The sequence below is a fragment of the Athene noctua genome, chromosome 20, assembly GCF_965140245.1.
Source record: "Athene noctua chromosome 20, bAthNoc1.hap1.1, whole genome shotgun sequence".
NCBI classification, from domain to species: domain Eukaryota; kingdom Metazoa; phylum Chordata; class Aves; order Strigiformes; family Strigidae; genus Athene; species Athene noctua.
Window position 1 is genome coordinate 1,567,060 of NC_134056.1, and position 72,089 is coordinate 1,639,148.

At 42.3% G+C, this 72,089-nt stretch overlaps 2 protein-coding genes across 10 annotated transcripts in view; one reads left to right on the forward strand and one right to left on the reverse strand.

The window, feature by feature from the left end:
- Nucleotides 1-12,488: 12,488 nt before the first annotated feature.
- LHX2 (LIM homeobox 2) lies at nucleotides 12,489-35,941 on the reverse strand. Of its 2 annotated transcripts, none has more exons than XM_074923599.1 (5): nucleotides 35,175-35,941; nucleotides 32,237-32,439; nucleotides 31,133-31,515; nucleotides 22,890-23,095; nucleotides 12,489-15,576 (listed from the first exon to the last, which is right to left on the reverse strand). In XM_074923599.1, exons 1-5 carry the CDS (start codon nucleotides 35,400-35,402, stop codon nucleotides 15,289-15,291), a joined length of 1,308 nt encoding a protein of 435 aa, XP_074779700.1. In that variant the 5' UTR covers nucleotides 35,403-35,941; the 3' UTR covers nucleotides 12,489-15,288. The 2 variants fall into 2 exon arrangements, with proteins under 2 accessions (XP_074779700.1, XP_074779699.1); XM_074923598.1 differs by having other exon boundaries at nucleotides 32,237-32,442.
- Nucleotides 35,942-66,426: 30,485 nt separating this feature from the next.
- The window catches only part of DENND1A (DENN domain containing 1A), a 214,570-nt gene continuing 208,907 nt past the window's right edge, over nucleotides 66,427-72,089 (forward strand). For all 8 annotated transcript variants that reach the window (XM_074923588.1, XM_074923590.1, XM_074923593.1 and 5 more), the window contains exon 1: nucleotides 66,427-66,574. In XM_074923588.1, coding sequence (XP_074779689.1) covers nucleotides 66,558-66,574 — 17 coding nt within the window. In that variant the 5' untranslated portion in view covers nucleotides 66,427-66,557. The remainder of the gene's footprint in view (nucleotides 66,575-72,089) is intronic.

Genomic DNA, 72,089 nt, shown 5'->3' on the forward strand with positions numbered 1-72,089 from the left:
AAAAGCTATTCTCTCTGGCGCTCCTAAACTCCCAAGTGACTTGAAGGGACACAAAACACATCCAAAGAAACCCTTGCACAGGAAGGCAAAGCAAAGGCTGCACCTTTCTCCAGCACGCTGCTCTCGTGTAGCCGTCCCCTGCCTCCTCGCTGTGTGCTGCCGCAGCCGCCGTCCCCCAGAGGCACGGGAACTGCACCTTGAAATAGAGACTGATGCTTTTCCTCCCCACACAGGAAGACGAGCTTTGGCAGCTCTAAAGCATATGGCAATAATGGCAGGATCAGATCTCAGGCGTTCGGTGACAGTCCTGGGCACACACCACCACGAAGGGCTCACACCCTGTAATTTCTGGTCCAAGCTGGAGGGAGTTTAGGCTAATAACAGCCCCGGGTACGGGACACTGAGCCTTTTTGTCCATACTGTTGGGGGACGCCACATTTGTATCTAACTTTGCCTCCTGTTTTCAAGCCTGTTCAGGATTTATGCTTTTTCCCATTCTTATTCCGACAATTTCAATTGTATAAACCCAGCTTTTCACCTTTTGTTGCTCAATGGATATAGGAGAAGGCGAAAGGCAGGTAGAGCACCACAAAAGCAAAAGGCAGGTGAGCTTTGAAGGAAAAGGGATCTGGGAAAGGGACAAAAAGGAGCATAGAAATGGAGGGTTGATCTCTGTTGTACTCACAGCATGTAGTAAGCCAAGCAACAGCTACTGTACCTTAACTAGGCAACCGGTAGAAAATCAAACCTTCCCTGTGATCAATAGGATAACGGTGAGAGTTTGATTAGCCTTGGAAAAATTACAATAAGGAGAGAACTTTTTCTCTCCATGGGCTGGGTGATTTCCCTGTGAAAGTTTTTACAAGAATGAGGCTGCATATAATGCGTCTTGTTAACCCAAATTACATGCACTCGAATTCCCTCTCTTTCCCCAAAGAAATCAGAGAAGAAATCAGGCGTGAAATGGCATGTGGGTGGGGCTGAGCGGAGCAAGCACTACACTTGTAATTAAATGAGACTCGCTGAGCCCCCACTTCGCAGAGCCTTTCAGTTCTTCTGCTGGGCTCCGCTCACTACCCAGAGCCACAGGGACATACTAGTGCACAGACTTTGTGCGCTCTGTGCAAGAGCAAGCAGGCTGCAGGGAAGGGGGGGTGCCTCTTGCCTGGCTCCAGGTCAGGAAATCCTCAGGCCTAAACTTCGTGCTGCAGCCCCAGAGCAGAGCTGCCTGCTAGAAATGTGTCTGCTACTGATTTGGCGAGTCCACTTTCCAGTATGTCAAAAAGAAGAGCTTCTGTCCTATTCACTCAGGACAGCCGGACAGTGCAGTGCATTGCAGTTTAATTTTTCTAATCGTGTTCATAGTTTCTGCTACCAGATAACGTCACCAACTTCTTCACCAGACACACTGGGAGCCCTTTCTGTCCTGTCCCCTCCGGGCGTGAGCCCCCACTGCCATGCAGCTCTGCGGGCCCTGACGGGGTGAGATTCCCTGAACTGGTCCCAGTTAGCCGGGCAGCACATGGGATGCTGCTTTATAGCACGTCACGTTTGCTAACCACGTTTCATTAATCAGGGGGCTTGGGAGTCTTTTGAGCCTTTCCGTGGCTCAATATTGCGGAGAGTTTGCGGTCTGTCCCCCAAGCGCTGTGCAGGGGCCCCGCGAGCCCCGGCAGAGAGGGCTCTTGGTGTCACTGAGACCACGGCCGCATGTTGGGGCCACACCGGCGCCCGGCAATGCCTCCCACGAGCTCCTCTATTGCCTTGTCCCTTTCAGAGCTCCCTTTGTGGTTTTTATCTCTTATGCCACGAGGCTGCAGAAGCAACTGGGATTTGGAGAGGACCAAATCCTGGCCTGGCTGTTTATGGAGAAATAGGGGTGTTTTCAACTCCGGGGGGTTCGCTGAAAAGCAGAGAGGGGCTTGCGCACTGCTCTTCACTCTGGCTGAAGGAGCGATGACCCTTCCCTTGACCTTTCTGCCGGGAAGCTCCTCCCCGCCCCGGGCCGGCGGGTGCTGAGGGCCGCGCTCCCCGCAGCTCGCAGCGCCCTCGCCCGGAGCCCGGCCCGGGCCGAGGGAAAACCCAACCGGCCTCATGCCCTGGGAGCTGGGCGATGAGGACCTTTGCTTGTGTGCCCACGGTAAGGTCTTCCAGAAGTTAGGCAGGGCTTAATTTCTCCCGGTCCATCACGGGGGGCCAAACCCGCGGCTGCAGCAGGACAGAGAGGGGCCGCCGGCACCGGGAGAGAGCCCAGAGCCTCTGCCCGCCTCAGAAGCCCAGCGGGGCCAAGGCAGGAGATCAGCAGCCGCCCCAGCGGTGCCCCCTGGCCCTGTACCCGCAGGCTCGGTGGCGACTCTGCCCTGAGCGCAGGGGTGCTGGGCTTTGGGGCAGATCTTGCTCACAGCTGAAGTTACGCCCCGCAGACCCAGCCCGGTCCCCGGGCCAAGCCCAGCCGGGGCACCCATGGGACACGGGGCTGGTGCTCCTGCCTGAAATGCCTGATTTGATGCAGTTTATTACAGCCTGAACAGCAATCTTGTGCACATGGGAACTGTAATTCCCAATCGCTGGCATAAAATCCGTAGGAATGGAGTCCCCGTTTCCCAGACAGCACAGAAAATGCTGCATTAGGTTGCCACTGTTATTAACAACAGCAATAGAAGTACTAATAATGTCAATACTACTAATTTGCACAGTGCCTGTGCCAAGAGTCTCTGCCTCGCAGTGGGGTCCAGTCGTGCCAGGTGCCAAAGCACATCCAGGACCCACAAGGCTTCAGGATCCAAAGACCCTCAGCAAAGTGTAGGTGAAAGGAGCACACCAGCCCCGCTTTTACAGCTGAAGACTGAGCTGCTGATGGAATTTAATGGCAAGACGGATGTTTGGTTGTGAGAAAGAGTGTTGTGAATCTTCCCATAACTTCTGCTTTGCTGTACATTTTCCTCTGCGGGTGCAGAGACCTGCCATTGCTTCCAGGCTTGCGCTCCTCCAGCCTCCTGGCCCCGATTGTCCTCGGAGCCCGCTGTCCCCTCGGCTTGTGGCTGTTTCCTCTGTGCTGGTGCTGGGCTGGCCCCTGCCCGCTGGGGCTCCTCGCTTCTCAGGCCTCCCCGTAGTTTCTGCCTTTGTTTTTGTCCGTGAAACACACGGTACGGTGCCAGTGGTCCCGGTGATGCAAGGGAAGGCTGCGATTGCAATAATAAGCGAGTAAGTAAGCCCGAGGGGGAGCAACCTGGGACAATACGCTCGTGGTGCTGCCTTCCTCCAGGGAGCAGAAACAAGGGGAAGAAACAAAGGAGACTTAAGTGAAGAGGCAAGCAGGTGGCACTGGGGAGGCAGCAGGTGGAAGCAAGGCAGCAGCGTACAAAAGATGAAAAGAGGAGTGTAAGGAGAATATGAAGCTGAAAGAGATGCTCGATCTGGGACAAGGGAGTGCTGAAGAAGGAGCCACGTTTTAGGCCTTTGCAACAATAGCTTGTGAGGAGGCCTGCTTCAGAGAGGATCAGCTCTCCTCCTTGACTGACAGCTGCTAAATGTGTCAGTAGCTCAGAAGGAGATGTTTTCAGTGCAGGCACCTCAGGCTGCCTCTGCTGATCCGCTGCCTCAGGTCAGGTATATTTTATACACTATAAAATAGCAGCATCTTCAACAGTTCCTGAGAATCTCCCCTCCTCTGCAGTCATCAAAATGCACTCCTCATTCACAGCCTCCTCCCGACACTGGGAATATCTCAACCCTTAGCAACAGGTGATGACAGGGCATGACATGTTGTATCAGTGTTTCAGTCTCTAGAAGATTAAGATTAGATTTCTCCCACTTTTGCATTAATGTCCTGTGAGATGTGCAGGGCTGAGCCTGCAAGCAAAGTATCATGTTTCCTACACATGGATACACAGCTGAGCTTTGTAAAAACACAACTAATATATTGGTAATCCTTTCATCAATTTTTTTTTAAATTCAGAAAACCTTTACTTGGGGCCAGTTTAAGGCAATGCTTTGACAATCCAGATGCCACGTCAAGAACACACACAAACTCATTTTTCATTAGTGCCCCCTCATAAACAGCAGAGATGGCCTTGCGGAAACCATGGGCAAAGGGGCATTTTTTAAAGGTATTGTGTGCAACTGAGTTCACTGCAGGCTGGAATCTGGGGCGGATGGTCCTGTCGTTCAGGCTGGTGAGGAAAATATCGAGGCTTCGGGGCTATGCCTGCACTCCACAGTGGGAGAGGACAGGGGGATTTCCCTGCTGGCTCCACCTGCCCCAGCACCCGGCTGAGCCCGGCCTGGCCCTGGGAAGGCACTTTGGCTACTGGACAAAGCTGATCAGGGAGTCACCTAATAAAACCCCTACAATTACGTGTTGGAGACCAGTGCCTTTAGTCTTAATCTCTGTCCAAAAGCAGTGAGGAGCATAAAGCAGAGGAGCTCTGATGTTATTTGGGTATTGACTTCTTGTTCTTACTATATCCAAATGTTCTCGGAAACTGTTATGAAATCTGAGCATCAGCCTGCTTCCAGGTACGGTGCCCCCGTGGGGAGGAGGAGTGTCAGCCCCAGACTGGAGCTCCGGGGAAGGCCACGTTCAGCCGGGGGAGAATCCAAAGCAATTGCTGCAGCTGGACCACATCAGCCCATTTTTTGCAAATTAATAGAAACGTAGGGATGGTCGAGTTTGGCACGTGGGGCCCAGCTGGGGCAGGTCTGTGTGTGTCCAACCGAGGGAGCTTTCCCAGAGATGTCACAGCCGCGTACACGCACGCTGCGTCCCCAGCACCACGGATCACGCACTGTGTAACTGCCAGTCTTTCAGCCTCCCTAATGAATCCTGTTAACTGGATCATTAACAATGATCAGCTATGCAAACAGCAAAAGAGGTAACCAGTTATTAACAGAGGACTCTTTTATTGTTGCTAAAAATAGGCCTGTGCAGCTAGGTGTTTTCTTGTTCTCTATGCACACATTAAAGAGAAACTGCAGAGCAATAAACGTTAGTATTTAAAAACACCCAACTTAAGAAGGGCACATTCACTATAACTTTCCTCTTTATGGAGGAATAACAAAGGATCCCTAAGCTTCTATGGTTCTACAGAGACTATAAAACGATTGTGAGTTTAACTGAATCTTTCCTGGTTTTCGAGGTATAAGATTAGTGCATATCAAGGGAATATGCTTTGTTAATACTTGAGGTTCAGTCCAGCTGCAGTTTTCCTGCATTTTATGGCGTCTGGTTTTGTCACTTTCAACAGTTAGGTAAGGCACCAAGATAAGAAACATACCCAAAATTAAACTCTGTAAAGATGTGAGAGATTGGGCTTACAGTCTCCTGTTACAGGCCTTTTAGGACTGGAAACGCGGGCAGGCAGAAATGTGCGGCGCTAGTACAGTAAGTGACATCTTTCCTTGTTAATTATTCATACGTAACAACAGATCTACTGCTAAGTAAATACATTTAATGAAGAGAGCCAGCTTATGGTAGCCAAGAGCAGTTTGGGGTACAAAGGCAGCATGTGTAATAGGCTGGGTTTATCTCCTTCAAATTTTTGACAGAAAGCTTGGAAGTGTGAAGGAAAACGCTAAGCCCTCCGACATACTCTTGCCATCTTTTACCTTCAATTAACAGCAAGGGCCGGGATGCCGAGCAGTTGCTAAGTACTGAATGTTTAAGTATTGTTACACGCACTATAGATTGTTTTCTCCCTGACCAGCATGGATCTGAAATCATTCCTCAAACCAAAAGCCTTCCCCGTGACTGGGGATGTGTCACCTCTGACATGGCAACTTCTCCTCATCCCGGCAATCCCACGCTCCTGACCTCGGGGCCCGGTGTTCTTCCCAAACACTCTGACAGTGATTTTTATATAGAAATTTATCTTTACCTTCTTTCAGTTGTAAAGCTCCTAGGACTTTTACTGCCCCTCAGGGAAGGAGATGGGATAGACTTACGCTTTCATCCTTACCTGTTTTTACTGTGTTTAGTTTTCCACATCCCTGCTTCACAGGCCCGTGCTTCCTCATCTGCAGTTACCAAATAATATGATCTAGTGTCTCATTCCCAGAAAAAGAAGATTTCCTTCAGTACCATCCAGTATAAATTTCTCTGAGTTTGTTGCACGTGATGATTTGTGTGTTCTCATATATCTCGCCAATCCCTAAACCGACACGCAATAGTTTCTGGTTTCCATTTTCCAAAACGATGTCAGTTGGGTCTCCTGGCTTTCGCACGGCGCGGTCAAGCAGCAGGTAGGACTCGGAAGGTGAGACCGGAGGTACACACGCACGGTCACATTCATCTGCTGCAGTTTCGTTTTCTCATGGCTTCCCGTGTGAAATGTAATGACTTCCACTTTGCGATTACACGCATTTTATTCTAGCTTAGCACTGTTCACTTAAGAACTTCAAAGCACTTTCTCAAAATAATGATAAGTAACCTCTGGACAGCCTCCCTGTGCCAGTCACAGAGTAAACGCGTCCGCGGTGGAAACAGGAGGCAGGAGTCCTGCCTTGGCCTCCGCTTGAACCAGTGGGCAGAAAAAGAAAGAACAGAAATACCTGGAGTCCTGCCAGAAACACATATTTCCTTTTAACACCTGGTATCACCTCCAGTATAATTGTGGAATTAAAATGGATTATGTTTTTATGCAGATCTTGCAAAAGCAGCCTAGCTTTTGGTCTTTTCTAAGCCAGCTCATAATGATGGGATCTGCATGTAAGTGGCAGCAACACACCTTATGCTCCCGACCCAGATCCCCAGGAACTGGAGCTGTTTTATGGGGAGAAAGTAGTTCTACAAATAGCTGCCAATGTCTTTTCCGAGACTCCTCTTTTGTGCTGGAAGAGCCAGAAGGGGCTCTGGAGAATCCTGTCAGTGCCAGTGGGTGTTGGTGTGTGCAAGCTATAACCTCTGGGACAAAACAGAAAGACAGAAAAAGAGAGTTTGAACACAAAACATGACTACGAACTGCCTGCGCTTGGGGAGCTAAAGAGTAAAGAATCACAGAAAAGAGCATTGTATAGCTTTTATATTAATCTAAAATGGATTCCTGAATTCTGTAGGCACAATAGGGGTAGAACTGGAAAAGACATAAAGATACATGAAGGCCACAAATGGCCTTCATTATGTTAAAAAAGCCTTTCAGAGTGTGTGTGGTTGGGCTTATTTCTGTAGCACGAATGCCACTGGCTGCAGTGTAACTTCTACTGTCATTTAGCGCGTTGGGAGTCAATGCCAGTGTATATGAAATAGAGAAAGTCTGGGTCCGTATTAATTAGAGTTGACTGAAAGAGATGGTAGGAACATCCATGATTGATTTCTTTAAACATAACATCAGCTCCAAAAGGCATAAGCAGCTGGCCAGGGCAGCAGCCCGTTCCAGGAATTCTCTTACGAACCCTGCCCAGATGAAAGTGAGCACTGCAGACAGTGCTGGAGGGGAAGAGCCTCCTTTCAAAGAGCAGTGCAAGCTCATGGGTATGAAACATCTTATCTCCCGAGTCCGTGGGTAGCTCACGCTTGTCTGCCGGCTTCTCCAGAAACGGTCAGATCATACAGGAACAAAAATGGATATAAAAGCTTTTGAGCTACTTCTAAGGGATCTGCGCATGTGAACTAATAAAGGCAAGTCTGTGGTCAGCAGGGTTAAATCCACTAGACAACAGCCTGCAACTCCAGTAGAAAGTGCTCAGGGAATCTACAGTGTGAAAAAGCTGAAACGGCCTGTCTAGGATAATTATGAAAGCAATGATAAATAAAGTGGGTTTGTGCCTCTAAAAGTTTCATACGACCATTAACAAATTCTTGGAAGCTATGAGTGCAAGAGATGAGATGTCTTCGGGGACTTGGTCCGGGCAGTGTCATCTGTTTACCCTCTTGTCTGTCTGTGGGTGACAGACCTCGCCTTCCAGAAATTGTCCTTCCCTACATTCCCAGAATCTTTGCCCAGACTGGCTTGGCATCAGCTTCTTGCTCAAGCACAGCCTGCAAAGCCGTATTACAGAGCATCTCCTTTATTAGTCTTCATTTCCAGAAGGACAGCAAAAAATGAGTGATCAAACATGTGGAAATGATGTGAGAAGGCAAATGAAATAGTTGGTGGAAAAGCAATTCCTGGAGGCTGGAGACTGTAATCAGAAAAAAACAGTCGAAACCTGTCCCCGTTGATCTCACATCTGCACTTCCCACGTGCCAGGGTTAAGCAGATGGAGCGCCTTGCTGCACGTGATGCCAGGCAAACCCTGGTCTGAAGAGTGTTTTGAAGGTGTGACGTGCTGAGGCGGAGCTCCCAGAGCTGTCGGGCAGCTCCAGGGGCGCGGGCACTGCCCGGGCCCGAGGCGTTTGGCCGAACAGGCTGTGCCACAGCTGCCAGATTGATCTTGTAACGTCACCAAGAGCAGAGCGGGTAAGAACAGCAACATGCCTCTTGGGCTCATTTCTTCCTTTAGTCATTAAGGAGAGCCTGTAAGATCTCTCAGATCTGTACGTGGAGAGCCACTGGGAGAACCTGGGGTTTAAACTGTGTAGGGAAGAAATTGTCTCTAACTGTCCATTAAAGGTTTCAGCCAACACAATAATAAATGGATTAGAGCTCCTTATCTTTGTTACTCTTTATTGGACCAATATGCTCCTGGAAAATCCAACCCCTTTCCTAGGAAGACTTTAAATTACCAAAGCATGAGTATCTTCTCACTGTTTTCAAAGAGTAACCAAGGAACGTTGTGTTACACAGGAATTACTGTGCAGCGGATGGATGACGGCTTGGGTAGGTTTGTGTCATTGCAAGAAAAATATATGTTTTTTTCTGTGCTTGCAGAGCTGAAAATTCATTGTGGCTTCCTAATGCTATTTACCTGATAATCTGTATGCACCTGGAAAAAGTCATTGCTGATATTTATCAATTAAACGAGGTCACTGTAGAACTGCAGAACACTTTCCAAATATTTGTGTCCCTCGTGTTTTAGCTGTTACTTTTTTTTGACATAGGTACTGGGCTAAACTGTGCAGTGTATAGAACAGGGTTCTCCCTTTAATGAGAGGCTTAATTATTTCATTTTTTTCTAGAGGTTGTTGCAAAAATTTAACTTCCTGTTAAGTGCTGGATTTTACAATCTAATAAATTGATATAGCAGCATGTAAACAAGCTGTGCAAATATATGTGCAGAGCCGTGCTGTTACAGGGATTTTTTTTTAACAAAAGAAGAACTTTAACAGAAGTGGTGTTTTCAGGAAATAATTATAATTTGCACAGTGTTATGCATTAGCATGCTAAATGATATCGCAAGGTCTGATTTTACTGTCAGCAGGCTGCATATCTTAAGTACTATGCTTCGCTCAAAACAAAACCCCCCAAATATTTACTGACCTTTGTTGCGACAAAAATCCAGTTGTTAGGCCAGAACATCACATGAATCTGATCAGAAATCCATTAAATGCCCGGTATATCTTTTTATCTAGTCCTTGAAAAAAAAAATCTGTCAAATGGATAAATGCCATTCATGGCCCTGATCCAGCACACCTCTATTTTTACCAGGCTGAATGGTGAGAAGAAACACATGTTTCATTAGTATAAAAGGCTAGGGGGGAGAGTACAGTTGTAGCAGAAATGGTGGTAATATAAATTTCTACCTATTAGGGCCTGTCAGTATTTGCTGCTTCAGTGGGAATAATTTTTGAGGCTGGGTTCTCTCTCCCTCAACATGGAAGCCTTGCGTGCTGGAGGTAATTCATGCAGCGTGTCTGCTCGCTGCCACGTGCGGCCAGAGTGGATTCCCGTGACAAATCCTGGACACAGCTCTGTGACAGCGCGAGCCCTGACTGCACCTCACTCCACTTCAGGAGTGAAAGCCCCCTATAAAACAGTCAAAAGTGCAACTAAACCCAGCTGAAGATTTAGCCTTTTCTATAACTGCCATTTCACATCCGATGCTTTTTTAACTACGGATAGTAATACAGGATGACAGATGCGACTCAATACTTCCTCCCGTTCATGGCACAAAGCCAAAGCTACCTTCAGTAGAAGAACCTAAAAATGACTCTGCAACACCCCAAATGCTAAAAGACTAACTTCGGACATAGCTTACCAAATCAGAAACGTTAGCAGAATGAGGCATGGATATTGAGTAAAAATATAAATTAGTACAGTTAATTGCAAATACACATTATTAGTTTCTCTGCTGCTCCCCAGGGGGCCAGTTTGCTCACTGAACATTTTCAGGAAAGTTTGCCACATCAAACACACGGAGACTGTGAGGATGTCTCCCTAGCAGCGGATCGGGGGGAGAAATGCTTCGTTAAGAGCAGATTCACTCGTAGAAGGCGTCGTTCTGCTATTCCGTGCAGCCATCTTTCCCCAGTGACCTTTCAGACAGATTACTGATAACTCACCTAATGTTATGACAGAGTCAAACTCGATTCTTGGCTTTCCACATCCCTTTAAGCATCCCAGCTAAAGCCTGCAATGAACTAAAGACCGTCCCTCCGCCTACGGAAGCGAGAACACGAGCGCTGAGTCCAGCTGCTTTGCTGCTCGCCTTCATAACCACGGCAGCTTCCTGGGTGTCAGAAATATGCCGTGTTCCCCCTTTGCAGTGATTTGCCAGGCCTAAGATACTCTTAAAACACATTCTTATTCGCTGTAGACTGAGAATCTAATAAGTATTCCTTCACTTCTCTTTAATTAGAATGAGAAGAGAGCCCGATCCGTACAGCCCCTGCTGCCTGCAGGGGTAGTGACGTATCGCACCAGAGGCCCTGAGCAGCCTGAAGTGCAATGTATGGCAGGGGGCGAGGGATGTTGGGCGTTTGCTATACTTAGTTTTTTAAGCAAAGATACTGCAGACTCGGACAAAATTATCTGAAGCATGGGATTAAGCGGAGTTCAAATCAACCCACTCGCAGAACAAGACAAAAAACACTGGAAGGTCTGGAAAGGGAGGTGTAATGTTTTAAGCCTGGAAAGCAGAAATGCTGAGAGCTGGCACGAGCGTTGCACACCCACCCAGACCCTGGCTGCTAACGTGAACTGGACCTGTTGCACAAGTACTTCACCTGCAGCCTTTCCTAATGCAGGTCAAAGTGATCTCGGAAAAGCATAGGCCATTCATTTCCCAGATTGTTACTTTAGCTATGGATAAAGGAATTGCTACCAGGAATGGTTTAAATCCCCCTTATTCAGAAGGGATACGTTCCTGCAGAGGTAGGGAGAAACTCCACTGAAGCCTGGGTGAAGGATTCCCTCTGTAGAAGCTGTGGACAGTCCAGCTGCGTAAGGTAGATGAGAAGTGGTTGCTGGTGTCAGGGTGAAAAATGCACATAAGCAGGAGGGTATAAACTGTGTGGCAAGAAGATGATCTACCCTTCATTAAAGTAAACTGAGCCTCTTGCCAGCAGTTCATGATGTGTCCTGGAGAAGAACCAGGGTTAAAAAGATGGAAAGAATAGAAAAGAAAAGAGGAAAAATGTCCTTGTTAAAATGTCGAGGCTTATCTCTTCACACTGTATTTGATGTTATAACCCTTTCTAAAGGTAACTCGTATCAAATTACATTTTAAAAAACAGCAACAGAGTTATGTAATTAGTCCTGGCTTTCTGAAGTAAAAGGAAAACCTTGGAATTCACCCACTTTCAATTCAAGTCTCTCCTTCCAAGCATTGTTAAGTCACTGTGAAGACTATAAGCATGGACACATGGAACTTCTTCTAGTCACCTCGATGCCTTTGCTGTCATCATGCCTGAGTATGAGTGCTGATTCTTATTTTGATTTGTGGGTTTTTTTCTCCTTTTCCTTTAGATGAAGGTTTTTATTACAAGTGCCTGTGCTTTAGTTTTTACCTTCCAACAGACAAAAAAATAAAACAAAACCAAACCACAGTTATAGGAAAGTGCTCTAAATAGGGTGGGGTTTTTTTTTTAACAGCTATGAGGAAAAGGTAGTTTGGAAACCAAAATATCCTGGAGGCACTTTCTCCACCCATAGCATGTTTGATAAATTGACTTTTGCTTCCAGAGCAGACATTCAGCTTCTTCATTAGTATAAGGATCCTTAGTCTTCTTATCCCAAACTTGGATAATTTGAATGAAAAATAAATTTCATGAAATGTAGCTATTAATAGTGTCGATAAATGTTGTGATTACATATCACTTACAGTAATGCTATCCCTCTCTACTGTAGGTGGAAATATATTTATTCAGCATTCTTAAAATCAAATATCCTTTCTCTTTGCTTGACAAGAACAGTCCAGTGTGCTGTTGAGTATCAAGGTGACTTGAAAATTTTTCTAACGTGTAATCCCCTTTCATATTCTGTATTATGTATGAACTCAAAGACAAAATACCTGCATTAGCTTAAATAAACTAGGTAAAATGTATTTCAAAAAGTTTCTTGAGTCAAAAAGTAGCAAATCATTGTATGTATTTTCCATATTTGTATAGGTTTCATTATATTCTCATTCTAAGTTACTCTTAAGTCTCTTTCATATTTAAAAAATGAACTACACACCTATCATGCAAAATGTAAAGAAGTATGTTCAACTAGTTCAAATTAGATATACAGTAAAAATACACTTCCAAAGAAATATCATTTCCATTTTTGTTCATGTTTTTAACAGAATTTCAGACTAATACATCAAATGTGGAACTGTACAAGTATGTGAAGAAACATTAGGATTGCAGTAGTAAAAAAATGTACAGCATTCAAAACCAACAAGCTCTAAACAACCAAACAATACCACAGGATTGAAACAATCATGGGGACAACATAGGTCATTGGAGCCAGTGAGTGAATCCTAATGCACCTACATAAAGACCCTACATAGAATATTGTCTCTTATTTATATGCAAAATCCCTGATTTGATTAAACCAGACAATTTCTCTAATTGTCTCTTATAGGTTTTAGATAAGATTAACACGAGAGTATTCCCCTTCGTAAATGTCAGTTATTTGAAAAGGCAATATTGAGAATTGGTTTGAAAGGTATTTCCATCCATGTGGATTCAGGTAGTTGAAATACAAGATCACAAAGAATAGCACTGCAATTTTAAAGAACCGTTTGAATTGTTATCCGCTACATTTGCCATAACATTTAAGAATTCAGGATTCAGTTTTTAAAAACTGTTTACAGGTTAATACACAGGGTTTTTAATTATGGGCTGTATCCATCATTTAACAGTGGACCAACATTGCCTTTCAAATCAAGAAAAGATCCAGCTAAGCATGTAAAAAAAATAAAATCTCCAAGGACAATGAACAAAACATTACATACAGCAGAATCTCTGTGTCTGAGTATCTTTGAAAGGCAGATATGTTCTCTTTTACAGTCCACTAACCAGCACAATTTCCTTATTAGACATTTATAGTATGAGGAAAAAATGTCTTGAACAAACCTGTAGCAGTTATTAATTCAACCCAAATTACCTTTTCTGATGTTTCATCATTGTGCATAAACTTAATGAACTACGCTAGCCTATTGGGTTTAGTGACCAGAACGTAATCCCTTTCACAGATCTTAGCTAGTTATGATTTTTTTTGGGACTATCTTGCTTTTCAGATAACTCACCTGTGGGTTTTTTTAAGCTGAAGTGTAAAAAAATGTTAATAAATGACCTAATTATGTCAGCATTTCTATCCCACAGTCCTCGTGCTCTGAGATCTCTCACTGATCTTGATAGGAATTTGGCTTGCACAAGAATGGCAAATTTTCAGCTGAGAAAGCTGAATAAATGTAGCGCTTTGAAAACCAAAACATTGTTAACAAAGAGCCTGGGCTACTAAATCATCTTCGATGCACGGAAAAGGGCAAAGAACACAAATCTTGGCACCTATCTTGCTGTTTATTTGGAATGATCTTTTAGCAGGTTTGATCCAATGGGAAGGATGGATTAGAGAGCTATCCACATACAACCTAACATTTGTCTGAAATAAACTGATTGTAACGGGTTTGAAAAGGAACAACCATATGCATCTTATGTACCACTCAAAATCTATAAAACTACTGGGCAAACAGCATAGTGTATACTCGTTCTTATACATATTTAAACTTTGCTGAGGTATTTCTTTAATTACAGAAAAGCATCTTTAAAAACAATAGGAAAAAAACTCAAAATATGAGTGATATTCTGCACATATTTTGGGGGGGAGAAGGAATTCAACGGTATTGAAAGGTCCATATTCATTGAAGGAGTAACCACTTTTATTAGCATCCATACTAATCGTATTCTTCCTTGGCTTTTTATTCCTTCAAAGCATTACAAAAAACGTAAGGCTGTGACTTTATAAAACATAATTTTACCTCGACTTTGCCCACCAGTGTTGTAAAATAACCCGAAATACTTCTGTCTTTTTCCTAGGGAAAACATTACCCCGCGTCCACCTCTGTAATGTGGCCACAGAGCTGTCGGATACCCCGCTTGCCCCCTCCAGGAAAGGGGACAAGCCATCTCTTGCACAAAAGCAAGATTGTTTTCATAAATGCTAGCTGAAGTCAAGTTTCTTACACGCAGCAAAGTTAAGGATAGTTCTTCGGGTTTAATTTTAACATTATCTGGTAACTTCTACCTGCAACTAGCAGTTATTTATTTCTCTACAATGCAGATACCTAGACTGTTGTACAAGCTGGATGTCTCACCATATATATATACTTCAGGAACAGGAAGAATGTATACATCATATTTAGAGTTTATCCTAGGCAGATACTGTGTTTGCAGTGCAGTTTTCTAATCCTTTTAAATACAATCAGCCTATCTTGATTGTGACACTAATGTTAAATGTAACTGCAGCCATTACCAAGTAGTTTCCATAAGTGGTTTTATTACTGGTTAGATTTTACAAATTCTGGTATTCGAACAGACTTAGACCTTAAAATTCTAAAACAACAAAGCAACCAATGAAAGGCTTAGGACTATTCAAAGTAACAAACTCTTAACATTTTTGCCCTGGTCATAAATATACAGAGAGAAAAAGAGAGAAGTGGACATGGAATCCAAAGAATGTAGATAAAACAGTATATAAGGCACATGGCAGTCTTTGAAAATACAGAAGCTTTAGCCAACTTAAATTAATTGCTGTTTCCCTTGCTCAGTCCACAAAACTGTACAGTTACACAAATGTTGTGTTGCAATAGATCTTCCAAGTTATTCTTCAGTCCGTACTCCGTAATACCAGAACACTACATTTCCTTCTGTTTTTTAGGAGAGATCCTAATTGTGGTTAGTCTGTTGCTCAAAGCCTCTATTAAAATACACTTGGAATTTCAGCTAAGAATAATTTCTTTTTTAAAGAAATTATTAAGAAAGAGTCATCAGAAAAGATTTGTAAGAGTTGTCTGTGAAGGACTTCGAGATTCATGAACCTCAAGACTTCCGGGCACTGATGTCAAGACAGATGTCACAGTAGGCATAGTAGGATTAGTCAAGTCCGTTAAAGTAGTGGGAGTGCTGGATGGACTCATGGAGGCATTGGATATTTCTGAGGCAGGACCTGATGGGGTCCCTGCTTGGAGTGTTGAGTCTGAAGTCTTATCCACCCCTGTGTTTTCTTGACGTAAGAGGTTCCGTCTGAATTTGGCTCGAGCATTTTGAAACCAAACCTGAAATAGTTTAATATAACAGGGTAGCATTTAAAGAGCTGCAGTGTTTAAAAAAGCAAAAGCATACTCACAAATTCACCAACACTTGTATTGGGGAAGTTGTTTTTACTGATAACATGGTAGAAAAGTAGCCCCAGCCATGAGAAGTGTCCTGTGCATGCCTGCAAAGCATTCCTCTTCCCCTTTCCTGCCATCCTGGACAAACAGCCTGCCTGGGACGGGAGTGGACTAAGGATGGAGGAGGGCAGTCTTTCTGTGCAGGCTATGTGCAAAGATGCTTAGAAATTGGGCAGCCTGCATGAATCCTCGATTGCCCTCAATCCCAGGGGTATTTGTCTGGATGAGGCAAACATCAAGCATCTGATGAATATAAAATAAGGAGTTTCGGCACCCTCGTGCCTCAAGTCCATCTCCCATTGTAAGCAGCAGGTGACAGAGCAGAGCACCCTGCCTCTCTGCGTGCCCTGGAGCTCTCCCAGCAACCTTCTCACGTCTCAGTGCCTGCAATGCTCTCACTGTTCTAAGAGGACTGTCCCTCTTTCTTACTCTTCTCTTACTCTTCTTTCTCAAATGCTTCAGCTCCTTTCTCCTATGCCAATCTCCTTTTCAAATGTTTTCAGTACTGGAATGATGTTGGGAAAAGAGGCTTGAATGGTATTAAAGACCCACACTGCATTAAAAACTATCATTTCAGTAGAAATTATATCCACATACAGAAATGCTTCCAATATTGCTACTTCTTGCATTATTTGGTTATTATCTCTGAGTGAAGGACAAAAGCTATGACTTCATCTTTCTCAGTTACATTTCGGTGTTTAGGTCCGAGTCAATAATGCTTCCCACTGTCTGCAGGATTTGTTTAAAGATAAAATATTTTTCTGACCTATTTGAAAATAGATAAAATGGAATCTGTTTGTGAAACTTGCAGGAAACCTAGGTACAGCATATTACTTCGACTAATTTGAAAATGTTGTTAAATACTCTGTGTTCAATGTTGATACCAGGTAATTTTACCGCTACAAACTAGCTGAAATTTCACTGTGCTTATTTATCAGAAGGCCTCTGCCATTGTTACACTCTTTACAATGGACTCAATCTTGATCCTACTGTCCTCACGTTGCCCTGCTACAAGGAATAGGGCCGAGTCTTTCCATCCTGGATGCAATGAGCCTCATCACCTCTGTACCTCTCGGAGGATGGAACCGAGTGAGTGGAAGGATCTGCACGGCCGTACAGTATCTCCACCAGATTTCTCCTCTGTGGCCTGTACAAGGAAGCTGAGTGCGTGGAGCTCAGGAGGCCACACCAACCTGCACAGAAGTTCTGACCTCTAACTCTGAAGCAGCACGGCCCCTGCCGCAGGGTCCGCGCGCAGCCAGGTGCCAGCCGAGGAGCGCCAGGTACGCAGGACGGGCTGTAAGGATCTCCGTGCGCGCCCAGCCTGCAGCCGCAGTTAGAACTGATGAACATGTCTCGGTTTTCCTCTGACTGGCTTTCTTCTCATCTATGGATGCTCCAGCCCCAAATTCCCCTTACTGAGCACTTCTACTTTTTCTCTGGAAAGCTTTCTCCCTCAACCAAGGGTCTTTAAGGTTCACACCCTCTCTCTCTCTCTCCAGGGAATGCCCCAAGGAAATAATCCTCAGGCACAAAGTCGAGCAGTGGCCATAGGAGCTGCATTCATGGGCCATGCATAAATCACATCCCTACAGGTCCTTGTTTCTGAAAGCTCAGTATTTAAAACAGTTTGTGTTGTCGTTCCCTTTGTTAAAACGCTTAGTTTAAAGGCTATTTATCAGTTTCATATACAAGAAAACAAAAATTTCTTCCTAAACTAGCATGGGTGAAAATAATCTCATGATTTTATAACACAGTCCATTATAGTGGTAAACCCGTTAAAGGCCAGCGATGGATCAAAATGAGGCAAAACCAAAGGGGCTATTTTTGCCTGCCCCGTTCACACCCAGCGTCCCGCTCGCTCAGCACCACACCAGGAGGGAGGCGCAGAGTGTGCGCGGGGCCCGAGCCAGGCGGGGACCCTCGTGTGCGGGGGATGCGACTGAAACATCACTTCTGGTCATCCAAGCCACAAAGTCTCAAGCACCAGCTAGTTAGGAATGGTGAAAAACTGCAATTAGAGCGTTTTGGGGGATTTTTTTACCTTTCAGTAAGAGATAATTTATATTTGTCCCAGAAAGGAATTTGGTTTTGATTTTTTTAATACGCCTCCTAGCAGCTGTAACAAGGATAATACATGTGAAGGTGAAATGGAAGTTTAGAGACTGCCACTGTTGATATGTATGTGTACCATAGTTTGGTAATAATTATAGCAGACAAAAGAACTAGTCCAGTTGCATATACACATACTTCTGTGTAATTTCACATTTATGTCCATTAAAAATACACATATTTATATAACCAGTAGTCCCAAATATGAGTAGCATTTCCATTCCTATTCACAAAACTATCTTCTCGTTTAAAGTGTGTAAAACTGTAGAAGGCACCATAACTATTTTGTTTATTTACGTTGTTCCTAAACATCCAACTGCTCCTTAACTTTAACAGGCTGAGAGGAGACTCTACGGTATTTTTTCTGTTTCTGATTTGAAACATGTAGCATGTAAAGAAAAGTGAGCAAGACTGTTGGTGTTTATGTATTCCCCTTTATCTTCCATCAAATATGAAGACCTGTGCTCCGGTGACCAGCCATGCTGCTTTCAGGAGCTGCACATGTAATGTGGGTCATTCTCTCTTTAATAGAGGTAGCTCACGTTAGACATAGAAAATATTACACGATCTTGTAAGTAGTATTCAAAAAGAGACTACGTGACTACTTTTGCTTCCTTCCTCACTGAGAAAGTGTCAAGGTTAATTAGCTAATGGTTATAAAGCTCTTTAAAACTGTCCAATAATAAATATTCATATTACTGAGAAGATATCTAAATATTTGTTAACTGACATTCTGAAAATACCTTGTCTTACGATAGAAAGGGATAACGTAATTATCGCAATAGCAATTATTCTGCTATGCACTTAAGTGAAGTCCACAGTAGCGAAAGAATTACAACTAGTGTTTTCTGAGTTGTGGGCATGCAGGCCTGCTTGCCTCCTGCCCCGGGTCGTTCCTCACGGCTGTGCAAAGCACGTGGAAGCGCTGGCAAGGCAGGGCTGCCCGTGCATAACGGCAGCCGAGCTGTATGCTCACATTGGCAAGTCAGGCCCTGCACCTGTAACGGTATTACAGTACAGAAATAACCCAAACATACATAACTGAAAGAATTGTTCCAGAAGGACCTATCTCACATCAATTACACAATTAGGAATCTGGTCTTCAGTACTGAGGAATAAACAAAATCATTGGGAAGTATTTAGTGCTTTTCTGTCCAACTGTATCATTCTAAGGCTGAGCTATTTTGAATTGAAGGGGAAAATACGGACCAAAACTCCCACTGAAAAATAAACGCAGCTGCGAGCCCCACCACTGATGTTACCAGAGTCTGGTTAGCGGGGCTGGATGCCTGTAGCTGGGCAGCTCAGCAGCTAGGTAGAGGAATATTTACTGCAGTTAAAATATTATACTATCTCTTCAGCGATCTGTGCCGCTAACTTTGTCTCCATCAAGTAAAATAGAAAGAAAAAACCATCTCCATATGATAGGGAAGCATTGAAAAGAAATACGCTAAATATTGTAAAGGATTTGGATACTGCAGTGAATGAGATCACCTAATCACCTCAGATAACTTCCTTTTCTTGTCCGTAACACCTCCATTGTTGCAACTGACATATATTGGTTGTATCAGTAGCTTGTGCTAGAAACAAGTTTTTAAACACAATTTTGCTCAGTCACACACCTGCCCGGAGACGTTACTGAATTTTACTAACTGGTAAGCGGAGAAACAAAACTATAAAGGATGTTGCACCACAAAGCAAACTACGTTCCCTCATTGCACACACATTCTGATTACTCTATCGTAATTAGTAAATACACAGTTAAAGGGGAACTCTGGGGTATTTTATGACTGGAGGTTCAGTAAAGAGTCAGCAGCGTGCTAGCCTAAAGCAAATCTTCACTGAAATGGAGCGTGGGGTACCCACGCATGGTTGTGAAAATTTTCATGCTTGTTGACAAGTGGAAACTGATTTAGCAAGGTCCAAATGCATGCAGTGGTCTTTGTAGGGTTTTCATAGCAACTTCACTGGGGAGTGATTGAAGAAAGAACAAGCAGTGTACAAGACACCCACTGAACAATAATGCTTTATGTTTCTAAACTGCTTTTGCCATGGGTAATCATATGCCAGACTGCTGGGGAGAGCAGAGGTACATACCTATAGCTAGCAAACCATCTCTTCTTTGGGCTATCTACTTCCACCTTCCCTTTCTAAACTCACAAAAAGAAAGATCAGTTCTCAAAAGAGGAACATTTATGCCAGTTAGTTAGCTCACAATTAGCTGGTCATTTTAATTATGAATGATAGCTTACAATAATGGGCTTGTGTTCCCCAGCTGCAGTACAACAGGTATATTAAATTGCAAATATAAAGTTAAATTGCAATGAAAATAAATAAAACTAGGGGTTAAAAATATAAATAGGTTTACTGTGATTCCAATGTGGCTACTTATGGAAAATAGTCTGCATTACAAGGCCACTGAAGGAAGTGTAATTTATGAAGCATTTCCATGCCATCCCACTTCTGGACACGTGTGGCTGATGACTAGTTGTATATAAAGCAAAGACAGAAGTCAGGTCTTCCAAATCCACTATCACAGGCCATTAAGAATATGGTCAAAGTCGCTGTACTAAGGATCCTCATTATGTGCTGTGGGAATGTCTATATAGTGAGGGCACGTTAGCTGTTTCCTAAATCCCTAGAAACTCTGCTTTGTGTGTTTAGGAACTACACTGGTTTCACAACAAGAGGATCTGTTTCTCCTGATCTGCTGCCTTGCATTTTCTATTAAAATATAACCTATAAATATGTTCTATTAATGGTATACAGAGAGCCACAATCCTTCATCAGCTGAACTGAGATCTGAATGTACAGAAAATACACCACCTTACAAATATGCCTAGTAACGACATAGGAAGATTGCTTACTACTGGTTAAGTGTGCACGTACGCCTGGGAGGCCACTCGCTTTCGGTGTGTAAGACAAATACTAATAATGCTCGTTTAGATCAATAGTGTCAGGGAATTACTTTGTATTCAGTAAATGACAGATGGAATGCCAACCTTTCTGGCTCAAAAGAATTAATAAGTGACACTATCTCAGTAACCAACATCATGAAGAGTTTTCCCCAGCAAAGAGCAACTCTGAAACTCATATAGGTGAACTTCAGTGTTTGAAAAATTGCCTCTCACAGGTTAGAGACAAACCAATTGGGCACAAAGGTTCTAAAATTTAAAAAATAATGGATTTTTAATGACCCAAATTAATTTTCAAACAAAAAGTTCAATAGCATGGAGTAGAGTGCTCATAACAGACAGGAAAACTCAAGTGATAGTAGACTAAGTATCACACCGAGCCATTTTCTTGAATTGCCTCCAACAGCATCATCCTCTGGGTGCAATCCCCACCACCAACTATTACCTTCCACCACTCTTCAGCTAAAGGAGCCCAGACATAAAGGAGTATTTAACTGTGAAAGTAAAAGAAGTGAAACACAAATTACCAGAATGATAAAAAATATTTAGTCAAATTCTAAGGGTCTGCCACAAAAAAAAGAGGAACCACTAAGCACCTTAAAACTGCAAGAGGTGAGATGTTAAAGGTGGAAACAGAAGCAGTGAAGAAACTGAAAGAGGAACTGAAGTGTAATGGAGACGTGTACTCAAATTTTGGATACAGGGACATACATTCTGAAAAGGAAGGAAGAAATAGAGATCTAACTTGGAAAAAAGATGGAAGAAAACACCAAACAGGTGAAAAGAGAGATGGAAGTCAAAGTTGGTGTGGAGAGAGGAGAGAGGATGATCAAGAAAAAGACACTTTCTAGACACTTATCTCGTTTAGTAATGCACTATATGAAATTTCTCAGATAATTCAGGTGTGAGTACACTGTAATGGACAGAACAAATATTACTGAAGTGTCTAAACTCTGAGGGTAAAAAAAAGAAGTCTCAAAATAAGAATAGACAAATGCAGTAAATTAATTCGCCCATGTGCATGGATAGAGGAGAGCTGCTCTGAGAGACACTACATCGAGTGTGAGGATGTGCGCTAGTTATATCGAAGGAATCTGTTCCACCACCACAAATCAGCCTGACAAAAACAAACAAAAAAAACCTGTCTATGGAGGACGTAGCCAAGAGAATTAATTATGTATGTTTTTTCATTAGTTTTTACTGGGAAGCTGACAAAACCTTGATTCCTTCTTCTGTTAGGTATTAACACTGTAAGGTCTAGAATCCCTCCAGTGAATTCAGTTTTTCCTCGATATTTTTTGTCTACTGGCCTCCACTTGCCTGTGAATTTGTGAGAGCTGTCCACGATGCTTTCCCAGGAGTCTGCCTCGGAGCCCTACCTCTCTATGAAGCTCACAAACCATTTTGCTGCAATTAAGACCCATTTAAAAATTTCAGCAATGGCTCCTGGAATGTCACGGCTCCTATATACCCAAATTTATCTCTAGGTATAGTTAATTGGATAAGTGCCCATTAAAACTGACTTCTTGAATCGGAACTATAAAATAAATTGGAGCTGAATCAACTAACACTCTCACCTTTGCTTCCCATAATAGTTTAAACAGAGCGTATATCCGTGAAGCAAGAAAAATCCAGCTTTCAGAGAAAAAGTACATTTAAAATGCAGTTTTCTTTCATTCTAAGTTACTAAACTATGAATAAAAAAAAAAAAATCTTTGGAAAATTTATGTCCACTTCGATTATGAAAGAAAAGAGATCCTCCTTGTCCTGATGAAATAAATTCAAACTGCTGATTAATTTCTTATGAAGGTAAACATTCACAGTAATTTCTAAATTAAGAGCTCTCTATTTACAGTGAACACACTAACTAAAATAATTCACTCTTCCCTACAGCAGATTGAAAGCTAAAACACGCACCAGAATTAACTGACTACAGGAAAACAAGCAGGGCCCCAAACCTTCACAACTGTCATTAAAAATTAGAACCCAAGTGATCTGCTTTTGGGAAACTGAAAAGAAAGAACTTTTCTCATGCGTTCTAGGATTTAACTGAAGTCTCACAGAAGGTATGAACAACTAAGAGCTTGAAAAATCAGCAAAATCCATGTCATTTTAATTTAAAAATTGGTATTTCATTTACTTTTCAAGACAAAAGACTGCTCTTCTTACCTGAAGAACTCTTTTGGTCAGGCCGGTTTTCTGAGCTAGCTGTTTCAAGTCCTTGGCATCAGGATTGTGGTTAATAGCAAAGTATGACTTCATTGTCCGCAACTGGTGGTGTTTGAATGATGTCCTCATGCGCTTTGTTTTTTGATTGCTGGGGTATTGCTGGTCTCTATCCAGGTGGTCACCATCGTTTTCATTGCAACTTAAAGCTTAAGGCAACAAGAGGAAAAGGCGTGTAAATCTATTGCTCTGTGACCAACATTGTTTGCAGTTCATCTGAGTGCAGCAATTAAAATAACATACCATGGCATGCATTGTACGGGTACAAATCCTACTTGCCTTCCCCTCCATTTCTGCATCTTCTATTTTTCCCTCACAATAACCAGCCTGCAAGGACCCTCACCTGCCTCTTTATGGCTTTTAAAATGTCAGGTCTGTTTCCTTTTTTCTTCCCTCCATCTCCACACAGCCTTTCCTCCACTTTCTGCTTGTAGGACAGTAGCTGTCCTCAACTCTGTAAAGTGTTTTAATGTACTTTGTATCACTATAAATCGCATTGTAACGTACAAAGCAAGCTGTACAATACAGTCCACTTAAATCTCGATGGAACAGACCAGTTAAAATTATAATTATTTCCTCCATCAAACTAAACCCTGTAGAGTACAAGAGAGACCATTAAATGAAACGCTGTAAAAGAAATAAAGTTTGTGGGTACCAGACAGCAAATTATGACTATAATTGGACTAGCTAAAGAAATAAAGCTGTTAATACAATGTGTCACTAGCATGCCAAATGAAAAAAAAATATTTTAAATAATTTATATGTCTATATTTCCTTTTTTAAAAAAGTATTTGCGAATACTAGTTCGAATGATCAAGTCTGTTATCTCCTTTTGAAATCACTGAATGATGCTGATTGATACACTTGCATAAATCAACTATAAAGCCCATAAAGGAAGTCTATGAGCAAGGAACATTATAATAATTATCAAGTAGTATTAAATGTTGAACGCCAAGCAAAATAATCGCATAGACCAAAATGAGTTTTTCATTTATTTGTACATACAGTGAGCCATAGAAAAACTCTTAAAAAAACATTAAGGACTGAGCTTAAATCCACTAAATAAATCAGGGCTATAACTGAAAATTAGCTCTGACAAACTGTCATTATTTTGCTTTTGCTGTTCCAGTACCTACAACTCCCTTTTAACTTCCTAGAAGTTTTATGTTAAAAGTAATGAAAAATCACTACTCTCTCCATTCTATGTTGCGTGCAAAAAATGAGAAAAAAAAATGTATTTTAAAATGTGAATTATTGGGAAATTTCTCAAACACATAAACAGATTTGTTTTCAGTCGTCCATTATTGCTGGTTTGTTGCAGTTGAGCACATCTCATAGACGTGTCTTTATAGTCTCACTCTAAATTCATGCTAGCCATCAGAGGTTTTCAGCCCTATTGAAAACATACAATTCTCAAAGGCATGCATTAAAAGCAACTTTTAAAAAATATACATAAAATGCACGTACTCATAAGTAGAAATACATACAGATTCTATAAACAGCAGGTTTGCAGCACGTACAGTAGCTGCTTTGCAAACTTCTGCTTTTCAAAACCTTCTAAAAAAAGACATGACACAATATAGAGCAAGGCCTCCAAAAATCCAGCTTTAAAACCAAAAGCATGTTTGTTTAATAGATACGTAGAAAGTGTCCGAAGCCTCAAATTTCTCTGCGTGTTTCTGTACTCCTATAATTCAAAAATCAGCTTAAAAAATTTTTACTGTACATATAAATGTGTGTATGTGTGCGTGTGTGCGTGCGTGTGCGTCCATTTGTATAAATCCTTTCCAGACCCAAGCATCTTGTGCCAAATTCTAGCAATAAGAAGCATTTCTGCTTGTTTTCCTGCAGCGTGGAAAGACTGGAAGCACCTGAATTTAAAAGGTGTAAGATGCTTAAAAGGAGACAGTAAAAATGCAGTATTAATGGAGCTGGGTGGAATGTAGAAAAATCTTTTCTGGGTTAAGGACTGAGGTCTAGTTGCCAAACTGGGGTCATCCCATGTGCTCCAGCCTCCTTCACAGCTACAGTTCCTGACGTAAATACTGGGATGAATAACTGAAACTACATTGCTCAAAGCAAATTCTGTTATGGAAATGTAAAACCAAGCAGTGCTTGCTTTTAAAATGTACTCGCAGAGTTGTAGATATTGGTAATGGAAAAGACCTCTGTGTGTTATCTTAAATGCTTTCAAACCCTCCCAGAAATAACAAGGCAGAGACTTAGGAGGAAATGCATTAAAATATCTGTCTGAAGGACTGAGGTCTGTTCATGTTAATATGCAACAAAACAAACCCCAGGGCTGTAAGTAGTTGGATTTTAACCTGTTCCACAGAGAGAGATACATTCAGGATCCAAGGAAATCAAAGTGATTCTAAATCCTCCCAGAATGGAAGGAGGGTATCAGCTTTCCATCAAGCCCTGATAGGACAATGAAGAAGTTACTCTTTGAATTTTTCATAATTTTACCTCCCCAACTACTAAATAAAAATAATATTGAAATGACAGTAAATATGCACCATTTGAGACTAGGAAAATATTGTCTTCTATGAAGAAAGTTATAGAACAGATCTTGAAAGTGCACAAGGGTGTCTGCTGTTTGTTGTCTTGCACAAGTGGTTTGGGTTCCCCCAGGCATCACCCGACATGACATAAATATTCCCAGTTAGTGACAATTCCCCTCCTGTATTTGGCTGTGGCGCCCAGCACCATCTTCAGAAGTATATTAGGTCTAACATTAAACACATCTCTCACAGGATCTGAAATGTCTCTGGGCGTTGCAGGCGCAGAATGGGCCAAGGCTGTAAGCATGGGGAGATTTTAAGACCTAGGAGTTTCTGCAAAAGGCATCATGGTGTAAGACTAACACTGTACATGCTCCTCACGCAACCCTCTGCTTTTCAGGCACTTCCTCCCTGTTCCTCTGTGGTGTCCCTGTGTAACTCCCCAAGGAATTGTTGAACTATCCATACGTAAGGTTTCCCTTCAGTCGCAGTATCTAGGGCTCCTGCTGGGAGTTCAGAAACACTATTGGTAAAATTCCAGTCGAATAGAGAAGTCTTAGATTAACGAACGTTTCATTCCTATTTTGTGATAAATTCTGAAGTGGTGCCAAGTCTCTTTCTTGACCCTAGAACATTTCCAAGGCCCTTGCGCCTTCCCCGCAGCCCCCACATCCAGGCCGTCGCCCTCCTGTCCTTCGGCCGGGCCCAGCAGCTCTTACCGCCTCCTCCATTAGCACCGCGGCTCGCGTGTCCACTCGGCCACAAGATGGTGATGTCCACAGAGAGCATCACTAGGAACTAAGATTAAAACATCATGTTTTGATATTGGTGACCAAAATACCCTCTGCAGAAGAAGGCATAACGCCATCTCTAAAAACCAGCACCACCAGCGCAAAGCTGGATGGGCTGTTACCTTTGTAACAAACACCATTTGAAGAAGAAAACTTGGGAGAACTGTTTCACACCCAGATCCCCCCACATGTCAGGACTCAGGGCAAAGCATGTGTTAGTAGTTAGGAGGTCGCTAAGTACACGGCACATGAAGAAGATGGGGAAGAGGAATTTCCTTTGGGGGAACTTTTGTTCTCAGTAGCTTGTGTTTGACATGTTAAATTACCCCAAAAGAAAGCAAACTAATCCTGATTCTGAAAGAATGATGAAACAAGAGACACATTTGGTGCATGCATCAGCTCTCCGTATTCAGTGGCTCAGGAACATACACCCCTTTCCTTCTGTAATAAGAGTCAAGGGGGTGTTTTAACCTTCTGCTGCCTGGAGAGGGAACTTGTGATTAACTAGAGGAGGCAGGGGTGCAGTCTGATTTGTTGTTTGGCAGGAGTGTGTAAGGGAGTACCGCATCCTTGAAGGGGACAAAAGTGAGACAGAGCCCTCAGAATGGTTCTTGGGACAGGGACAGAGAGAGTCTTTCTCCCTGGTGGAAGGAGAAGACACTTGGAGCAGGCAGACGCCTGAACTCCTCACCAGAACCGGGATGAAAGGGGGAGAAGCAGTGGCACTTGGAGCAGACGGGGTGCCCCTCGCTGCTTCTGAGGAGAGGAGGGTGCCCCCGCCAAGCCCTCGGAGCGACAGACGCAGAGAGCGCTGCCTCAACCTGCAAATTTCAAGAGGTGTTTCTGGGGAGAGAAAGCCTGTCTTAAGCAGCGACTCTCGTTCCAGGCTGAGCACCACAAGGCCGCGGGAGAGGAGAGCTGGGATTAGAAACCCTCTTTCCTCCGGCCTGCCTCTGCGCCTGGGACAAAAGGGCTGCGTGTCCCCGCCGCCTCCCGGCCCCCCCGCGGCCGCGGTGCCTCTGGGGGGAGAGAGCGGCCGGGCCGGGGCGGGCGGGAGAACAAAGGGTCCGGAGCGGGGCCGCGCCGGGCACCGGCCTGGGCGGGAGGAGCCGCCGCCGAGGGCTTTTCCCCTCAATTAAGCCAATTGAATGGCGCTGAAGAGCCGGTGCGAGGGCGCGGTAATTCCCCGAGCGCCGCGATTAACCCGGGCAGCCCCGGGCTCCGCGCTGCCCGCCGGGCCGGGGGAAGGAAGGGGCTGGCGGCGGGCTCCGCTCCGCTCCGCTCCCCTCCGCGGGGGGCTCGTCCCGCCGTGCCCTTCCCGAGGGACCCCCCGGCCCCGGGCACGGCCGCCTCCCGCGGGGGGGGAGCAGGGCTGGCCCCGGCCCCGACCCCAGCCCCCGGGGGGGGGGGATGCACCGCGCCCGCGGGAACCCCAAAGGTGACCACGGCGGGGGGAGAGCGAGAGGGAAAAGGGCGAAACTCTGATTTTTCTTAGGAAATCGCTGCAAGACATCCGTTTTTAAGCTGCGGCTCCTGTTTGCTCGCTCTGCAACTGTAGTCACAGGAAAGCTTACTCCGAGCCTTTAGTCCCAGGGGAAACGAGGAGAAAAAGAGAAATTCGCTCTTCAAAACTTTCCAGGCTTTTCCCCATTTTTTTTTCTCGGGGGGGGGGGGGGGGGAGGAAGTTAAAAAAAAAAAAAAAAAAAAAAAAAAAAAAGCTTTTGACAAAGCCCGGTCGGAGGGTCAGCTCCAAAGGACCCCGGCGCTCCCCCGAGCCGTGCCGGCGCCTCCCGCCCCCCGGGGAAAAGCCGCCCCCAGGCCCGGTCCCCAGCGCCGGGGAGGTGGGTCTAGCCTGGATAGTCCCCTTCTGCCTGAAACACTGGGTATCCTCCTGCTAGTAAGGGAAGGGAATATTTCTGAATATCTTCGCTGTTTGCACAGATTATTTTAGCACAGAGTATTTTAGCAGCTCGTCGTGGCCCAAGTTTGCGCAATACATCTGTCATTTTCGAGGATATTTTAGTGTCTTCGTATTAAAGACAAGACTAGATACAAATGAATAAAATATAGCAGGCTGTGGGAGGTTTGGGGTCTAATTCACAAAGGGAGTATTCAGAATTCTTTACAGGTGCTCCTGTGTTCAACAAGCTTTCAGCCATTGATTTACTGACCTAAAAAACCCCCATCAAACTCCATTCCAACAAGTGAAAGAAGAAATTATGATCACAGGAACACACTTAAAAAAATAATAAAAGAAAGAAGAAAGAAAGAAAAAGAAATCTTTTTGAAGTTTCAGCATCCTTCTAAGCTATTTTCCACTTGTCAGGCTCTATCCACATCTAAAACCCATCATCCCCGTGCAAATGGAGTCTCGTTTAAGTAGGGGAAAAAAAAAAAAAAAAGTCAGTCTAATTCGTGTTGCAGATGGATATTTGCTGCAATTTGCAAAATAATTTCAGTCTCAACTCTGCCTAAGTTTACGGGTCCCCCTTCTCCCACCACCTCTGGGTGTAGATTTATTTACACACAGTATTCTACACAAATTACCAGCAACAGATCCCCCTCAGAGGACAATATTGTGCATTTCTCATGCATTTCTAAGAAGGAAATGACAAGTTCCATTAAAAATAAAAAGAGAAACTAACACACTTTTAAACGGTTTCCCTTTCAAAGGCACAAAATCGAAGGCTTCGCAATAATTTACTAGTTTGTGAAATTTTACATCAACGGGCAACCTGGTCTGATTTCCAAGATCAATGGCAATTATTATCTTATAAATTAGTCGATTATTGGTTTAGTAAATAGTTAAGTAGATAAATAGTTTAAGCAAAGAAGCCAAAGATTCCTCAAGGAAGATCTCTTAAGCTTCAGTTGCAGGCTCTGAACAAAAACCAGAAGACCAAAAAAAATCAGAGGGCAATTATTTTGAAAACGAATTTTGAAAATTACAGTTAAAGACAGTTTATTTAGGAAGTCAGGGAGCAGTCAGACTTTCTCAGGCTGTGCTCCCATCCAGGACAGATGCTGCTGGTTCGGTTTACAGGTCCTTTGAATCTGAACATCTGCCCTGCACAGGGAGACAGCGGAAGGACAATTAAAATCTAATCCCGTCGAAAAGGAGACGTTTTAAAACGGGCAAGATGCATTATGTTTTAAAGCTCAGCTGTTACTCGCGAGAACACTACATACACCTTTCATCAACCTTCACCACTGGGACTACTCCTGATTTTTGCACTATTTCCAAATTATTCAGCAATTAGTTAAATCAATAATAGCTGGCAATTTTGTTCCCGAGGTGCGCTTGCCAGTTGGAGCTGCGCCTTTTCCCCCTGCCATTTTCAGCGCAAACCACGCAGCTTTGTCGCTGTTGTTACTCCGTCTTTAGGCGCAAAACACCCGCAGCCGCATCCTCCCGGCGCGGCCGCCTGCCCCGCACCGAGTCCCCGGGGCTGGCAGATCACCGGTCCAGCCGGAGCCTCTCCCCCAGCCGCTGCCGCGCTCTCCCCCGGTGCCCCCCCGGCGCCCCCCGGGCACGGCGCAGCCCGGCGCTGCGGGGCCGGGGCAGTCGGGACGCGCAGAGGTGCGGCTCGAAACAAACCGCAGCAAACTTGGCCTTTACCTAACGCCCTCTCCGGGGGAAATAAATAAATAATGAAATAAATAGAAGTTAAAGGCCTTTGGGACATGTCTGAACTTCGAAGATTAAAAAAGAAAAGATGCTCGAAACAGCGGAGAAGTGCAGACAACGCTGAGGCAGCGCAAGGAAAGAGGGGAACGAGTTTTGTCCCCAGGGTCCGACGGGACGGCGGAGCGCGGGGCTCGGGGCCACTCGGGGCTGAAGCAAACCCCACCTCCGCCTTGAATTCTTCTAATCAAATCAAGATCTAAGAATTTCCCTTTGTCCGAGCACTTTTCCCTGTTGCACGCAGGGAGCAGTGCCGGAGGACCCAGGAGCGCGGCCGCTCTGGTGGGCAGTTACAGGGACGAAGAAGAAACGAGGGGAAGGGGGGAAGGGGGGCGCAGGAGGCTGCTCGAATTCCTTCGCCTGCAAAATTACAATGCTGTGGTGGTGGGGAGGTTAAACGAGGAAACCCATCAGAAAGTTTGCAGCTTCTCGCAGAGAGCCCGAGAGACAGCCTGCGGGGACTGGAGGCTTGCGGGGCTGCCAGCTTTGGTCCCTTCCCTCCCGTGCCGACCGCAGGGGCCGGGGCTGCGACTCCGGCAGCGAGAGTGCAGGAAAGGGGGTGCTGCGAGATTCCCCACCCTCTGCCGAGTCACAGCTGAGGAACAAAGCTCCGGCCCAGCTTGTCAGTGTCTGAGCAGAGCCGAGCCCGCCTGCAGACACCTGCTGCCGGCAGCCCCTGCCCGGGCTCTGCCGCACCCCCGGTCCCGCACCCCCGGTCCCGCACCCCCGGTCCCGCACCCCCGGTCCCGCACCCCCGGTCCCGCACCCCCGCTGCAGGTCCCTGGGAAACAGCCGCTTCTTCACTCCCCGCCCCCCTTCCAAAACTCTGAGGTGCAAGAGCTCAGGACAAGGTCAGAATAAATCGCCCATCAGCAGCCTTTGAGTGTAGCTACTAAAGAAAATTCACAGCTCTCTGAAGTGCTAACTTACAATCTCTGGTTTCCAGATTTTATTTCAGGCTACACTCCCCCTTCTCCCCCTCCTTAACCAGATGACCTTGCTTCAAAACATTTTATTTCCAGCTGAAGTGAAAAATGCTAACATATTAGCTTCTGTAATTGCAGTTTGACAGCACTTGATCTCAATAATTATGCTGCAGCTAAACTATTATTAACGGTTTAAGCTAAAATAAACGGAAATCCCCCTTTGGAAGTGAACAGAAACAAACCGTTTGAATTGCGCTGGGGGGAAGTGGGGGTCTCTTACCTGCGTTGTAGGCTGCCAGGTCTGCCCCAGGCCCTGGGCTCTTCCTTTTCCTGGGTCTCCCCTTCTGGACAGTCCCCACGCCGTTGTAATAAGGCAGTCCCAAAGTGTTGGCAGAGCCCGCTCCCAAGGCCGGGCCCTTCCCAGCGGCTACATCCGAGTGATTGAAATGCACCTGGTACTCCCCCTGGATGAGAGTCTCGAAATGGAGGCGGCAGTACACCAGATTGTCCTTCATGCCAAAGTGATCGCCGGTGGTCAGCATCTTGTTGCAAGTGGTGCAAGTGAAGCAGTTTAAGTGATATACCAAATCCCTGGCCCTCATGACCATCTCGGAGGCAGAAATCCCCAGGTGACATCTCGCGCATCTCTGCACCGAAAACCTCCTGCAAAACAGAACGGCCAGAGGAGACGGTGAGAGGCGCATCCCCCCCCTCCCCACCCCTTCGTCGGGCCCGCCCGGAGGGCGGCAGAGGGAGAAGGGGCTGCGGGGCCCGGGGCAGCGGCACAAAGCCGGGACGTCGGCGGGGCGGCTTCGCTCCCCGGGGGGGCTCCGTCCTGCTCCCCACCTCGCAGCGCGGCTCCCACCGGGGAAAACGCCCTGACACCCCCCCCATCGCCCCCCCCCCCTCCCCGTCTTCCTCCCCGCCCCGCCAAACTCCCCCGGGCGCGGGCAGGACGCAGCGCCGGCGGGCTGGGCCCGGGCTGACAGCGGGCCTGGGCCTGGGGCCCGTCCCCCCACCCCTGCCAGGGCACCCCAGCCCTCCCCCGGGGTGCGGGTGCCGCTCCGAGCCCTGTCCTGCCTGCCCCGGCCGGGAGCTGCGCTCAGCTCCCCCCGGGCCGTGTCCTTCCCCCCCTCGCAGCCTGCTTAAAGCCCCCGGTACCCCACAGGCAGGCTGGGGGCGAGCTGCGCTCGGGCCGCGCCCCCCCCCCCGGGCCCGCAGCCCCCCCATCAGTCTCCCTCTGCAGCGGGGAGCGTGAGGCGCCCGCAGCCCGCCCCGCAGGGAGCGCCGTGCCCCACGGACCCCCTTCGGGCCGCGGTTTGCCCAGCGTGGGGGGTGTTCCCCCCCTTCCCTCCCCGGGCTGGTGGCCGAGGGCAGGCTGTACCTGTAGTAATCCTCCTTGCAGTAAATGCTGCCGTCCTTGCTGAAGCAGGTGAGCTCGGACTCCAGGTTGAGTTTACATTCGCAGCACTTCAGGCAGCGCATGTGCCACTGTTTATCCACAGCCAGGAGGTAATAACGGTCGGAGATTTTCCCCCCGCAGCCGGCGCACAGGGCAGCCCTGTCACTGCTGATGGAAGGCATGGTCTGCTGGGGGAAAACAATTACAGACCGTTAGCGAGAGGGAGAAACTCTTGTGCGCTGCTGGACTTCCCCCCTCCCCCTGCCCGGCCTTCTCCTCTTCCTCGCATGGGCGGAGGAGCGGAGCGGGGGCTCCCAGCCCGGCCGCCCCGACCTGCCCCCCCGCGCCCGGGAACGGGGGTGCCCAGGGCCCCGCCGCATCCCCCCTTCCCGGGAGGAAGGCGAGACGAGAAGGAAAACACCCTGGGCTTTAGGGAAGGCGTCCGGATGAGACACAGGATTTTTTTTTTTTTAATGGATTTTTCAGTCTCAGGACTAGAAAAGATGCTGTTCAATAAAGAGGCGCAATAATCAGAGTAGGGCAAATCGCAGATTGTTAATTTTAAAATTTATTATTATGGATATACTGAGAGTGTCTGTATAGCTAATGCTCTGTGAGTGCGTGTATGTGGAGCGTGTCTGTGTGTGTATTTTCCTAGCTATAAAATTCCGAGTGAATTACGATCAAACCCCCCAGTAGTCACAGGGCTACAGACAGAGCGCTCGCTGCAAGCTGGTTCCAAACAACACGTATCCAAATCTGCTGTGACCCAAAGCACCGAAGGGATCAGTAAATAAAGCTGCGGAGGAGCGAGCGTTACTAAATCCGAGGTGCAGAATATTTTATCAGGAAAACGAAATAGTGGGAAACGTGTAGGAAAGAAAGCGGGGAAAAAACAACAGAGCACTTTAGATTATGCTGGGATAAACTTGGAAGCAATAAAACTAAATGTAACCCCTATATAATTTAATAGTTTAGTGTCAAATCGCAATCCAATCGAATCCCTGCAAAAAACAAATCCATACCTATTCTGTCAACTTCTACCAAAAAAAAAAAAAAGAGAGGAAAAATATCGGAAACCGTTTAAGCACGCTTATTTATTTTAGCCGGCACCTTAAAGCGGGGCTGAGGAGCGGGGGCTCAGGGCGGAGCAGGGTTTGGGGCAGCCCCGGCAGTGCGCTGCTGTCCAAACGCCCCTCGCATAAAGCTCACTGTAGATTTGCTCTTGGGCAAGACAACCCGAAACATTTTTTTTTGCAGATGTGACAAACACGCAGTTTGTTTTGATTCGGGGCGGGGGGGGGGGGGGGGGAAGTTGTTTGTTTACTTTTACCTCCTCTAGAGCCTTAAGTCCTGGCGCAAAGCAAAAAGAAAAGACAGCTAATGGGGAAGACTCGAAAGAAAACGAAGCTATTTTTCCAGCATATGCTGGAGTGATTACTTTCACCCAGTCCTTGCAGAGATCACAAAATCCCATCGCGTGAGCACTACTGTTCGCACTACACCGTTCCCGCTGCCAGAACCACAGCTGAATAAAATCATGGCACAGCACTGGTATGTTGGCCACACAAGCCCACCGATAGCTTATTTCTTTAAGGCATTAACTGAACTCTGATTAGGTTTATAAACAAAGTAGTTTCTTCTAGATCCACTTTAAAAGAAATAAATTTTTTTCTGCTTTGCTTTTCCGGTAACGAAAATATTCTGAGATCCAGAAATGGTATTTAAGGATCCAGTATTCTATCCCACTATATGTTACACACACGTGTGTATGCATATGAATTATCTATCGATATATAAAGGTCTGGCATCGTATATATTCCAGGAAAGATCGTTTTATATTGTTTAATTGTACGGAGAAATATTAACTTTTCCAAAGAAACCCCAAACCGTTTAGATTCGAAATCACGTTCCACCCTTACAGTACAAAGGCTGTTTTTCAGCCGGTATTTCGGGATTAAATACTCTCACTGTCACCTTTAAGTAAGTTTCTACAAAGCATTAAGAGAAATAACACATACTGAAGAAGTTCTAAAAACCGAGAACAGATATCTCTCTTGCATATGCCCATATCAGTTTACAAGAGAGCATTTAACCAAAATACGGGATCATTTCACTTCAGAATTATCATTTTTTAAACAAAAAAGGAGTACACATAAAACGTTGAATCAGTTAACACACTTCAGAAATCTCTTCCACTTCGTTAGCTTAACTCTCGTTAGAAGAATGCATCTTTTTATTATCTAAATGTATTAATATACAAGTACTACGCATCAGCAGACATAAAAGTGGTAAAGTGATCAAAATTTGCATTCATCCGTCTCCCTGAAACATTTCTAGTTTCGTTTGCCTTGTTCGCAAACCCAGTGTTCATATATATTAAATTATTTTTTTAAATCATAATTTAAAGGCACCCAAGTTTGGGGTTTTTGTTTATAAATGCTATAATGACCACCTCAGTGTAGACATCCTACCTGAAAAATAACACAGAATTGGATTCTTTGCTGCTCGTGTTTCCATTCTGCAGACAAAAAATTCGCTGTGCCAAAACGTTATCTGTATAAAAGCATACTTTGCCTCTTCCTAAAAACTTTGGAAGGCCGGACAGGCTGGGGGAAGGGAAGGCGTTCTTGGACGCTACCAAAAGGCTGGTCTAGCTTTCTGTTTTCTCGCAAGAGCAGCACCGTTCATTTCACCCAAGCGTTACTATTACTATGCATATTATTAATAATTAACAGTTTCATGCCTTTCCCCACGGTTTTATTTTATCTTTTGGGGTGCCTTTACGCATAATTTTCTTCTGATTTAGCATTTTGCGTACGTTTCCCCCCGATCTGATATTTTAAGGGAAAAGCTGCATCTTTGAGGGGTTTATTATGTTTAGGGGGTTGAACGGCTCCCCCATTCCTTCGCTTCCTACCGTTTCGGTCTCTCCCCTGTCTATAGCCGAGCTGATGGCCGGTGCTTCGCTTTTGGTTCTCCGATCCATCTCGTCGATGACCCCGTGCATCTCCGAGCCGGACAGACTGTGGAAAAGCATCGCTGAGGAAGCGGAGGAGGAGGCCCCGAGTTGCTGCTGCTGCTGACAGTTGTCGGGGTCCCTGCAGGAGCCCAGAACTTGCATTAACCGGAGCCCTCCCCCATGCATCTAGCACGGCCGCCCCGTCTCTCCTTGGGCTCCGGGCGTTTCACCCCGGCAGAGATCTCCGGAGCGCAGCGCAGGCACTGATCCGAGGCTTCGAGGGGCCGGGGTGCAGAAAAGGCGGGCGAAGGGGCTGAGGGAGAGGGGATAACTGGTGGTGTAAGCTTCGGGGCTTGGATCTAGTCTGTTGCGCGGCCCCGGCACATCCCTCTAGGAGGCTTCTTCAGCGCGGGGCTCATTGCCCCAGGTGCAGTCCCAGGCTTTATGCTCTGGCCCAGCTGGCAGAAGGCTGGGCAGGTTTACGGTTGGGAGGGATTAATAAATAATAGAAGTATAAAAAAATTAAACCATCTTCGGTGAGAAATAAATTAAAAAAAATAATAATAACGACAAGCCCCCTACATCGTACTGTGCGAAATTTAGAGGAGAGCGAGGGAGAGGGAGGCTGGAGCCGGCGGAGCAGGCTGGCGCTGCAAGGAGGATGGGGCGGATGCCCACCGTACGCACTCACAGTCCCGAGGGCTGGCAGCGGCGGCAGCTCAGGGGCAAAGTTTGCTCCTTCCCCCGCTCCTCCCCCAGCCCGCTGGAGCTCATTGGGAAAAGAAAAAGCCAAGGGGAAGGAGGAAGAGTTGGATGGGCACCAGATGGGACGGGCACTCCGCGGCCCCCCTCTCTCCTTAAAGCGGCGCGGCCCGCGGGGCCCGGGGCGGCTGCTCGCACCGCGGTGGGGGTGGGGGGTGGTAGGGGAGGGGGGGGGGGGGGGGGGGGGAAGCGCAGCGGCGGAGCCGGAGCCGCCGCCCGGCGCGGTGGGGCGCGGAGAAGCGCGGTGCGGTGCGGTGCGGTGTCCGCCGGCGGCGCGTCTGCAGCCCGGGCGCCGCGCGAGGCTCCGCGCCTTTTCTACAGCCCCTCTGACATCACGTCCTGCCCCGCCGCCATTGGCTGCCGCCGCGCCCGGGCCCGCCGGCATGTGCTCGGGGCTGGGAGGCGCGGAGGGGCGCGGAGGGGCGCGGAGGGGCCGCGGCCCGCGCCGCCCGCTCGCCCCCCGCCGCCGCCGCGCAGCCCAGCCCAGCCCCCGGTGCCGCCCGAGCGGAGCCGCCGCCCGGGCCCCGCCGCGGCGCGGGGGCTGCGGGGCCCCGGGAGCGGCCCCCGCGGCGGGCAGGTTCGCGTTTGCCGCCTGGTGACGGCCGGCGACGTGTCGCGCCTCGGAGCGGCCGAGGGGCTGCCGGGGACGGCGCGGGAGAAGGAGGGGGTCAAAAGTTTGTTTACACTCCGAGATCGTGAGCCCCCGAACGTTTATTACTAAGGGAAGGCGCCCAGCAGCGCCCGCTGAGGGAAATACTCCCCGTCAGAACATACAAAACTTGTGTCATTCGAGTCCGTGAAGCCTTCTGCTGACTGAGGCCTCTCCCTTCTCTTATTTCCAAGCCGCGCGTAAGAAAACCAGGCCAGGAAGGTCTCTGAACTTGAGGAGAAGCTTCAGGAAGTCTCCAGAAAAGACAAAGAATATGCAGGGAAACTGTTGGTGATGTCTAAATATCTATCCGGAAGGTGGGCAGTAAGGAAGAGCTAATTAAAGATGTCAAATATCGCACTCCTAATTATATTAGAAAAGGTAGCGCAGCAGAAAGTAGGCCTGAATGCACATCTGAGATCAGGAGACTCACTGCTTAATCTGCGACGGCAAATTATTACATCACTGCACGTATTCCCGTTAGGCACCGGGTTCCGACACTGCGATTTGCCTCTTGCAGGTGCCGTGCAGTTAAGACTAGCTTTGCTAAAACTGGCGTTGCGCCGGTTATATCAAACTTTGCTTGCTTTGCGTGTTCCGTTCTTAGGATAATCTAGGCTTTTGATCATCTTTCTGTTGGGGTTGTCCAAGTGGTTTAAATACATTCGCATGTCACAGAGGGGCACAAAGCGTCTCTGGTAGAAACACAGACGGAAGAGCCACAGGACCCCTCGCGAAACCCTACAGAATGAAGTCAGTTGGGCTGCTGTGGGACCTATCCAAAGACTGTCCTACAATCAGACCTTGGAAACAACGGAAGTTCATGTTTTAATTCAGATTAGAGTTCTGCAGTAGAATTACTGGAGCTGTATGTGTCGATACAGGAATCTTTCCTTTCCTCCGTTACACTGCATGACATTTCAAATGCCGTCTGTGGTGGGAGACTTGCCTCCAGTAACAGAGATGTGGGATACTGCTCACCGGGCACCACGTACACCGCTGTGGCACACCCTTGTGTTATCTTCACTTAAGCAATTTGCCGTATGTATCCTTATTTATAGCTGCATGCTGTACCACCCTTAGATGTTTTAATACCAGTTTAATTCCCTATCCCATAATTGATTACATACGATTTGCAGTTAAGAAAGGTCACGGATTCATACACTCGGTCTGACATTGCTAATTATCAAAAAGATTTTATATATTTAAGGTAATTAAAATACAATACTTTATGTAACAGTACTGCCTAAGTGGTTGGAACCCATAATACCAATAGCACGTTAAAAAGGTATGGCATGACCTCCAGTTCACAGGCTATCTCTGATTATCTTCTTAATGGATGTACAAACACAAGGAGACATCCAACCCTTGCTACCAAAACACAAGGAGAGTAACAGAATGTAAACACAAAGCTGCTAATGTACACACTGACACATGAATGACATTTACATTGTTCAGAATAAAATCCAGGATATTCTTGAATAATGAGCAACAGAAAAATTGCTAGAGCAAAATAATCATGAGAATCAAACACGGACTCGCTTGAAATGAGAGTTTTTTCATTAAAAAAATGGTGCAGCTAATAATAAAGTCTTTTAACCTGTATTTTGTTATAGGTGACAGGTGAACAAATCACAGGTCTTGAGTTTCTCTACCCTGCCTCTCTTGGTAACGTCATCTCCAGTACCATCTGCTACCTACCAGACAAACAGACCAACCACATAATGAGGTACCAGCTTCCACCCAGCTACCGTGACTAAATCAGAACAAAAGATTCAACGCCTCCTTCAACAAAGGAACACAAGTCTAAGCTGTCTTTGCTAATTGCTGGGTTTCAGGTTGTCTGTTACAGATTTTAAGTGAGCTACAAACTTCCATCAAATACTTATAGCTCTTGGATAAAGGTACTAAGAATAAAAGATAAATGGAAGCAAAAGGTAAGAGAGAAGAGAAGAAAGCTTAGAAAATAAGTAACTACTTATGGTAATTTAAAGGCTGTGGAATAATATAAACATGAAAGACCAGGGGGCAGAGTGATTGATATCTCATATGTTTTCGATGCCCCTACGGTTATTAGACTGCAATATATGGGAACATACAATAAACTATGAATTAAAATGTAATTGTAGCTTCAGGCATCTTCTTCATTGTCTGCTGTGGTGTTATGTCTTCATGCACCGTGATTGACAAGGTGTAATTAATCATCTTACTCAGTTGTAAATATGGGCACCCTTCACAGTAGGCATCAGGAAGTGTGTACCAGCAAAAGAAGCAATAGTTGACGCTGATATACCATTAAATCAAAATCAGAACGCTTATATGTTCAGAAATGTGTGTTTGGTGTGATGCTGTTATCATTTATTTCTAAAATACTGTACCAACAGATTTACTTGATTTGCAAGTTAACTACAACATTAACTGGTTTTATTTATTTTGTCTCTTCTTCATTTTTATAGGCAATGATGTTGTTCTCCTAAAATGTGAGACAGTTTGCTTCTTGTCAGCGAGTGGAGCTCAGCTCAGCTCTTCATCTCCCCGAGTTGCCGGAGACAGACTAGCATGCTTCAGATGCAGTTGCTCTATGGACTGACTTGAAACGATCCAGGGAAATTATTACTCCATTCATATATCACTTCTTGCACTTCTCATATACCGAGTTAGACACTTCAGGTCATTTTAAAGTGAAAGAGAATAATGAAATAATCTGATTAAGAACCACTATTCAGTTTAAAAATAGGACATTTCTTGTCACAAAAGCTGTCCCCTAACTGTAAATGAACGTGGTTTTAAAGATTTTTTTCAGTATTCCAGGGCAAGAAGCATTTTATATTTGTTTCTTCTTCTAAATGATTGCTATCCTTATCCAGTTAGTGCAAAAATGGTGTATGAGTCACAGGAAATTTAAGTGGTTTGTCTCAGGAAAATTTGGTGGTATGCATTTTTTTGACGCACATAGAGCTGCTGAATGAATAATTGGCAACCTATTTAATGTCCTTTGCTTTAAAGCTGTCTAGTACATTTGCTGTTTAAAAAAATGTCTTTCAGAGCTGTTAAATATGTAACAAAAAGAGGTTGCTATCACCATTCTGACATGAACAAAGCCATACAGTGAGCTGCCTGAGGTACTTCCAGCATGGTATTAATTACAAACACAATAATAAATGAAAATTCGCAAAGTTCTCAAATTCCATTTCTTTGCAATACCAGCTGATGAATGTTTTATAAAAGCATGCAGTAAAAATATCGGTCCAGGAATTAGCTATTAAATATTACCTATGCCAAGCATTTTGGGGAGAGTATGGAATCTGCTGGATCTATCATTTCACCATTTACCCCTGATTGAGTAAGATCTCTGGCTGTCTCAAAAGCAAACCGGGCTTAAAACAGCAGCGCACTTTCAAGAAGATGATCGGCTAAGAATGTGTTTTATTTTGATTTGCAAAACTGTCAATCATAGGCTAAAAAAGACCCAATAATATTATTATATAATATTAGCGAATTGTATTTGTCTGGTAAACCAGGAATATGCAGGAAAGATAAATAATGCAGTTTAAAAGGAAAATATTCAGAATGTTTTGCCCAGATGTTGTGCTGAAACTGTTTGGTACCAGCAATAGGTTTCAGATAAAAATACAAGGATGTATCTAGAGATGTGAGAGAGAAATAAGATGCCCATGATCTTACATATTTCAGTTTATACAGCCACAGCTATTTAAACAATTCCAAAACTGCCTCTACGGGTGTCAAAGAGGGAGGGAAATCTTCAACCACATGATCTTCTCTCCAGAGTCCTGTTAAATCCACTGAACTTAAAACAGAACAAGAAGTGTGAAATATGGGTTTGAACATGTTATGTCAGAAATGTAAAGGTTGGAAGCCTTTTTAGTAACCGATATTAATATTGTATTAAATGTTATGAAAAGGTAGGTGTTGGAGAGAAGGGCTGGGCTCATGTGCAATTTTGTCAAGGTTTTTATCTGTGATTATGATTCCAGATGTATCTACTCCCTGAGGAGAAAAACGAAGTAAAGTTGGCATGTGACATGTGTTTTAAGGTGTTTGGCACAGTTTCCCAAAGTGATGACAAAATGTTCATTTTTATTACACCGAATTGGTAAAGAAAATATGATTCTGAAGGTCAGTAGCTGTATATTTAAGATACCTTCGGAGTCTTATTTTGGGGGCTATAGATTTTTGGTGACATGTTTAGATCTGATAGCCTGACTTGAGCCTACCATAGTAAATAATTTGGATGGAATAATATTTACAAAATATGAAGTGGTAATTACTGGAAATTCAGTAAATTTCATGCACAGATTGTGGCAAAGATTGCAAAAATGCCTCTTTTTACATCTAGTAGTGTAGCTGCTTCTTAATTTTTTTAATCTGTTTAGTACAGACTAATCATTTTGCTCTACAGTTAGAACTCAAGTGTAATAAGATTCTTTGTAGGAACACTTTTTTAGTGTAAATGGGCAGATTTTTTGTTTTAAACAAAGCAGGGAAGGTATTTTTTGCTGAAAACTATTTTGTCTAAATGCACATTAAGAGTTTAGATAAGAAAGTTCCCTATGGCTACTCAGCTCCCCTTCTCTCTTCCCTCCAAACCCCTTCTGTGTGTAATAGTATCAGTAATTCCATGCTGACAGCAGGGCACCCAGGGCTACATTACCAGGCAAACACTCACTCATAAACATTTTACAAGTTCAATATCAACCAATCCTGGAGGTTTCGGAGGCTGCCCTGATTGGGTAAATCATGGAATTGGTAAACACGGCTACATAACAAAAATAAGGTTTGTAGAGAAAGAGTCCAATAGTATTGCCTCCTTTGAATAATCAGAGGCTAAGAATATGATTAATTCCATATTTTATAAGTAAACTTCCACAGCTCTGTATCCATCTGCAAATATTCAGAGTGATGGGCTCAGTACATTCCTTTCTGTTCTACAACCACATTTCTTTGTGAATTTAACCACATCAGAAAGCAATTCAGATTTCTAACACAAATATTAGATGCATTTAATGTAAGGAAGCTTCCTTTATTGGAGGTGATTGGGAACATTTTGTATTTTATAGGTATATTTAAGAGGTTAGCAGTAGGGGGGAATCGTCTGTGGAAAATCTGTCTACAGCTGAAATTTTCAGATGCAGAAGTGTTGCTGAAATGCCTAATAGATTCACATTCTTTTGTTAAGTAGCTTACAGGACTATCCTCTTAGCTACCAGATACTTTTTTTTTTTTCTTTTTAAGTCAAATAACATTTCTCTTTTTTTTTTTTTTTTTTTTTTCTTATTTGTTATTTCCAGGAGTACATACTTGTTTTTATTTTTTGTGTGCAATTAGAAGAAGAGTTTAATTCTCAGGGGCTTTACTTTTTTTATCTCCGATTTTGTTACTCTTTTCAGTAATCTTCTGCAACTTTATTTTATCTTTAGTGCACGCATGAGAAGCATACAGCCTCTCATTTGCTGGTAAATTATTGATAATGATTTACAAGTTTTCACAGATTAATTTTCCATGGGGTAATTTTTCTCCAATGTAACATAGCTCCAATTAAAGAAAAGAATGCCAAAGGTTAAGGTATCGTATAATACAATTTAGAAATTAACTTTTGAAGTCCTTGTGTTTATATTTTAAATTTAGACTCCTATCTATACTTCAGTATAAGAAAAATAACACGGAGAGTTTGAAAATTAGAAGTCTGGTATTTCCAGATATTGAAATGTGCCTGCCTAATGAATGCAGAGGACTTGCTCACTAGATTTATTTTAAAGCAGTGCTTTTAGATATTCATAAATTAAAATGGCAGTTTTCAATGAGATACTTATTACTATTTTATTTGATATTTGCAAGATACCTGACCATTTAATATTTATCCTTTATTTCTCTGAGCTGATCTAATTGCACCTCTCTATTTTGCATTTATTTCTCTTTGCAAACACTACATTATTCACTCTCTCCTGTGCTTATTAAACAGTGCCACCTGCACCAAATGAAACAAAGCTTCTCCATCAATCTATCCCAGCTAAAGAACCCTGACTATATATTATAATTAATTGAAGCTCAATTGAACACTTGAGTCTGAACTAGATACAGTAACCTGAAAAAACATTAAAAAAAATTAGGATGTACTTTAAAGAAATCTTTTAAATGAAAATGTTCACTCAAAACTGAGAACCTAACCTTGTACCAAGCACTCTTCATCATCTCTGCACAGTACCTCAAGTAGCAATTAGCAGGTCCTTTAATTAATTAACTATTCCCTGTACATCACAGGGATTTTTGTGGCACTAACGTCATCCTTCATAAGTGAATACCAAATCCAGTCAATATTTTGTCACTATAAACCCTTAGCTGGACTACCTGAATGCCCACCGCATGTCTCTGAAAAATGATTTCAAAACACAGAAAGCAGGTATGGAAACCAGATGCAAACTTTGCCGTACTAGCCTGGGTAATTAGATTAGATAAAGCTAGAAATGGAGAAGTAGATGCAGGGAATCTTATATGTAAGTATTTGCAATAAGAAGAAATCAGATAAGATGCAAATTGAAATAGTAATGATGAAATCTTTTAGGTACAGTTAAGGAAAACTTATTTTATAAAAAAAAAGCTGAATATATTTTCAACTTTCAAAGTGCTGTAGACTTTGCTCACTGTGCTGCCTGTCTTTAACACTGTCCGCTATCAGACAAGAACAGATTAATTAAGTGGCAGGTCAGACACAATAAGGTGAAAGGGCACTTCCAACCAATCAGTGACATTTTGCCTATTTTATACTTTGCAAACTTTTTATATAAGTGTGGCTGATTATTTTCAATGTCATTCTCTTTTGGGAAAATATTAAGTAATTTTAAGGGAATTAATATCTGGAAATGAGACACAGAATACGAATTGCTGGTTTTAAGATTTACAAAAGATGCAGTATGTAAATTTGTTTATATAAATATGTATAAGATATACGACTGTATGAGGCTATGTGTGTGTGTGAATGAACATATGTGTGTGTATCCATCTATCTATTTGTAGATTCAGACACAGACATATGTTATCATTTCTTAGAAGCAAATATCTGCAGAAATAATTCTTTGTGTTCAGTAGTTTCCTTTAATGTGTAGTAAGTTTATCTTAAGAGATTTCTGTGTTCAGGAAAGATCTTGTGAATTTATGTAATGTACAGCATAATGAAATCAAATAAAGTATGCCTCATATGATTTTGCAAGAATTATACATTAGCACTCTTTCAACATGTGTAATATTTTGGATTACGGAACAAACTTTATAGATAATTTTAAAATAATAAATAATATATATGAAGGACTTGTAGAAATAGACACTGTAGAAATCTCAAGAAACAAGAAAGAATAATAATTATTATTCAAATAATTTGGGACTTTTGCCAAATGATATTAGAATAAAACCCCCACCATTTAATGGGAACTGCTCATGAAGAGTAATATTTATTCAATTACCAAAAGATAGTAACTGCACCTCAGTAAGATTTTCTATTTTGTAAGAGTCACAGAAATTTCCATTTTCACCTCCTGGATTCCTTACCATCACTGTTACTGCAACTTCATTTAAAAATTTTTGGCATGAGCATAATGTGAGGTAAAATGTAAAGGTCAACTGATAAGCTATGATTGTATCTCTGGTTTTGCTGTGTAAATCTGCTCTTATCAATAATTCACTATCCCTGTTCTACAAAGATTCTGTCTTTACATTTTTTAATTAGCACTTACAATTTTACAAAGATCATTTTAAAAAAAGGAAATATTAACCTCTGTACTTGGAATCCTTATGTCATAATTTACTACACATTTTTTTCCAATACATTTGGCAAATGAATACTCTGTTTTGATACATCAATCTCAAACAAAGGTGGACTCTGATGCAATTTTTCACTATTCATTTCCCTGAACCTTTTGGGATATAAAGAATCGTGAACAAATACTTAACAGTCTGATCAATAATCATTGACCGTTTTGAGCCCCTCATACCCTAACAAGCACAGCTTGATCATGTATATTTGATCATTGTAAAATTTCAAAGCACCTTGATACAGCAGAGCAAGTCTTGCTATGGTATCTTTTTGTTGTTTCATAAAGTACATATTTTGCATGATTTAGCTTTACCATTAATGGAAACTTACTGCACATATATTTGATGAAGCTCAAGATCATGAATTTCAGTGTTAGATATCCATAGTATTTCCTATCAACAGCAAATATCAAACACCATCCTAACATTTTAGGATAGGAAACTCTGGATGTGCCTATAGATTCAATGGACCCCAGAGTGCAAATCTGAAAAGCCCTATCGTTATAAATCTTGCATTCCTGTTAAGTGTTGGCATGCACATTACACTGAGGTGTGTTAAGTTTATTTTAGTGGAAAAAATTGTAGTAAAAACCTTTCCCTTGATATCCTTTTAAGTCTATGTTCACATATGTATAAAATAAAAAATATGCAAGTTCACAGCTGGGTTAGCCCTCAGCCTTATTAATATCATGTAAAGAGATAAAGATCTAAGTAAAAAATATTTACAGTTAAAAATGTCTTTGCAGAACTTTATTATTGTTTGTAATTCCACATCCAATGTTTTCCATACAGGAATTTCAGATTATCATTAAAATTTAACATTGATGCTACATTTGTATAGCTGCCTTTTCTGCTTATAATCATAATGTTTATTTTAACTTTCGGGGCTTATTATTTTAGACAGATATCAGTTTAATTAGCTTAAGCTGTCATACTCTAATAAATACAGACGGGTTGCCTGGTTCGGGAGGAGGAAGGTGGCTGCAGATTTCAGAAGCAGAGACAGTTAATGCTTTGTACATTATCATGTAAACAGCAAAAGGACAAAAATAATTACCTGATAAACTTTCAATTTCTGACTCTCCCCTACATTGGCTTTCTGACCAATTTTTCTATAGAAAATCCATTCAAATTAGGCAAGTCCTCTAAATATCTGCAGCATCTGCTGGCTCAGACACCTTCCTTTATGCAGAGTACCATTTTCATATGATAATACATGTAATATGATATAGAATGACAGAATGCATGACAGTTGCCCATAATACATAGAAAGTCACTCAAAGGACAGAAGCGACATTTGGATAATTAGCATCCATTGGGCAGTCAATCATGCGAATAGAAAAAACTGAACAAAACCCACAATGGAGTTAGAAAACAAAAGGGACCCTAGCCAGTCTCAGGATTAACTGCTCTAAAGCGATCTAAATGCTTTTGTATCTAAAGAACTGAGGCTCCCAGGGCTGCCCTGTTCCCCTCTAGATACCCAGGGAACTAATTGTGGCGATCAAAGTTAAAGCATTCTCTCTTCTTTATAGACTGCTAAATACACAGAAAAATTATTTCTCCATTCGTGTTCATTAAACTATTTTAAAGTTAAAAAACTGATGCCATGTTCTTTTGCCAAGTGAAATGAGCTGGAGTATTGAGATTGTCCTGCTTTTATGGGAACACAACAGCCCGTTTAATTTAAAGTCTGCCTTTGATTAATATTATTTTGCTGTTGTCCAGTCTGCTATCTCTTTCTTTTTGGATAACGAAGGCAATTGTCATTAAAAACTCTTGTGTGAGAAAAACCTGAAAACGGCTAGGAATAATAATGATAATAACAAAGCCCATTAATAAAATTAAGCAGGAAAGGTCTCACAATTTCTTAGTAACTGCCACTTTGTAAAATAAATAAAATATTTTTTCACTCAATATATGCAGCTCAGAATATTTTCTTTCCCCAGATTAGTTGGAAGATGAGGGCAGCCTCCTTTAAAGCCCCATCTAACAGAAGAGAGAGAGAAAGAGAAGGGATACAGAGAGAGCCCCAGGATGTGGAAAGTCATGAAAATACCTACCCTGGAGACAGTATTCCCATAGGATCCTTTTCATACAAATTCCAACTTGCCTAATGCCCTTAATGAATGAAATAAAGAGAGAATTCAGAAAGGCCCATGCTGATGGCTCCTGCTGGAAAGTGTGTGGTTTAAGGCATAGCTGCAGCAGTTCTGGGAGGGAATCGGCTCCGGTCCCCATCAGCCAAGCAGACAGGAATCACTGGGGCGAAATCTTCCCCCTCACACATTTGCAATTGACTTGAAATAACATCACGACACCTTTGGATAATTGACGCCTTCTTACCTTTCGTTGTCCTTTGCAATTAATATTTGTAGATCTAGAGGTTTCTCCCAGCCACAGATAAGAGGAAGGTGGAAGGGGTGGGGAGAGAGAGAGAGTGCGTGTGTGTGCGTGAGTGTGTGCGTGAGTGTGTGCGAGAGAGAGACACAGCGAGAGGGAAAGAGAGAAGCAGAGAGAGGCTTTGGTAGTGTGTCTCTGTTTGGGGAATGGTGTGTCGGTGTATTTGTGTGGATGTGTATTTGGGGCTTTGTAAACCTCTGGAGTTCTAAAGGCAAGACAGAAAGTGGAAAGTATGATGAGCTGGATCTCCCTTGTCAGTCGTTACAGAGTTTCAGCAGCAGTGACCTTCAACCCTTTTGCTCTGTGTCAGCCTCAACTTGAGCCCCTTGCCCAGCTGCTGTGCCAGCGTCAAAATGCGGAGAAGGAAAAAGGGACAGCAGAGGTAAGGAGGCAGAGAGAGATTGAGATCAGAAGGGCTTTTCGCCCAGTCAAATGGGCCTCTGGTGACAAATCAATCACGGCCTGTTCAAACCAATGATGCTGCCAGTCTCCAGCTCGCCAACCCCTCCACAACCTCCCCCAGCTCTTCTGGCTCTCCTGCATGACACTCAGCTGATGGCTGGGGCTCCAGTCAGAGCAGGGCTGCTTTTTACAGGTTGATCTGGTCATTAGCATCATTTCTTCTCTACCTCCCTCTTGCTCTGGCTTTACCTACCATCTATTTATTTATTAAACATGGAAAACTAATATTAGAAGAGGAATTGTGAGACACAGAAACGCTTGTAAATAAGTGCATATTCCACCTTGTTAAAAGTACCCATGTTTATTTATTTATTTGCTTTTATGCGCTTAGGAAGAGCTACCTGTTTTAATGCAATTAGTGGATCTGATCAATATAATCAGGGACAAAGAAAAGGGGCCTTAGAAGATCCTCACTCCACCTCCTCCTTCCCTTTATTTATTTTACACTAGTAAAACTGGCTTCAGTATTTTTTTTTCCACTACACCCATAGGACAGGAATTATTTTTCAATTATCACTTTTTTCAGACATTTCTTAAAATAATGATTTTTAAGTCCCTTTAAAGCTATGAGGCGGATCCTTAGCTGGAACAAATTTGCACTGCCACTGAAAGAGCATATAGTGATAAAGTCCTAACTAAGGTAGAAAACCGAAATTAGCTACTAAATCATAATAAATGCTTCTTTCAATAACGGCTTTCATACGAATATCCGAAAAATGTTTTAAAACAGTTAAAGAGAGAAATGGCAATATAAGAAGGGCGCTTAAAAGTTTAGAAAGAACAAAGTACTCTCATGCAGGTTTTGTGATCTTAGGAATTGTAGTCTCTGTTTCTTCCTCTCTTTTCTCCTTGCTTCCCCCCCAGTCCCTAACACAAAGGGGGAAAAAAGTCAAAATAAGGTCTTAACAAAGCATATATTGCTCTCTCTTAGTCCTCTCTAACCTTAATCCCTGGAATAAAATCCTCCTACAGACAAAAACATGGATATTGCACATTGTGAAAAAGGGAAAAGTCCCTCCTTGTCCCCTCTCACCTTTAGTGCCAACCTCTTAGTTCAGAGGTATCTCATCTGTGGAGTCAAGGTGTGGAGTCAGCGGACATTTTTACTAACAAATTTACATGTTGGCCATCCAAGAGCAACTGGCCACTCCGGCAGTGTGGTGGGAAGGAATGATGATGGAGACGTGTAGAATGGAGCCGAGCTCTTCCAGGCTTGTGCAAGATACAGCATCATCAAAAACATAGCACAATATACTAAAAAATGTCTCCCCTATCTTCTTTCTAATATGACTGAACTCTGCGAAACTGAAGTGAAGTGCATTGCAGATAGCAGTGTGGGGTGTTGAACAGCCTGTAGCTGGAGAGTGCTTCCGTCTTTATCTTCAAAGCTGTCCTGTCAAATACAAGGTCTTTTTAACATCAGAGGGATAAAGTTTCTGATTCTGAAGGGTTCGTTTTCCTCTTGGTTTTCCTCAATCAGAAGTTAAGCCCATACGACCCCCACAGTAAGCTGGCTCCAGGATTGCTGCCCTGCTACTTGCCCCATGATTTGGGGATGCTTGTATAGAGCAATCTTGATTTGCTCGCTGTTTGTTGAGTTCAGTTTTCTTCATGTTAGCTCTTTCTTCCATCTTATGTGTCTTGAGGCTTTTGCTCTGTGGCAGTGAATTGAATCTTATGAACTTAAAGGAAAATTGTGGCTGGGACTTGGAGAATATTCATCTGTTGCCGAAAATGCTGAACTCTGAACATGTGAGAATTGAGCTAATGAGTTTTTTCCTCATTTCAGTCCCTCAGCCTCTTTTTTAGCCATACCTTAATTGCAGTGTTTCCTGACAAAATAATCCTAGCTCTTAAAAAAATTTAAATGTGCACCTTCATTTCAAAGCTTGCACTTTCTTCTACCAACATAATACAAGAAATTAAGATGATTTACAAAATAATGTGCCTTTGTCATCTTATTGTCAATAAGTAAGTACTACACCTAAATCTAGTTGATTTCTAAAATGGAAATTCATTACATTTCTAGAAACTTGAACTATCAGCTCCATGCATTTTAATTAGATTGTCTGTTTTTTCATTTATTACTAAAACAGTCCTCTTAACTATGATTTATTTGTTAAACAAAGTGCCATAATCCGTCACTTATTCATCTTAATTTCAGCAAAATTAAAGTAGTCGCTGTTATATTACACCTAATTGCACTTGCAGTGAAAAGAACGGAGATGTTAATCAAAATAAATTGAAGATAAACAATAAAATCATTAAATCTTTGCTGCAGTAAGTGTAACTAATCAGTTTTGACTTGAAGCGACCGAACACAAATAATGAATCTGTCAGTGAAGACGCGCTCATTAAATACAGCCTAGTCCGCTAGGGTCCTGCAGGCAGCCTGGAACACACATCCCTGTGCAACCCTCTGGTGCCTCCCTGCTATTAGGGGAAAGCCAGGGAGAAAGAGGAAATTGTATACCATTTTCAGGACGAAATGCATCTATATATTGCAGTTTGAGGAAGCAAAGACACAAATGCCACAGGTATACAGTCACTCCTGTAAACACGGTGCCGGGAACAGTGAAAGACGGTTTGTTTTATTCAGCAACCAGCAGGTCAGAGATTAGAAAAAGGGGGGGAAGGGAAATAAACCCCAGAAATTCAGAGATATGAAGCACTTGGTTTGAAAAGTTACAAGTATTAGTTTCATAGCAGATCAACGAAGTTGGTATTGTGCTAAATAATATATGTTCCATAATACGTTTTGCTGATTATAGTCCTCTGCTGTACCCACAGAGTAGGGACAATGCTTGGATTAGTAACAGAAGCTGTTCACATACTTATTGTCTTTCCACCATTTACCACTTCCGACCTTACTGGCTTATTACAAGGGACAAAATGGGAACCCCATTATTTCCAAGTATGTTGTTATGTTGGCAAGGAGTCCTGTATCTGAGCAGCCTGGTGAGCAGAGCTAGAGCAATCAACACTTTCTGCTTCAGCTTTTAAATTTCGGTTTCCCCAGTGGAGTATTTGTGAGTCATCATTGGTGAGCATGAATTTACATGGCAAGGAGCGATTTTTCTGAAAACAGTTTTGAGCGCTACTTTTTTGTCTGATATGAGCCAGCAGCTAAACGCAGATATAAAATACAAGAAGTGGACCCAATTCTGTGGTCCTAGGTTAGATTTAGACTGAAATACCTCATTATTTTCTTGAACAGTTTCTGAACTGAAGTTTCTAAACTGAAGATAATGTTTTGTATTTTTATGTTTCCCCCTGTGTTATATCAGTCATTTTATTTATTTATAAATCTTACTGTCCTTTGTCTCAACCATTTACTAAGCAACATAATTAATCTTAAAATGTTGATCAGCACAAAGGATGTCTGCCTTGCTCTTGGAATCATAACAACCAATCAACATTTTACAATGCTAGTGCTTTCTATTGTATTTTAAACAGCAGTCAGTCCAAATGATTCAGTGATAGTTTAACAGTTAATACGCTCTAGCTCAAGCATATCTCAGAATTACACATAGTTTTTAGTTTACTTTTTATTATCTATGGATAAGAAACAGGCAAGATAACCCAGTGCCCTCTGAGCAGGAGGCTAATTTCAGCTCAGTTTTCTTCTTTCTTTCTCCTTCTCTGTGTATAGTTCATATTTGGGTCATAGCAAAAGAAAATGATCATGGGACAACAAGGTTTCACAGCCTGAATTCAGGGTTGGAGGACTACTAAGCAAATTTTCTTCTCTCTGTTTTTCTTATGCTAGTGTGATTTGATTTCTGTTAATAATTAACCTTTTTTTTAAAAAAATTATTATTAAAAAAATCTAGCTGATGGACCTTATATTTAGTTTCTGTTCTGCATCCTTCCAATATTTATAATGCCTAACTTGGGACTCAACATTTCTCAAGGCACTCATTGGAATGATTTATATGGGCTTTGCTAGTTCAGTGGCAGGTGGGTAATTCTAGAAATTAAATATTACCTGTTTTTCACTGATATAACTATAAGCACTTAACAGAAGTAGTAAATATTACTATTCTGAATTTATAGAAAGGGTAATAAAAATACAGACTGAAAGGTGGCTAGCAGGATAGGAACCAGGTAATGATAAAAAAATTAACAAAAGGATGGACCTGATCCTTCATTAGTCAAAAACTCCTACCGACTTCAGTCAAAATCTACCTTGAATGAAAATGATACAGGGCTCCGGATCTGTATGGTGGCCTGTGTAAAGTTAATCTGAGAATCTTATTCCACTTGCTTTCAGCAGGTCTCTAAAAAAAATTCACCAATACAAGTGGCACTAATTGGACCCCATGTTGGGAGACTTCGCAGAGGAGCTTACGATTGAATGGGCCTCGGAAACTGAACTCCCTCTCCTATCTAGATATGGCTCCTTGAGGTCACAGTTAAAGCACACCAGGGGGTCAATGTAGAAGAAGGTTGCTTTTTCTTTACTTGTGCTTTACCTTTTCTGTAGCTCGAATACTTCAATATTCAGGCTTCTCAATGTATCACTTTCTGCTTGCTTGATATTTTAACTACCCTTTGGGTTTTTTTCCTCTTTTTTTTTTTTTTTTAATGTAAAGTGGTTTGGACCTTGTTCAAGCAAAATATATTTTCAAAACAGAAGCACTGATCATACGTGGTTATGAACCTTAACTACATGCAGTAGGTACACAGTGCGTCAGAAAAGAGCGTGGACAGCCTGCGGAAGAGGAAAGATTGAAGGAATTCTCTTTAGCCCCGTTTTGAACAACAGTTGATGGTTCAATATCTGTGAAGATGTTTCAAGAAGACAAGGTGAGATTCCAGTCTGAATAGGAGGAGACTGGTTTGGAATAAATAAATGGACCTGTCAGCTGGCAGCATAGGGATGATAGATGAATCTGTGTTTGAGATTACACCAAAATAAAATTTGGTTGGAAGGGAGAGAAGGCAGCAAAACTATAGCTCTGCTAGATACCTTCAGAAAGTTGGAGATGTGATGTCAGGATGAAGGGTAAGTGAAGAAATCAATTATTAGAGATGCAACAGAAGAACCATGAAAGGACAGGGACAGGGAAATCAAGAAAGACAAGATGTCAAAAACTAGAATTCAGTCAACAATTCTGAATGATGAAATGAAAATGGAATAGTAGCTCTCAGCTTTAACAGCGATCTATATAGATCAGACTAACTCTTAGGTATTCAGCTATTATAGTGATAGTTTGTTGTAAGTATGCAAAACAATTAATCATTATAGATAAATACCCCCCCACGGCCGATGGACAAACTGTTTTTACGCATGTCTGCGTGCACACCAATTTGATGGCTAACCAGTGATTTAATACAGCAGCACAATAACTATTACTTAAAACTCAGACAGAAAGTAACAAAGCAAGTAAAATAGAGGAGATTCTTTAGAAATAAAAACATATTCAACAGTATCAGAACGTAATTCTGATCTTAACAATGTAACAGATTATAATTTTGGCAAAGGAATAGAATTAATTTGAATGCCTGGACCTCTCAGTGACGGAAAATAATTATGCAAACTTGAGCAACATGTGCTTTCTGAAAGAAACACTGCAGGTTCCCTTTGACCAAATGTTCTTCAGAATTTGGTATGCTTTATTTCAATAAACTACTCAGTTTACTACTGGTTTTTCCGTTTTCCACTTTTTAGCATGATTCATTAATTATTAAAATTTCATTTAGCAGAGGTAAATATTCTGATTTTGCTTTGCACAAAAAAATAAAATTTAAATTAGCAGTGTCAAGGAGCTTCAACATCGCAAAACAGCAAGTCCTCCCCTCAGATTAAACCCAAAGATCCTGAAGTCCTTTGGGAACTTTATAGACTATCATGGAGTATGCAATATGGAACACAAAGATGGGAAAATTCTTGTCTTTACTGGTCACCTTATACTAACCTTAGGTTTCTTTCCAACAGTTTTTGTTTGTCCCGTAGATCACCCAACTCATGCAAAAACATCAGTCTCTTAAAGGTTCACTTTACAAACACATAATTTTGCCAGTTACTTTGCTGATTCTATAAAACATTTCACTCTAGAAAGTCAACATTTGACTTATATCTGAACTGGAATCTTCTTAATTGTGAAAAACAGTGTCTCCTATAGCAACACAGGAGTACAGAAAATGCCCCACTGTATCAGTAGTCCATCCAATCCAGTGGCCAGTCCCCAGAAATGATGAATCCTATCAGAATCCCCAGAATGTTCTCCAGGAAAAATGCTTCTTAACTCCAGGTAGTTGGGAGGTGGCTCATTTCTCCTCACATGTGTAGGAGTTAGTATCCTAAAACTAAACCAAGACATCTTAACTCTCAATCCAATGGACAGAAAGAGGCAGTTCCAGAGAGGGGTTAATCTGCATGTTTCGGGATGAGATCTCGGGCCATGTCGAGTTGTCTGGTTTTCTCTACTACTCATAGAAAGTCCAGTCAACTACCCTAGACTGCTCTGGCTCTTTACTGCTGCACACCTAAAGTCAGGTGAGATTAATCCTGTACACTGCTAGTGTACACATCCCTTCAATTGTTCACATCTAGTAGTACAATCAGGTATATTCTAATTGTGAATATAGATGTCTAGTTATTTTTGAATTTTTTAATAAGCTTTTGGAGCTCATGGTGTCTGTGGCAGAGAATTCGTGGGCTAATTATAAATTGTACTAAAAAAGAACTGGAAACAGTTCTCGGTTACTTGCTTCTATTTGGACCAGGCAACCCATTGCTTTTGCATTAGGAAGAGAAGCAGCTGATTTGTGGTAGCTGTTTATTAAGTTACAGAGCTCTACCATATCCACTTGCATAAGTTTTCTCTGTCAATTAATCTAGACCTTAAATATCTCTTAACTGGAATTATGTGTTTAATAGCTCGATTAATTGTGTCTCTGCAATATCTGTGGGAATATTTATACCCATTGCATCTTTTTTATACTGGAAGGGTGAGAATTGAGTCCAACATTAGAGAAGAAACTGTACATTAAAAAATCATCATATTTAATGTAATGTTTGTGGCTAATTTTAAATTCAGTAGTTTAGTTTACTACTGCAAGCTCGGGGAAGGTATTCTTTTCTTGGACTCAGATCTTTTGCCTGAATTTCTACACTAATTTTTTTGTGGTATAGAACTCCTTGTTCATATAATTTATTTTTTATTCTGTTACTTGATTACTATGAGACAGTTTTTAGTTGGAAACAGAGTAAATTTTAAAATATTCAAATAGCTTTGTCGATATCTTGGAAGCCACTATTCAGGGGGGTCTGGAGAAGCGTGTTCTTTCAGAAGGACAGGTTTCTTAATTCTGATCATATCATCCTAATCTAAGGGATGTGCAATTTTATTTTAAATGTTTTTTATTACTGACATATATGGATCTCTGTGTTCACATTTCCAGAACTACCCCTCGTACCTTTTAGAGGATAAGTACTCCCTACTTTAGTATAGACGCTGATTTTAATCAGATTGTATATTCTTGTTGGTAGTTCAGAAATTTCTTCCTTAAATCCCCTTTGAATTTATTGATTTACTTTCCAGCCCTAGAAGCCTGTTTTTGTTTAGTTTGTGAATTTTGTTCCAGCACATCTTTTAATTCCTGTGTTTGACAAAATCACCTAACAGGAGGAAATTCGGTGTATCTGTTTTCCCAAAATTCTACATGGAAATGCTAATGCAAAAAAGTAATTTACCTTAATTTCAGTGTCTCTGTATTCTCATTAGCTCTCTTACTTTTCTACCAAATAGCCCGCTGGACTTACAAATCTCTTGCAGGCTTGCTGCTTCTTAATACTTGAGAAAATCTTGTTTTCATGTCAGGCTATCTGCTCCTCAAATCCTCTGTCATCCTTCTAATCTCCGCTGTGTTTCTTAGCCACTGTATTTTATCCCTATTGACTTCACAAGTTAAAATTCTACCTTCAGAAAAATACATGTTTGACTATGTTAACTTCTTGAACCTTCCTGTAGCCCTATTGCTCATTTTTGCTTGTCAGCTTCCTTTTTTATTTAGGGTTATGCATGCCTTCTGTTACACTGTTATGGTTGCTCAAGTAGCCTCCATGCTGAGTCTAAGGATTTTAATTTCCTCACTTTTGACTTTAGGGTCTTTTTAACTAGCTTCCTCATTTTTTGTACAATCTCTCCCCTGAGGATGTTGAAGTTAATTATATTGTGGTCACTATTACTTAGTGGTTCAACTTTACTTACTTTATAAACTAACTCCTGTGTATTACTTGAGAGGCTTTTCTTGACTTAGTTCTTTATAGCTCTAAGATTAAAACAACTAACATATGTATCAAAACATTTTTTTAACATCCTAGCAGAACTAACTGGAAAGTCTAGAAAAAGGCATGTACTTACAGTGGAATTAATAACAAAGACCAAGAGCATTACTCTAACACGGTGAAATGCCACCTAGTCTTCATTAACTAGACTAGAACAAATCAAATCAATTAATGATGGCTCCATTTAGAGGCAGAAGTGTAAGAGCATACTGATATCCCCACCACATAATTTAAAATAATACCACAAAAGAGTCAGAACTAGATTCAAAAAAGCATTCCCAGCAGGACTTTATCCCCATTTTAGAGAAAGGGAACATAGTTGCTGGCTTGCAATATTGTCTGGAGCAGTTTACTATTTAAAGTTCCTCCACTGAATATGGAAGAGGTTGGTATTTCCTAGCTCATGGTATTACCTCATTACATCCTGATGTTGTATAGTTGCAGTAATTACGTAAATAAAATTGACTTTTTATGAAGTATAAAATGAGTGACAATATTTAGAGAAGTGCACTTTGGTTTGTGTTTTGATTTTTTGGTTTGTTTTTTTTTCCCCAATATGGAATGGAATAATTACCATCAATGTAACATTTAGAAATAAAACTAGCACTCTTTCCTTTCTTACATAATACCTACAGTTTGGGAATAAGGCTCTCCTGTATTGTGAACCTGCAGTCTGTCAAGAATAATGCTACATGTTTTAAAAAATGAAGTGAACAATAGGCACTAACCAATGACAATAAGCAGACAGTCCTCAAGCTAGCCAGGAATCCCTAAATTCTTAATGAGTAGGTTTCTTCCCCAACCAGGTATTGGACACGAGGCACATCTTATTCGAACTTCTCAGACAAAAGGGGGTACAAACAAGAATGGACAGATCTGGAACTTACTTTCCCTTGTGTCAATCAGGGGTAACATTGTTGGTGTCTTCTGAACATCAGTGCAGGAAAATCAGTGAAAGAAATTTGTGGGCCATCAACTCCATTTTATATATGCAAGTTCAGAACAGCTACTGGCTGTCTAGCACTAGCTGTTGCCAGAAAGGTAAGTTAGAATGTCATGCTTCAGCAGTCGTATGGAATTACACTAATACAAAATGAGTATAAAGTACATAAGACTCAGGCCCCTACTATTTAATCACTGTTACACTATCGCAGGTTGTAGTAATTTGAATATTTGATCAATTTTCCACATAGCAATATTAATTAAATCTTGATTTTAACATTATATAGTTCAGTTTTGATATAAACACATACTTTCCCATTGTTAAAAACAGTTTGCATCACAGAAGTGCTATTTGATGTTTTCTTAATAACAATTTAAAAATAATAGTTTATGACAACATGTTGTCTGATGACATCTTAATAAGTAGTGGGCCATCAATAGTTATCATGTTACCCCATACTATGGCAGAAAGGATAAACAGATTCCCCCTTAGAAGGGCAGTGAAGCTGACACTGCTACTGGTCTTTTTGGTTTATGGTGATTGTAGTGATTATATTTGAAGCCTGGCTCAAAACATGTTTTATTTTTATATTAAAAAGTGGTGGTAATTGCTACTGAAAACTCAAGATGGACAAACCTGAAAAAAAATTTAGGATCCCATCAACTCTGTCAGACGGAAAAAAATGAGGAAAATCATAGAGCTTACACCCATACTTCATACCAAGATTTTATTATTTTTATTTATAGAATGAGTGCAACAAAATATAAAATCATGTTTTAAATAATAAAGATTACCAAGTTAGAAAGCCTGTATTTTATAAATTTCTTGTTCGTTCATTCATTTGTTCACTCACTCCTTTCTTCCTTCCTTCTTTTTTTATCTCTTTCTTTTTCCTTCTCTTTCTTTCATGCTATCTGAGTTCACCAGCTTAAGCTGGGCAGTCTACTGTACAAGAGTTTAGTATCATATGAAGTAAGTACTTCCCTCTGCTCCAACAACTTATGTCTTGCTGTTCTGGATTTCTCCTAAGTATCCTTGTTCTTCCAGGCTCATTAGTAACTTAGAGAGACTTGAATGTAGCAGTCTGATTTACATCAGTGATCTTATTCCTTTCAGCACAGGAGGGTTATCTTTTCTGTGACAAAGGCTATTGCAGATATGAATAACTATTTTCATACTGGGCCTTTTTTTTTTGTCTAGCTGGAATCACACCATCATAGATTTTGCCTCATAAATCTGACTTCGCTTTATAGAGCAATAATGGTATAGTCAGCACTCTGCCATCACAGCAAGGTGAATAGAGAAGAGTAACTTAGGTCAGTTGCTTCTTTATTATTGGCAGATGAAATAGTGTCTTCAACAGCTTCAGAGCAAGAACCAGCTAGGCAGTGTGTTTTCACTATGAAGGCAGTGCCATTCTGAGAAGCCAGAGCAAGAGGTTTTTTGCTAGATGCAAGGACGGACATATAAGCCACAGAGTAAAGAAAACCACTAAGCAGGTAACCTACTGTTATTACCTACTGTTATTTTAAAGCTGCTTGGGTGCAAATTTGGAGATTGAAATATGCATGAGACATTATCAGGTAACAAAAATACAGGAGTTCTGTTAACTCTGGTAGACTGCAGGAAGAGGAGGATAAACACAGCAAAGGCGATTTCAGCTGGTTGGAACTGTATTACAAACGGGTCAGTAACAATGCTGCAGAACCTCAGACGTCCCTGGGAAAAGACAAGTCATTTAGTGCTTTTCGGAAGGTTTGATTGTTTCTACTGTTCGCAGCAATATTCAGTGTTACCTCGGTGGCGGTGCCTGTTTGATATGGGCGTTTCATAAACACGGGTTAGTCTTTGTGAACGAGCGACTTCCAAAGGGTTTCTGCCCCCAGCGGTTCTCAGGCCCACCGTGTGGCTCCGCCAGGGGCAGGGCCGCGGTGGGACTGGGCAGCCAATGGCAGCCCGGCGGAGCCCGCAGGCCTGCACTCATTGGCTGTCCTGCTGCGGCCCGGCCAATGGGAGCAGAGCTGCCCGCTGCAGCAGGCACAGGCCGCAGCCTGCAGGGGGCCCATGCAGAGCAGTGCCCAGGCCTGTCCCCTCTTGGAAATTCTGGCTTTATTTGTATTATTTACTCAATCCATAGAATCATGCTTTCTGTATAATACTTAATAAAATTATTGCTCTTCATTACAGCTTTCCTTACGTTCTTCTCTAACTTTTTTCTTTAGTTCATCTCCTGGTATCTTTGGTAACTTACATACGTGTATGTTCACGGTCCAGCTCGATGTGTGGGTGTTTTAGTCACTCAGTTTTGCAATTCATATAGAAAGCTCTAGAGAGCGCTTCCGGCTTTAAACTTAGAAGATTTGAATCATCTTCAGCAAATCAAAGTTGACCTGTGAAGAATATGGCATATGGAAGATTCTGACACCTGAAAATCACATATGACTTATGGAAAAAACATGGTACCGAATCATGATTCCTTTAAAACTAGTTGCAGATTGTTTCCAAGGACATGTAGAAGCAGTCATTAGTTGTTACCAGTATTCATATTTATGGTTTTGGGTATTGATAGGAATCGCTTCTTCATAAAAACCTGTTCTTTTCCAGCAGTCTTAGTTGAATAGTGATGGATGTTGATACTTGGAGACATGCAAACTATGTAAGCAAAATGTGCCTCTAAAAATAGGAATGCATCTCTGCTAAAATGGAGTGTAAGAAACATTGTCAGATACAGTACAGTAATTGTCTGTAAGAAAAGAACTTGACAACCTATAGAAAGCTTAAAAACTTAGAGTGTAAACTTTGAAAATGTCAGATAGAGTACTGATAAAGAAAATGTCTTCAATTTAAAAATTATGAAAAGGCATTGCCAAATACAGTTCTAATTTAATTTTACTTTGGTAGGTAATTGTCTCTCTGAAGAAAATTGGAAGTTGCCATGCTGAAGCTGATACAGAAATATTGGTCTTTAAGACAAAACCTGCTGTTCTTGCCTGGAGAGTGCTCTGATGTGAAGGTAAAGATAAAAGCCTAAGAAATTTGTAACTGAAAGAATTTCTCAAATGAGAAAAGAGCTGTGTTACATGATACAGGCACAAAGATTGAACAGGTGAGAATAAAAGTGAATGTGGGGAAGATGCTGACAGGAGACAGTGTAAAAATGGCGTCTACTGCAACATGTGTGCAAGAACCAACAAAGGCAGCCAACTCTTTTACCATAATACTTTTCTAAGCACCAACTTTTCAATGTTGAATTGCTTACTTCTCTCTTATTCAAATACTTTGACAGAGCCATCACATAAGATTTAAATCTCTAGGCTTTTAAAAATGTATGTAACAAGAAATGTTCAGCCTTTTTAGGTTAAGAACTTAGTCAAAGAAAAATAAAACTAAAGACAGGAGTTTTTCTCGTTTGGTTCTGAGAGCATAAGATCCACAATCATTTTCATAATTCAGACAGTGAATTTCATAGTTGTTAAAATCCAGCTGCTACTAAAGACTCCTTCTACCACTCTACAAGAGAACTTTGAATGACAAATTGTAGAGTCTGAAATGGACTTTTAATTCAATTGGAACTGGATATCCTGAGCAACAGAACAATGTACTGACAGTAATCTTTGCTGAGAAGCATAAGCGTGCCTGATTTTTGGACGCAGGACTTAATCCACGGATTTCAGCAACCGTGACAAACCTAGAGATCAACACATGAATACTGGTCTGCAGCCCCTAGGATAAGGCATCTCGTCCTGATCACTCACAGATATAAATGGTAATTTTGCAATGCAAAGAATCCAGAAGAATTCCACAGCTATGAACTGAAGCACCACGTGATCTCCCACAGAATGAAAGATCTTCAGAGCTCAGAGCTTCCTGGTTCCTGCAGTTCCTCAGCTTGGCTTCAGGTTGAACCATCCGTTTGTTACCTATACTCTGCTTTCAAAAGAGACACGCAGGCTAATCAGATTGATAATTCTTTGACCTGAACTTTATCACTGGTTTCAGGTATTGAGGGATGTGAGAAGGAGTACTGATTTTTTTCAGTTCTCCAGAATGAAGTCTACAGAGCAGAGCAACTTTTTAAAAATAATCATCCTCTGATATTTGTTTGAATGTTTGGATTAGTTCCCTCTCAATAAAGAGAGGAAAAAAGGTAAATTAGAAACAAAACAAAAAATGTATTGGATTTTTGTGTTTCTTTTAAAATAAGAATTGATTTTTAGTCATTTTAACACTTCTAAATCTTTAATTCTTTAGATCAACAACTTAAAAGCCAGTTTAAAGACCCCAAAACAGAAAATGTCTATTGTAAGTGATGCAGACAATGGAAATAATTAAAGACGAAAAAACCCAGGTTGTCTGCCAGAAAAATCACTGCACAGTTAAAGACAAAGAACAGATAGTTCTGATAGACATTTTGCTAGTTTCCCCATAAAATTAAATAACCACTTTCTGTTAATCATAAAAGATTCTGATGGGGGGAAATGTAGTCTGTTGAGAGACAGTAGCACAAGGAAATGTTTGCCATATTTAGATCTCCTTTCACTCAAAAATGAAGAGGTCATTTCAGGTCAATCATCCTGGGCTCTTTTCTTTAGGGGAATGAGTCTCCAGCATGGCTCTTTATATTAAAGGATTTCATGGGCCTGAGTAATAGCTATTGGTATAATCACAGGTATCAGAAATAAGAATAGTTATTTCTTATTTCTTTGTGAATGGAGAATGAAAAGGTCATTCAGTGTATGGTACTTCAAACACTTAAAAGGAAAGGTATTTTACTGCTTACTTAGCTTTTTATGTACTATATAGAAAGTACGCATAATGTTGCCACGCTGCTATGCAGAAACGGAAAGAAAGACCCTTTTTTTATTTTATGAGAAAACTTGAGATACATCTGCATTTCTTATTTTGACTGTAAAGTCATAAGGTTTATGAAATCATGGAAGACATGAAAAAGATAAATAGGAAACAGCCCTTCCCTGACTCTTCCAATACAATATTTGGTGAGGAGTCAAATGAAATTCTTGTGGCAGGTTCAACACAAACAAAAGGAGGTTTTTCTTCACCTGGCATGTGATTAAGCTATGGAAACTCCACGTTTTAGAAGGTAGTGGATTTTAAATTATACATGGATTTAAAAGCAACTGAACAAATTAATGGAAGAAAAATCCCCAAAAGCTATTATGTAGAAGCAGCACCTGTGGCTGAGAATATACATTAATTTATTGGAGGCTGGGAGAGGATTTTACATGCCTCCATACTCTCACACTCTTCCTTAAACATCTGCCAGTGTTCAGTTTTGGAGACAGAATGTTTTTGACTTAACTCATGGGTTATGTTCTTATGTTGGGTGTCCTCCTCCCCCCCCCCCCCCCTTTTTCTTTTTTAATCAGTTTTTATATTTTCTTCTGTACTTTCCAAAGATCAGTTGTAGTCTGTGCAATCATAGATTAGTGTTTCTTAAGATGTGACAGAAAACAAGAAAAACAAGTAGATGTAAGCCATTTCCATCCATACGAGTAGGTACATACGCTGATTTAAACATCTCTGTTCTTCCAGGGCATAAACTAATGTCTCTGAAGGCTAACCAGCTCCCCTAACAATGCCCGATGAATCACAGTTTGGGAGCATTACGAACAGGCTTTTTTTTAAAGCAACATATGTGAACACTTCTGGAGACAGTTTGCACATAAGACGGGCCAAGGACCTGATCCATAGCTTATGAGGATATTGATTGATAGCGACAAGTATTACAAGTTTGAGGTTGATAAAATAACTTGTGCTTCACATCTAAAAAGTATCTTTAATAAGATTTCTATGAGTTTATAAACATTGGTAGATATTTTCCTATTCTTCACCCAGCGAGAAATTTGGAAAAACGTACATGAACATTATAATCAATAGTATTTAGGTAGCAGAATATTCTCTCTCAAGGCATAACCTTTTAGATGAAGCTTAACCACTGATCTATAAAGTCAGCATTTTTTTCTTCTTGCCATTCCCATTGGTTTAGATGTAACAGAATTTCCCAAGTAAATTCAGATTACAGCCTGCTTTAGAAGGGTTGTCACTGACTGATAAGAAAGCATTAACTATATTTTCATGTACATTTATTGCTGTGGGTGCATTACATATTAATATATAGGTTCAGCCACATTCCCCCAAATTCATCCTAGAGTGCACAGTGTAAGACCTCTATTTCTATGGTATTGAACTAAGACTTTCTGGTCAATCTGGAAGCATCCTAAGGCTTTCACCAATCTTTTAATTCCTGGATTATTTTCTTCTGCCTGAAGTTTCCCTTCTGCTTCCCTTTTGTTTGCTATTAATGCTTCATCTCTTCAGGGAGGGTGATTCACTGTTAATCAGCTCATCTATTCTGAGACATTCAAAACCACTGCTCTATGGACCGGCCAGCAGGCATTGCTGTAACCCTTGTGTGGTTAAACCCTTCTGTTTCCTTAGGGGCTTCACTGCCTCTGCTGCCCTGTAACTGTTACACAATTACACCCAAACCATTGAGCCAGCTGCAGACATTAGTACCATCAACAGAATTGCAGAAATGTAATTTGGGTTACCTAATGAGCAGCTTGTTTACATAAATACACCAGGTAAAGCGGGGGGGAGAGGGGAGTTCTACATCTTGGAACACAAATTAATATTAGGCAGATAGGGAGAAAAATTTCCTGCACTTGAACAGGAACATCTATATCTTGTTTAACATTTTTGTTTTCCCATTGTCTTTTAGCACTTTCACACAGAAAATAGAGTTTTCACAATCTGAACAAATATTTAAATATTCAGTCTCTTGTTAGTTGAAATTTGGAATGAATTATCCTGTTTTATTATTGCCGTGTGGGGGTTACAAGCTGTGTTCTGTATCCATGCACAGGATTCTGGAATATACACGACTTTGCCTTCTTCATATGTACAAAATAACGTGAGAGTGCAGCACACTAATTCCATATCGAGTGCCTGTTTTATCCTTTAACTAAAAGAAATTCTGGCCCCTCATCCTCTCCTCACCTTTCTGGTTTCCTCTGTCTTAGCACTACTAGATTTACAAGCTCACACTTGTTTTGTTAGGCAGTCTTTTAAACTAGAGTTTCCACAGGCTGAATTTGCAGTGTTCATGTTGCCAGACCCATTCGTGTGTCTTCTGTAGCAAAGACAGAATATATATTCACATTTATTTTTATTAATTAAACTCATCCCTATTAACCACGATCTTGAGGTAGGTCATCCTCTTCCTGCAATACACTAACATATTGTTTTTCAGATTGATTGTCTCATGCTTGTCACATAACTTACATAACAGCAGTATTTCTTGCTCAAAAGTTTTAGCATTAACCTGCACATTATCCAGATTGAGAAACCGTTGATGAGCAGGTACCAACATTGCTCTCATAACTTGTCCCCTAAGGGTAGGAAAATACCCTCATTACGAATCACCTACAAAACAGATGTTTCACTGAGACATATTTAAAGGTAACTACCAAACATCGATTTTGCAAGCCATTTTTCCTGGTATTTGTTAGTTATCAGCCACTATCAGTTCTTCCACCAACTCAGCTATCCAGTCCTCTCAGTCTAGTTCTTGAAATCCAATTTTTATACCTTGTTTTCTCCACACTGGGGTGAATGCATACTCCCTAATCACTCATTTACTCTGTGAGAGGATTTAAATTGCTCATTTGAATCACCTAGCGTTTTATTCCTTAGTATGTCCAGTCCAACAGTTATCAAATGTAAACCAGTCTACTGTTCTTGCATACTACACTGTCCCCATTAAATATTTACTAGATTTGTTCATATTAATAAGTTTACCAAATCCTTAAAAAGCACACTAAACAAAGCAGAGCAAAACTAAACCTGTGAGTCTCTAGCTCTACCTCTTGAGTTTAATATCAATCCAATTTCCAAAGAGAGTGATGAAATCTAAGAAACTGTTAGCCACTCTTAAAATGTTGTGGGGTTTTATTTCATATTGTTATTTTACACTGCACCAGCATTGTATTTACCAGCTTCCTTATTTTTTTCCTCATTACCGATTGTGTTGTTTTTTGTGTTTTTTTTAGTTTTGTAACCAATTTTAACTATATTTCTACAAATTTATCTTCATTTCATAGTTATACATATAACCTTTAGTGTACTGATTTATTTAAAGGGGAAGAATATCGCTGGTCTGAACACAGTAATTTTGCTTAAAAGCCACTTCATATTGACACAGGGATTTCTGTACAGGACAGGGAACACTGATATAGATCACCTTTATGTAACACATGTCAGGGAGCAGCAAAGGCCACCCGCACCCTAAAGAAGGCCAGTCAGGAGCTGAGGGTGACCACAACGCAGCTGGGCAACGACCAGGCACAGCCCACAGACGTGAGCTGGGCCAGCAGAGTGCTAACAACGGATCCTCAGGACAGTCCAGTGGCTGTCAGAGAAAACCAAGGTAACAGGCTCAAGGTCAATCCAGGAAATCCAAGCAATAATTCAGGATCAGGACTGGGTACAGGTATATCCACACCGCAGCTCAAGCCACGACTGAATGCTGAGGCCTGAGCTCGCATACAGCTCCTGTGGCAGAGGGTGTGGGTGGAAGCTGCGCTGGAAGCACCTCATCTCAAGTACTCAAATTAGTACTAGAAACACTCCTTCTCATCTACCCAAACATTTCTTTGATTTACTATAACTGTGAATAAATATTCCAGGACTTTTTGCATAAATGCTTACCATATTTTGTATTTATGACTTGAATGAGGATGGTATGATTTCTCCTACCCAGCCTCTCTGGGGGGCAAAAGGGATATAGAAGTACCTCACATGGGATGTTCTCTCTCCCATCTTTCTAGCTGACTAGATTCTTCAGTTTTAAGCAGCAGTTTAGGGGTCTTTTTAAGCCAAATCTCCTATTTTTTTTATTCCTCACTGCAGATCATCTCAAACTCTAAAGTTAGAAATTGCTAAGTTATGCTAGAAATTGTCCAAACCTTCCTGAAAACTTCCTGTAGAACATGTTTAGTAAAATTGTTAGGTACCTGTTTGATCCTGTTTGCCAACTCCAATAAGGCACATTTCAAAATCTGCAATTTTTGAGTCAACATAAGCTTTGTTTTCAGCAGACTGCACTCCATCTCTCCTCCACTTCTTTCTGAGAAGTCTCCAGTCCCCTTTACGACCTTACTTGGGCTTGTAATTCTTTCTAGCCATCCTTTATTGCCTTTTCAGCCGCTGTGGTTTCTGTGACCAACAGTGCAAAATGCTCTATCATAGCTCAGAGTACCAGCTCACCGCCCTTCTGCCTTTTTTTTTTTTGTTTTTGTTTTTTTTGTTTTCTTTGACTTCTGCAGTCCTGAGGCACCGGACACTCACTTCTGCCTGGGACACCGGCTTCTTGCCACGCCGGTCCTGTCCCCGCGGGGATGGCTCACCTCTTTACAGGGCTTTCCAGGACGGACAGTCCTGGTCCTCATCTGCTCTGGGTAGCGGTCCCCAGCGGATTGCTAAGGGCCCTGGATCACGCCTGTGGCGCGTTCTGGCCCTGTTCGGGGGTGCCTGACGGCTCGGCCCCCCCCTGAGGGGACGCAGGGCGCCGCTGCTGGAGGGGAGCGTCCCGCCCGGCCCCTTCCCGGTGCCTCTCTCGGGCGGTTCTGAAGCGCTGAGCGCTCCCGGGGCGCTGCCCGCCCCGCCGCGGGGCTCCCGCCTGAGGCGCCCTGAGGCGCCGGCACCCGCGCGGGCGGGAGCGGGCGGGGGCGGGGCCAAGGCGGGGCCGGGCGCGCGGCGGGACCGTCCGCCCGCTGGCCCCGCCCCCGGCCCCGCCGCACTACAGCTCCCGGCAGCCCCCGCGCCGCGCCGTGACTCGGCTGAGGCGACGGCGGCGCGGGCCGGGATGGAGTGAGGGGCGAGCGGCGGAGAGAGCGCAGCCCACCGAGCCCCGGCCCCCTCCCCCCTTGCTCTGTCTCTCTCTTTCTCTCTGGCCCGGGCCTATGCGGCCCCCCAGAGACCATGGGATCCAGGATCAAGTGAGTGCCCCCCCCGCCCCGTTCCCCCCCCCCGGTGTAGCTCCCAGCCCCGCTCGCAGGCCCTCAGAAAGCGGGAGGGCTCTGGAGAGCCAGAGGGGCACTTCCCCGCCCTCCTGCCAGCTCCGTGTGAGGCCGCGCGGGCGAGACCCCGGCCGAGCCGACAGGCCTCGGGGTAGGGCGAGGAAGAGGGGGAGGAAGAAGGGGGCAGAGCGGTTCCCACCCCCCGCCCAGGCCAGCTCTCGGGCCGGGGAGGGAGGAGGCGCAGGGCTGAGGGCCCCGGGCCGTCACAGCCCAACTCAGCGGCAGGACCCCGGGGCGGGGAGCTCCCCCGGCCCCCCTGCCCTGAGGAGGGGAGGAGAGTGTGGTTTCCCGCCCTCAAACGCAGCCCTGGTCTGTTGTCTAACTCTTTTTCTCCCCGTCTTCAGTTCTCCGTGTGGCAGCGCAGGGCCGGGCTGTGAGGGCAGTTCGCGTTGCAAGGGTGCAGGCCTTCAGGAGGATTGGGGCTGCTGGAATGGCAGAGCCTCCCTTGCCAGCGTTGGCGACGCATGTTTTGGGGGTGTGGTGGGGTCGGGAGAGTTCGGAGCCTCCTTGCCTCGATTAGAGTGTGCTATAGTCTAGCTACGCTCTCTTGAAAGTGCATTAGCAAGGGGATTTGGGGGAAGGAAGAGTGGTGCAAGTGATTAATGTGTTGGGCCTGCAGCCCCATGCACTCGGTATTTTTTGAATTTTCATACAACCGGGGATTGTTTTATTGGTGAGCCCTGTTGGTATGTTTGGTATTGTCACATTAAAGATCTCAGTTCATTCATGTGCCATTCCAGGCAAATTCAGTTCCTCTGAGACAGAGGTGTAATAAAGCTATCACCAAGCAGGGAGTGCTGACATCTTCGTGCATGAGAGGTGTGATAGAGTGGAGAGATCCAGTTAGATTGTATTTTATTCAGCAGTTTCAGTAGGTGCTGTTGAGCAATTGCTTTTCCTTCTGGAACAGAGTGTTCTTCAAGATTACATAGGGCTTTAACTTTTCACCTCTTCTGTTTAACCTGAATATGAGACTGGAGGCGACACAGTTTGTAGTGAACTTAGTGTGATGACACATCTTCATGTTCCCAAGCCCACAGGCTGGATAGAGATAAATGTCTGTCTATCCAGCCAGGTGTTTTAGGAAAATGTAAGCAGATAATGAGTGCTTGTAATGATAGCACTGAGGTGATTGCTTGGTTCCAGGAAGCAACCTTCCTTCTTTGGGAGATACTGTGGGGTAATTTTTGCACTCTTTTGGCATATGGGTTCTCAACTGTTGCTACAAAAAAATCAAAGTCTGAGAAACTAGTTAAACTCATCTTACATTCCAATACAGGTAGAATCTAAAATTGTTACTATTTTGACAGCAGAGCAGGCTATATCTGTAGCTTGCACCTTCACATCTTGCAGTGGTCACCCTTGCTCGGGTCACATCAGGATTATGATCTGAAATGACTTCTTATGATGACCTTATCTTACATCTATTAAAAGGCCGATACTCACTTAAAGTGTAGTTTCTTTTGTGTACGTACTGAACCTACAAACCACTGAACCTACAAACCGTGTGTACCCTATCTGGGTTTTTGATTGCTAATTTGACCTTTAATGGCTTTGCATACACTTTGCTGAATGTGAATGTGAACACTTGGATGAGACGATTCAACTGGAAACCTCACTGGTATCAGTGAGAAGATGTAGCAGTTAAAAGTATTTATTGCAGCCAGTGGACTTCAGGACTTTTTCTGTGCAAAATCTTTCAGTGTGAATGTGTCTTTCAAGATTACAGACAAAGCCCATGTCTTTCTCTGTCACCAGGAAAACGTAGGTGATAACTCCAGATAAACATTACTTTTCATTCCTCTCGGACTTCATGAGAAAACATTTTGTTCATTATGTGATTAAGCAACTGTGCCTTGAGCAACAATTTATTAATTCTTTTTTTTCCACTTCGGACAGAACACTGTGCCCAGGTAGAATAAGCACAAAATTTCAAAGCAATCTTGAAATATATAAAGAATGAGAGAGCCTATCTGAGCAAGAGGCTTTTCTGGTCTGCTCTTCTGAGCTGGATGTTTAATCCAGCAAAGATTTTCAAGTTGATAAGTAGGTCCCTTATGGGGGCAGGTGGGAGCGTGAATGAGAAACCTATTTTATAATTGGGTACAGTGAGGCATGTCTCCTTCAGTGGCGCTGCAAATATGTGTTGGAGCCCTAGCAAAATCCAGTAGTCAGATCTCTTCCTCCTTGCTATAGATTGATAATTATGAGGAATATTAAACTCCTTGGCAGATGATCACTTGCACACACTGTGATATGCTCTGCGTGAAACCTGGACATATGTGTCAGTTATATTTTTGATGGATGTATAGTAATGAGTCATTTGAGTGAAAGATTGCTTAGAGAAAATTATCAGTAGCTGCATCAGAATGAAGTGAAAGAAATCAAGAAGTTGCCAGCAATCCCGTAAGCTTTTGGCTTGTGTATAGCTGCAGGCGAAAAAAAAGGTAAATTGAATATTGGGTTACACTGTTGGGTTAAGCTTCGTGTCGGAGCATGTCATACGGTACGTGCAAGGCACTCTGTGCCAGCGAGGTAATGTAAAATAGGAATCTAGTTAACCTGGCTGCTATCACTTCTTGGTAGCCTTCAGTACTCAAGACATTACAAGAGAGAAATGATTTTTCAAAAAAAAAAAAAAAAGGTGTCAATATCAATCTGTTCAACAGAATTGCGTTGCACTGTACAAAAACTTTGCATGTTCCTTTCCAGAGGTGGTTGGAGTTCAGTGATGACAGAAGAGATCTCTAATACTAATTTGGAAATGCTTTCAGATACTGAACATAAGGTTCGCTGTACACTGAAATGTAATAGGGAATACCAGGCAGAAAAACTTAAATGTATGGAAATTAATCAGGGTTTGAGATGCAGTTTCTGAATTGAATTAGTAATTACAGATTGATGCTAATAACTTTTTCTGCAAGAGTTGAGCAACTAAGTCTTGTTGTAAGACAAGTAATTATCAAGCAGTGTCAGGCTCCTCTTATGCCTCAGTTTTTAAGCAGAATGATACTTTCTGTAGGAAGTGCTATTATGTTTTCCTATGTGTAGAAAAAAATGATCCTGACAGAATTAATATAGGCTTTAGATACTGTAAGATATGTACTTCCTTACATACACCTTCAGAGAAGGACTTTATTTAATTTTATTCTGCAGAAATCTCTTGCAGTTTAGTGAAAACTAATAATTTTGATTGTAAAAAGTGCATAAATATCTTATTTAAAATATTATATTACTTCAATTTTACGTTGAAGTAATACAATATTTTTAATTTCTTATGGATTGCTTTGATACTAAAGCTATTTCTACATCAGAGAGGTTTGAAGTAACTCCTACAACTAACACTTATCACAAAAGCATTCTTTTCTCATAGAGTTCCTTCCTAAATTTCTGTTTACAAAAAGTAAATTGCGTTTCCTTCTGAAATTATCCAGTTATCAAATAAATGGCGTACTGTGTATTTTTGTACACGTGTTCTATGTATTTTTTTAATTGCATCTGTATGTTCACTTGATAACTGACCGTGAGTCTTTAAGTGATTGTTGGGAGGAAAGAAAACTTTGTGTTTAAGGTTATAATGCTGTCGATGGTTTCAGCGGGTTGAGGTTTCACTACAGTGCACAGGTGGCATTAGATGTCTGCAGGGTAGTTTAATAGTCATAAAATGGGCTGCAAAATATACATATTATGATGCATGTTTATGCTATATTTGCAAACTGTATGAAGTCTCATAGTGCCTTGTTTCCTTAGTTCCACTGAAAAGTTATAAAATATTCAGAATTCAACAATGACTTCATTCTCATACCGAGGTGTTAGCTTGTTGAATGCAGCCTTTAATACTAAGTTTCTGACTTGGCAAAGCTACTTTAATTTCACTGTTCGTAGAAATAAGTGGACGTTTGTCATGGAATATTAAAATACAAAATGTGATGTCTTTTTGTCTGGAAGTTTTGGTATATGGTAAGTGCTCTTGCCAGCTGTGTTATACAGTGTTTTCACTGAAGAATTTGAACACAGACTCTAACATAATACTAAAAAGGTGTTTGTTATTTTATCCATTAGCTGTAAAAATATTATAAAATTTATAAACTTTTAATTAAGGAAACAGGGTGCTAAAAATAAAGACATAAACAAGGAGGGTAAGATGAGGCTGCACAGCAATATATATGAAAGGAAAAATACTTTTCTGGTGTTATGTGGGTATCATTTCACCCTCATCCTCCTTGTAGGAATGGAGCTGAGAATCTCAATATTTGAAGCAGACAATGCAGTGACTCTAAGTAGCACAGAGAGAATTATGCAAGTTTGTTTTATACAGCAAAATAATAGTTGATTTGTCGACTTTAGATTTCTCATAACTTATGAATGTAGTTTTCTGAAAAATGGCTAGTTAAGGCAAATCAGTTGGGAACTGGTAGCAAATTAAATTAACATTAATTGAATTGTGAACCACATTGTTGCTCCTGCGAGGTGCTCTGTAAAACTGTAGAGTGTGATCCTATGCTACTGAAACCAACGGTAGCTTTTCTGTCGATTTAAATAGGTGTGGGGTTTGGCTTAGAGCCACTTGAGTTACACTAAGTGGGCCCGTGGCATGGTTAGAAATGTTTTGTTTAATCCCTTTTGGTGTTAAAGTAGGATTAAAAATAAAAGAAATTCTCTGAAGAGTAGGCTGAACTCCTTGACATGTTTATATGTTTGGTTTGAGATGCTGGGTGAGATGAGTTTCATTTCTGAAATTACTATTCAGGTAGGAATTCTAGGAGATATATATATATGTCTATATGTTTTTTACCATTATTTTCACCCTTAAGTGTAAGGGAGCCAACGAGATTTGCAAGTTAATTATACTTCAGCAATTTTCTAATGTTAGATAGTTTACATTAACACACAGAAGACAATATTATCACTATACAAGCAGTCATAAATTTAGAGCAGTAATTATGCAGTTTTGATTCTTGGTTTAAACCAGAAAAATCTAAGAATAAATGTCACATGTTCAGACTTACCAAATCCTTATTTCAGTAGCTAAACAATTACAGTCTAATGTGTGATTCTCTTTAATCTCATAAAAAATTTTGGAGTAGCTAAAATTGTTAGAGTCAGGAATTTAACTAAAATATGCTTTCTTATATAATCACCTGCTGCCTTTACATGCTTCTTATGAAATTTAATTCCAGAGCTTCACTTATGGAGTTATATTAGTGAGAACTGGAAATGTACACTAAATGTTTTGGGTTTTTTTTCTTAAGTCATATATCATTAACTTTTAACTGGTATATTTATAACTCTGGAGCAGAGTAAGTATCCTCAAGCTTCATTTACATTTTGCAGCTGAATTTGGTATAATTTTTGGCTATCACACCTATTTCCTTATTTCACATGCATCTGGCAGCTTTCTAGATTTAAGGTTCTGGAGTCTCATGAGGTGAAA

What these genes read in the sequence shown, in the direction of transcription:
- LHX2 (XM_074923598.1), bottom strand. Translation starts at nt 35,402, where the DNA reads ATGCATGGGGGAGGGCTCCGGTTAATGCAAGTTCTGGGCTCCTGCAGG. An exon ending in ACAGGGGAGAGACCGAAACG is followed by an intron (nt 32,443 to 35,174) that starts GTAGGAAGCGAA and finishes GTTTTCCCCCAG; the next exon opens with CAGACCATGCCTTCCATCAG. An exon ending in TGACCAAAAGAGTTCTTCAG is followed by an intron (nt 15,577 to 22,889) that starts GTAAGAAGAGCA and finishes AAACTATTTCAG; the next exon opens with GTTTGGTTTCAAAATGCTCG.